General features: G+C 43.3%; 3 protein-coding genes across 6 annotated transcripts in view; 2 read left to right on the top strand and 1 right to left on the bottom strand.

The window, feature by feature from the left end:
- Positions 1–10,693, top strand: part of LOC149402512 (calcium-transporting ATPase 9, plasma membrane-type-like) — an 11,904-nt gene extending 1,211 nt beyond the window's left edge. For all 3 annotated transcript variants that reach the window (XM_089608908.1, XM_089608909.1, XM_089608907.1), the window contains exons 3-34: positions 358–474; positions 578–617; positions 853–968; positions 1,035–1,166; positions 1,660–1,749; positions 2,043–2,112; positions 2,369–2,439; positions 2,534–2,617; positions 2,722–2,799; positions 2,879–2,950; positions 3,499–3,582; positions 3,658–3,740; positions 3,806–3,914; positions 3,986–4,041; positions 4,142–4,184; positions 4,287–4,370; positions 4,454–4,591; positions 4,830–4,895; positions 5,001–5,099; positions 5,453–5,563; positions 5,738–5,905; positions 6,442–6,501; positions 6,621–6,785; positions 6,887–7,003; positions 7,616–7,714; positions 8,165–8,302; positions 8,733–8,833; positions 9,233–9,278; positions 9,364–9,498; positions 9,637–9,744; positions 9,833–9,924; positions 10,157–10,693. In XM_089608908.1, the coding sequence (XP_089465034.1) occupies positions 358–474; positions 578–617; positions 853–968; positions 1,035–1,166; positions 1,660–1,749; positions 2,043–2,112; positions 2,369–2,439; positions 2,534–2,617; positions 2,722–2,799; positions 2,879–2,950; positions 3,499–3,582; positions 3,658–3,740; positions 3,806–3,914; positions 3,986–4,041; positions 4,142–4,184; positions 4,287–4,370; positions 4,454–4,591; positions 4,830–4,895; positions 5,001–5,099; positions 5,453–5,563; positions 5,738–5,905; positions 6,442–6,501; positions 6,621–6,785; positions 6,887–7,003; positions 7,616–7,714; positions 8,165–8,302; positions 8,733–8,833; positions 9,233–9,278; positions 9,364–9,498; positions 9,637–9,744; positions 9,833–9,924; positions 10,157–10,262 (3,078 nt within the window). In that variant the 3' untranslated portion in view covers positions 10,263–10,693. The remainder of the gene's footprint in view (positions 1–357; positions 475–577; positions 618–852; positions 969–1,034; positions 1,167–1,659; positions 1,750–2,042; positions 2,113–2,368; positions 2,440–2,533; positions 2,618–2,721; positions 2,800–2,878; positions 2,951–3,498; positions 3,583–3,657; positions 3,741–3,805; positions 3,915–3,985; positions 4,042–4,141; positions 4,185–4,286; positions 4,371–4,453; positions 4,592–4,829; positions 4,896–5,000; positions 5,100–5,452; positions 5,564–5,737; positions 5,906–6,441; positions 6,502–6,620; positions 6,786–6,886; positions 7,004–7,615; positions 7,715–8,164; positions 8,303–8,732; positions 8,834–9,232; positions 9,279–9,363; positions 9,499–9,636; positions 9,745–9,832; positions 9,925–10,156) is intronic.
- Positions 10,694–17,238: 6,545 nt separating this feature from the next.
- LOC149402511 (uncharacterized) lies at positions 17,239–20,444 on the top strand. Its single transcript, XM_089608412.1, has 5 exons — positions 17,239–17,463; positions 18,236–19,093; positions 19,167–19,280; positions 19,763–19,926; positions 20,270–20,444. Exons 1-5 carry the CDS (start codon positions 17,239–17,241, stop codon positions 20,442–20,444), a joined length of 1,536 nt encoding a protein of 511 aa, XP_089464538.1.
- A 6,112-nt stretch (positions 20,445–26,556) lies between these two features.
- Positions 26,557–30,341, bottom strand: LOC149402510 (protein MANNAN SYNTHESIS-RELATED 1-like). Of its 2 annotated transcripts, none has more exons than XM_089609156.1 (7): positions 30,117–30,341; positions 29,778–29,895; positions 29,154–29,298; positions 29,005–29,075; positions 28,309–28,394; positions 27,307–27,889; positions 26,557–27,116 (listed from the first exon to the last, which is right to left on the bottom strand). In XM_089609156.1, exons 2-7 carry the CDS (start codon positions 29,877–29,879, stop codon positions 26,838–26,840), a joined length of 1,266 nt encoding a protein of 421 aa, XP_089465282.1. In that variant the 5' UTR covers positions 29,880–29,895; positions 30,117–30,341; the 3' UTR covers positions 26,557–26,837. The 2 variants fall into 2 exon arrangements, with proteins under 2 accessions (XP_089465282.1, XP_089465281.1); XM_089609155.1 differs by having other exon boundaries at positions 30,021–30,136.
- Positions 30,342–70,821: the final 40,480 nt, after the last annotated feature.

The following is a 70,821-nucleotide window of genomic DNA, read 5'->3' as shown; positions in this document are numbered from 1 at the left end:
TTTGAATTCACCAAATGTAAAAATAATCGCGACGAAGAATTTGATGTCGTTATCAGTGGTAGAAACGACAATCAGAAGGAGAAAGAATGTTTGAGCGTCTTGATATGAAACTACCTCGGTAAATTGGTATCCGAGACCGGAGAACCATATGAATCTACCTTGATAGTTGTAGATTCAGAGGGATTAGAAAATATTTGTCATGCTCCGAGACCATAATTTTATCAGCTCATGTTGAATTTTGATCATTATCTGATTTATATGCTATATTTGTTGTTGACTCTTAGAAATTTTTTTTTTTTGGAAAGTAAAATTTGTTTCCCTTTGGGTATTTAAAAAAGATAATGGTTTATTTTCCAGCAAGCAGCATTGGTATTAAATGCTTCCCGCCGTTTTCGGTACACTTTGGACTTAAAAAAAGAAGAGGAGAAAGAGCAGAGACGGAGAATGATAAGATCTCATGCACAAGTTATAAGGGTAATGATTTTCACAAACTTGTAAAAATCGTATGCTTTTTTTTTTTAATCATATATGATTAAAGAAAAAACAAATTCTCAGTGAAGATCGTTTGGTGTTTTAGGCTGCGTTACTTTTCAAAATGGCTGGAGAAAGACAAATTGGTATGTTACTTTCAACATTTTTTTCTTTACCATCATATTTTCTTTTGTTAGCTAATATTTGAATGTTATTCCATAGATCATGGACACTCAATGCAATTCCGTAAATCGTTATACAAATGTAAATTTGTATGTGTGAATTGACAATGTAATTTAAATCTGTTTGGCTACCGTGAGTTTATGTAATTGTATTTATATGGTGCCGCTAAACGTCTTAACGTCATTATTCTCGATATAGTGTTAGGTCCATCTGTATCCCCACCAACTCAAAATGGCGACTATGCAATTGCTCTAGAACAACTTGCTTCCATGACCAGAGACCACAATGTTTCTGCTTTACAAGATTACGGAGGGGTTTGTATTCTTGACTAAAGAGGGTTTTGGATACGTTCATATACTGATTAAATTGACAATTACCAGGTCAAGGCCATAGCAGCTATGTTGAAAACAAATATAGAGAAGGGCATTGATGGGGATGAGAATGACTTATTCAAGAGGAGAAATGGATACGGGTCAAATACGTATCCTCGGAAAAAAGGGCGTAGTTTTTGGGTAATTTTACTTTAGAAATTTTCTTCAATTACTTATATTGCTCTCACAGAATTTGCAATTTTTTTTTTTTTTTTTTTGAAACAAGAACACCGTTATATTGAAAACATGCAATAGCCAATTACATGAGTATTGCTTCAGGAAAAACACGAAACAAGCCCCAAAAAATAGAACAAAGTAAAAAGGGACACCCCAAAAACAAACATCCTACGAGGCTATCTGAGAAAAAAACTTCCTAGAGATTGCAAAAACTAAAAACCCGTCCAATGCTCCCTGCTCGCTGCTCCGAAGGAAAAACAAAACACCATACTAAAATCCACGAAAACCAAAAGCATCGTCTGAGCCTCCTCTCAATCCAAGCGAAAGACTTCATAAAATTCCGGAACGAATCCTCATGAACTTTGGTTCCGTAAGCTAAGTTTATAGGCCATTTTCCGTAAGCTAAGTTTACAGGCCATTATGCAATGTTGAGCTATACATGTTTTTTTTTGCGCAGAGGTTTCTATGGGAAGCTTGGCAAGATCTAACACTAATAATTCTTATCATAGCTGCTGTGGTTTCATTGGTACTTGGAATAAAAACCGAGGTCTGTTTGACATTCTTTTGATAGTTTTCCTTTTATGACTTCGGGATACGATAGCTTATGCTAACATGCGTAAAGTAAAATTATGTCTTGTATCTTAATGATGAATAAGCTATAAAATTTCACGTTAAACGTAGATAATAATTTACAAATCAATCAAGGTAAACTTTCTCATTTATTCGAGAACTTTCAATGGCATTTATTTAATAAACATTATTTTCCTTTGTCTACTTATTCATATCTCATCTCTTTCTTTATTCATCGAACACTATCTTTCTTTCATGATATGATGGTAGGGTATTGAAGAAGGATGGTATGATGGGGGAAGCATTACCTTTGCAGTTCTCCTTGTTATAGTTGTTACAGGTATAATATTTTATCTTTTGAATCTTCTCTTGTATAAACATCCTCATAGCTTGTAACACTTAGTGTTGTGTTGTGGTGTGCCATCATATGATAAATTTTGATTTTTTTTTTCAAACCAATTGAGTACAGAAGTTCTTACATGATTAGATGGATATGTACTTCTATGGTGTTTCTTAGAGCAGGACATTTCTTACTAGAGTAATGTCTCTTTGTAACAAAAATAATTTATTCTGTTTTTATTCGTGCCGTGCTCCAGCAATCAGCGATTATCGCCAATCTCTTCAGTTCCAAAACTTAAATGCAGAAAAGCAAAACATACAGTTGGAGGTGAGAATCTCTGCAGCCTGGAAAGTTTATTTAAATTTTTTTTTTTTTTTTTTAATCATGGTAAACTGGTTCTATTATATAATACATTCTTCAGGTTATGAGAGATGGGAGACCAGTAAAAATTTCTATATTTGATATAGTTGTTGGGGACGTCATACCTCTTAAAATTGGTGATCAGGTAAAACTTTCAAATTGTTATGTATGCATATATATGTATGTATATATATTCGCAAGGTTATTTTCCATTCGTAATCTAAAACCCAATGATCTGTTTTGGTTCAGGTCCCTGCTGATGGAATCATAATCACTGGCCATTCTCTAGCTATTGATGAATCAAGCATGACCGGGGAAAGCAAGATCGTGAGTTCTCAAACCTTGTGGTACTTTTCTGTGTTTTAATCCCAGTGATTTTCATTCTCAAGTATCAAGCTTTTTGCAGGTTCACAAAGATCACAAAGCACCCTTTCTGATGTCTGGTTGTAAAGTAGCAGACGGTGTTGGTACTATGCTGGTAAGATTTCCTTATGATCAGCCTGGTTATGATATGTTATTTATGATGCAGTAGATAACTAAAAGTCTGCAATTTCATCATATATATTATATTTTTTTAATAATGATTATTTTACAAGGTTTTACTGCGCTAGAATTCTATTATTTTGGTATCAATTTAATGTACTTTTTATGAATATATTTTGTTATTATATTAAGATATTTTGTTATTAAATATTTTAATTTTTATTACAATTATCGCAATTTTGAATGATATGCAACTAACAGGCCCAGTAATTATCTTGGCTGAACCTCCAATGCTTACACTGCATCGATGTAAAAAGTTTTCTTTCCGAGTGGACAATACATTTTTATATTTATATTCAGTATCCCCATTTAACTGCCTAATCAATATTGTGATGCAACTTGTTTATTTAATTTTTTGTTTCCTTATCTTTTGATTTGTTCTCATGTAGTCAGCAGATTGTCCCCCAGGGTTTCATCTAAGTTCTTAGAGTTTCCACTTTAACCATCATCACTTTTTTACCTATGTTAGTGATCTATCTTTAGGTAACTGGTGTTGGAATCAATACTGAGTGGGGATTGCTAATGGCTAGTATATCAGAGGATACTGGTGAAGAAACACCGTTGCAGGTATGCTTTTCACACAAATCTTGGGCCTTGAGATGATATATCTTCTTTAATTAAAGAGCTGTTGTTCTGTGATAGGTGCGCTTGAATGGAGTTGCTACTTTTATCGGAGTAGTTGGGCTGTCAGTTGCTGTCTCTGTCCTTGCTGTCCTCTTGGGAAGGTATGCCTTTGGCACTCTCATATGTCAATGCATCAACTGTAACTCTTTTTTTTTTGGATTCTTAGATACTTCACTGGAAAAACAACAGCTCTTGATGGAACTGTCCAGTTCGTGAAGGGCAAGACCAAATTCAGTACTGCAATAGATGATGTCATTAAAATCTTTACAATTGCTGTAAGTTAAATTCCTCGTGGTTTGTTCATGTATATTTTTCAGGGTCTTTTCTTAACTGTAAAACCTTTCAGGTCACAATTGTGGTCGTTGCAGTGCCGGAAGGACTTCCTTTGGCTGTTACCTTGACGTACGTGTTATACAGATTTGTTATTGTTTATTTTAGTATTAATAAATTTACTACTCTTTCTTAGCATCCAATTTATTTTTGTACTTCTATTCCATGACAGACTAGCCTACTCAATGAGGAAAATGATGGCGGATAAGGCGCTGGTAATTTTTCTATCTTTTATCTCTGTTTTTTTTACTCTTCCTTCACTTGATGCACATCTTTTTTAATCTGTCTGCCGCTTTCTAAGAGTCGTATATCTGCAGGTCCGGAGGTTGTCTGCCTGTGAGACTATGGGCTCCGCAACAACAATTTGCAGTGATAAAACTGGAACGTTAACTTTGAATCAGGTAAGTGTAACCATTTGTACTGTTGAGCTTTACAGGATGAACATGATTCTCGTATTTTAATGGAGAGAATTTATGCGCTGCAGATGACTGTGGTTGAGGCATATGTTGGCAAAGACAAGATGAACGAGCCATATGATCAATTGCAGTTGAACCATCTGACTTCTTCTCTACTCAGTGAAGGCGTCGCACAGAATACAACAGGCAATGTTTTTATGCCCAAGGTAAGCCTCTGGGCAATGAAGGTCCATACGTATTCGGAAATATGTAAAAATTTATTGCTATGAAGTATGAGTTCTGAATGAAGTGTTAATGAGGCAATCCTTGTGCATTATCCTTCAGTTTCCTTGAACCTTTATTTTATTTTATTTTTTTTCTATTAGACGCAGGAACATAAGTTTTATTATTGACCTTCTCTGATATTGCACCAGATTTGTCTTTTAACTGGGCTTCATTTAGCAGGGTGGTGTGGAAGCTGAGGTGTCTGGTTCTCCAACAGAAAAGGCAATCCTTTCGTGGGCTGTGAAGGTAATTTTTCTCTTATTAATTGATCTTAGTGAGAGCATGTATACATGTTATCTATATTCCATTTTTAATTCTGCAGAAAATAACTCAGCAACCTATGTCTTGTAGTTAGGGATGAAATTTGATCACATCAGATCAGAAACCATCATTCTTCATGTTTTCCCATTCAACTCAGAGAAAAAACGAGGTGGTGTTGCAGTGAAGCGGGTAAGCATATACTTTTTATGGTGCTGTGTCACCTTCTGCTAGTTTGGAACTTTCTGAAATTTCGTAATTGTAATTTCTCTTGAACATGCATATGAACAGAAAGTTTTCCACGCTAGTCTTGCTTTTTATTTCCCATATAAATCTTTTCGAGTAAGAATTAATTCAATCTCCCAACATGTCTGCTCACCGAAACCTTCTTGCTACCTTATTTATTTTCAAATCTGCATAAAGGCTGTGTATATAATGTGCATAAGCCTAATTTCTATTTGGAAGAGAAGAGGGTCCTTTTTATTTATTTTTATTTTTTTTAATATTTTAATTTATTTAATGACATTATACATGTTCCTGGGCAGATGGACAGAAAAGTTCATATATATTGGAAAGGAGCAGCTGAGATAGTTTTGACTTCGTGTACGAGGTATCTTGATTCAAATGGCTGTCTTCAGTTCATCGACGATGTTAAGGTACGGACTACTTATCAACTATTAGTTTTGGAAGTTCTGGCAATATATATATCTACAATAAGCTCATATACTCCAAGAAAATTATGAAGTTGGTATAAATATTAGTTTACTATACATGTACTGGATTTGAGTATACAGAACGGTCTTCAAAAAAAATTCTTATATCTTTAACAGGAATTTTTTAAGGAAGCAATTGATGATATGGCTGCGAGAAGTTTGCGATGTGTTGCTATCGCATACAGAGACTATGAGATCGACAGAGTTCCTGTCGAAGAAGAGGAACTATCTCAATGGGCTTTACCTGATGATGACCTTATCTTGCTTGCCATTGTAGGAATAAAAGTATGCCTAAGAACCACTCCTGCATTTATATGAATAAATAGTATATATGTCTTAAATAAATAAGCTCACTCCCACGTTTATATGTGCATTCTCTTTTACACTGCTAAAGTGAAAACGATGCCCTTATTCCGGTTTATTATCGTTGTTTTACTGCATCATCCATCTGTTATCCTTCCTTTTTACTTGGATATGAACAAGAGCTTTTAAAAAAAAAAATTCTACGCAGGAGCTATGTTCAGGTCATATTATGTGAAATTTAAGTAAGCTTCAAAATTACCGAGGTGTGAACCTCTTCTTTTCCCCCACTTCTGAGGCAGAGTTTTCTCAGTTCAAGTGTATTGATCTTGATTTCAACTGTACAACCTTAAGGAAACAATGGATATTTTACCCCTATTTCCATTTTAGTATCAAATGATGTATTGTCATTGGCTCATCAAACAATGGCGACTCTACAAGCTTTATGGCTTGTAGCAAACTAAGGTCGTCCTGTGATATATTTCGTTACATAATGATCTGACACCATGCCTTGTCTGTAGGATCCTTGTCGTCCTGGAGTTCAAGATGCTGTGAGAATATGCACAGCTGCTGGTGTTAAGGTACTCCAATTTCCTCTAGACTGCTATGCTATGTGTATGTGATTGCAAAATGGTCTTTTAGAACCTTATTGTCTCTTCTTATATCAATGATGCGACATAATCCTTGCTTTGCTCTCTAGGTACGCATGGTTACTGGTGACAATCTACAAACAGCCAAAGCGATCGCATTGGAGTGTGGAATACTCCGTTCTCTAGAAGACGCTACTCATCCTAACATCATTGAAGGAAAAGATTTCCGCGCTCTCTCGGAGAAGGAAAGGGAGCAAGTTGCCAAGAAGATAACGGTACCCACAAAAGAGAATGTTAAGCTATTAAATGTAGTATCCGTCCACTGGACAACCCAGTCTTGGAGTAGTAATGTACTAAAGTTGAAGCAATCATACAGGTAATGGGAAGATCTTCACCGAATGACAAACTATTGCTTGTCCAATCATTACGCAAGTCCGGAGAAGTCGTCGCTGTAACTGGAGATGGCACCAATGACGCACCTGCACTTCACGAGGTCTGTCATCATTGTGCATTTCATAATTTCATTGTTCATGGCTGTTGTTTCTTTAAAAAAAAAAATCATTGCACTTTTCCAACTTGAGAAGGATATTTCTTGTGGTCCAATATTGTCCTTGTGGGGCTGGTGAGTTTTTGGGATTTCGTAGGGGTGTCAACATCAAAGGGCCATGACACCGTCGTCAATCTTGAAATGCCCAGTCAATTTTACAATAGGATATGAAAAGCAAATTCAAATTTGAATAGTTATAAATATCTTAATGGTTAAATATATCCGCATTGTGGGGCTGGTGAGTTTTTGGGATTTCGTAGGGGTGTCAACATCAAAGGGCCATGACACCGTCGTCAATCTTGAAATGCCCAGTCAATTTTACAATAGGATATGAAAAGCAAATTCAAATTTGAATAGTTATAAATATCTTAATGGTTAAATATATCCGCATTGTGTTTCATTTCTGCATAATAATGTTTTCCTCTACCCTACACTGCGAAGATAAGATATTGTCAGTGTTAATTGATCTATTTTTCTTTTTATGTTTTGTTTTCTTTATTTATTATTATAATAATTATTGGTAGTAGTTTAATGCATTTACGACATTTTCTATTTTAGGCAGATATTGGTCTTTCTATGGGGATTCAAGGAACTGAAGTTGCAAAAGAAAGTTCAGATATTATTATCTTAGATGATAACTTTGCTTCAGTTGTCAAGGTGAGTATCATTTTACATTTTTTTTTTCTGGGTAGCGCTTAAAATACACATTTATCGACACATATCATCTTAGGGTGTTGCAATACGACATCATTTCTCAAATTTTCAAGACTTAGTGCGGCCCAGGTGTCAGTTCTATTTCACGTGGTAATGCATCACCATTGGTGATGTATTGCACTCTTATTGAAATAGTAAACAATGTTGGTGATGATGCATTTCTAATTCACCCAATTTCTTTTGTATAACTACATTGCTTTGAATGTATGATAAAAGTGTAATCTTTGAGAAGAATATCTTGTACTAAAACCCGAAACAGTTTCCTTTTATGATTCATGGTGTCGTTAAGTTTTCAGATTTCTTCTCTTGGGAGAGGAATATAATCACTCACTTCTTCAAAAACCTAATCTTTGTTTTTTTTCCCCCTAACTTATTATGTCTTTTCTTACATAGGTTGTTCGGTGGGGGAGATCTGTATATGCAAATATCCAGAAATTTATTCAGTTCCAACTCACTGTGAACGTGGCTGCTCTTGTCATAAATGTTGTAGCTGCAATATCTTCTGGTGATGTTCCTCTTAATGCAGTGCAGGTTGGCTTCCGAAACACATCTGTCTTTTTTTTTCCTAACCTAGTTTGTGTGTTATGTATTTGTTGAAGAAACAGTCTTATATTCGAGGTAAACCACATTGCATAAGACATTTTAGATTCATACTTGCCGATTCCTTTAATTTTATTTTAGAATTTCTAGAAAAAAATATTTCAACTTATCTTTTAAAAAGACAAATCTCACCTTTTCAAGGTTTATTTCTTCAAGTGAAGTAGCTCTCTGTGATTATGAAGAAAAATATTGGACGTTTCTTCTCTTCATGGAAGCTGTTCATATGTACAAACCAGCGCTTGCATAAGATTATATTTTCCAGTGGAAAAGAAACCAAGGGTCTTTGAGAAGTACTTCATATAGAGTTCCCAATGCGTTTGTGTACGTTCTCATGAAATTTCTTGATTATCTGTGTGTACAGCTTCTGTGGGTTAACTTGATCATGGATACTCTTGGAGCACTTGCTTTGGCTACAGAACCACCCACAGACCACCTCATGCATAGAAAGCCAGTTGGCCGAAGGTTTGGCACAGCCCTTGGTTCTACTATATTTCTTTTATTTTGTAGGGGTTTTTTTTTTTTACAAAATATAAAAAAGGAGGTAAAATTGTTATAAAAAATCGGTGTAAAATAATTGTGCAATTAAATTTTTATAATGGTTCTAACTGTAACTTTTTTTGGGGAATTGTAACATTATTGCTTTATTCTGCTAGTAACTATTTGAATGTGATATTCAGCTAGCTCTTGAAATAGCACCATTGTCTTAGTGTTATGTTTTTAGGTAAAAAAAAAAGTCAATATATATATATATATATATATATATATATATATATATATATATATATATATTTTTTACTGCGCAACAATTCTAGATAGCTGATTCTTAACATTATTTGATGTAATATTTTATGTTTTATGCAGGGAACCTCTCATAACAAACATAATGTGGAGGAACTTACTCGTACAGGTGTTGATCTTTTTTCATAACCTCTTAGTAGTGTTTTATGCATCTCTGAAGGTTTTGTATTAAAATAAGAAATCCTTTGTTACAGGCCATGTACCAAGTTGCTATCTTGTTGACTCTTAACTTCGCTGGCAATAGCATACTTCATCTGAATACTTACCCTAGAAGACAAGCCGTCGAGCTGAAGAATACCATCATATTCAATGCATTTGTTCTTTGCCAAGTAAGTTGAATTCAACATTATGTCGATACGGATCCTAGTGTTTAGCTCAAGAATCAATGCTCCTGAGCAATATTGTTCGGTGTGTGCGTGGAGATGTATCTGTGCTAAATATGATGTTATTTTTCTGTTCAAATGCAGATATTCAACGAGTTCAATGCTCGGAAGCCAGATGAATTCAACGTCTTCAGTGGAGTGCATAAAAATCACTTCTTCATCGGAATTGTTGGGATTACTGTGGTGCTTCAGGTGACTGAGACCGACACCAATCTATTGTTATTTCTAGATTAATAGTGGATTTAGTTGGTACTAACACACACCTCAATCCAATTTGCAGATAGTAATCGTCGAATTCCTCGGGAAGTTCACTTCAACAGTGAGGCTCAACTGGTCGTACTGGCTCATATGTGTTGGTATCGCCGTTGTGAGGTAAATAAACTCTGCCAATTCTCACTAAAGCAACTGGGTATTGTTGATTACACATAGTTTAATAATTATGAGAAATAGAATAAATCTTAATAGAGGGAGAGGAACAAACGTTCTCTAAGGAATCATTCACCAATAAAATCAGCACTTTTTTTTTTTTTTTTTTTAAATCTCATGTTGAATTTTGTTATAATATCAGAAGTATCCGAGTCTGATTGCCGTTGTGTATCTGCAGTTGGCCTCTTGCTGTCGTTGGAAAGTTCATTCCTGTTCCAAAGACTCCGTTGAGCGAGTACTTTCGCAAACCGATTCGGTGGTACAGAAATGCTCGCAGAACATAAATATCTCTATCTTCTCTCTGAAGTGGTCCTATGAGAAGTTAGTGAATACATTTGTGAAAGATTTTATTCTTTATTGGCCTTGGTAAGACCGGTATACGCGGCTTGGCTATCTTTTGTGTAATATGCCAACCCATTTTGGTTATCATTGCTACCTTCTGAGTTTGTTTTATTGTTTTTGGGTGCAACGCATTATGGAGTTTGTATAATAACGAAAGTATAGATAGCAACTGCGAAGGTGTCGTGACTTGTTCCTTATATGCCTTATTTTCTGTGTGTGTTTGTCTTTTTTTTTAAATTTTTTTTGGGGAGATACCAGCAAGTTATTAACAGTCAATTGTCATAACCCAAGGTAACAAGAGATTGTTTATTCATGTTTTTGGATGTAGGATAACGCCATTAATTATCATATATATCGAATATATTTTATGCAAGTCGAAAACTAGTGAGAGAAAATCCCTTTTCTCTCCGTACAAGTGCTCTTTTTGAGTGTTAGGAGTCTTTTTTTCTTTTTGTTTTTTTTTCTGCAAGTCTGTCTTGTTCGCTGGGGTTTTGAGTTCTTTTTCAAGTTCCTTTTAGCTTTTTCTATCGCACAGCTCAGGTTAGTTTAAAGGGAAACAATTTGAGTGTTAGTAAGAGAACTCCTTTTTCAGCAGTTCTGAGAGGGGAAACACTGGTGTGAGAACATGGATTCACAGGAAGATCAAGAGGACGAGATAGTTCAAACCACGTCCTTCTTGGAAAAAAAAACTTGTGATTACTGAGAAACTTGACGGAGATGGGGAAAGGTCAGAAGCTTCTTTTCTGGGAGGGAAGATTATTTCTATGGTGTCTTTTGGAGCTCGTCGTGTGAAGGATATTTTTAATGGAGTATGGAAATGCAAAAAGCCATGGACTGTTAGAGAAATTAAACCAGGCCTTTTTCAGTTCAAATTCGATGACAGAGATGACATGATGCGGGTCTTGGGAGGTAGACCTTGGACCTTGAAGGGGTTTCAGCTCATTCTAAACCAGTGGCCGGCTCACCTTAATGTGGAAGAACTTGACTTTTCCTCGTCCCCTTTTTGGGTTAGACTTTGCGGACTCCCTCATGGGTTCCATAACATCGCGAGCGCCAGAGAACTCGCTGCGATGATGGGGACATTCATGGGATACTCAGGGCGGCCCGGAAATGACCTCAAGATGAGGGTTGACATTAACGTGGTCAAACCTGTTTTTGCTGGATTTTTCCTAGACAGGGAGGGGTGTCTTCCAATCTGGATTCAGTGCAAATTCGAGAATCTGGGAAGAATATGCTTCAAATGTGGCCGACTGGAACATTCGACGGAATCGTGCCGACGCAGGGAATCGGTGAAAGTTGTTGTGAGCCACTCATCGGAGGTTGACATGTTTGGGCCCTGGATCCACGACGAGTCCAGTTCCAAGTCGTGCTTCGACGGTCTTGAGAGCTTTGTAGGTCGCGGAAAATTTCCTGAAGCGGTTGCCTGGTTGAAGGTCCCTGAAAATGACGGTGCCATTCCGGTGTCGATGGCCAATCGCTGGCTGAAGTCCTTGGAAATATGCGATGTGGAGAGAGAGTCTCTCAGCCCAACGGTCCAATCGACCCACCCCCTGTCTTCTCTGAACTTCTTGGGAAATGGTGAAAAGCTGAAGTTTGCTGCTTTACCCAGTGGGAGTAAGGGGTTTTCTAAGCCGCGAGGAAGTCATGGGCGTGGATTCAACAGGATGGACTCGAAAGAAGGCGAGGGAATTAGGGATGGCATTAATGAGGAGAGAGAAGTCGGGGGTGGAGATCCAATCTCAGGAAGTCTCGGCCGTGATTTCTGGAGAGAAAAAGAAAGAGAGGTACTATGTCAGGAAACAGAATGATGATTTAAAAAAGAAGATTTTAGAGATTGGGCCTGAGAGTGGAAAATCCCAATCTTACCCTAAAACTCTTGGGAATGGGCTGGATCCGATTTTTTCTCCTCTGGAATGTGATGGGCCACTTAATGTGGAAAATGATGTAGCTTTACTGATGTCCCAAGAGGATCTTGTTTTGCTGGACAATTTAGCCAGCCCGTTCAAGGACAAGGGGTCTGGAACTAAGAGGAAAAAATTTATGGCGGGAGATGGGAAGAATCACAGTGAAGAAAATAATAAGAGGAGACTGGAGAAGGCTGCTCAAGAAAGGGATGTAGAGAGTGTTTTTGAGGATTTCTCAGCTTTGGCTTCGAAGTTCAATTTGGCGTTCGAACCGGGCAGCAAAACCGGAAGGGATATTGCCCTCTAAGGAAGGGAAGTCTAAGAACAGAACCGGGAAAAATGAGGAGGGCTGCTCTAACTCGAAGGATACAAAGAAAAATCCTAGGAATTTCAGGAAAGGAGGGATCTTCGTTGCTACTAGCTTCAAGGCCGAGGAGGCGGGTCATCCCAAGCCCCCACCCCCCCAATGTTAGTTCAATCGTGGAATTGTCGTGGCCTCAATGGAGGTTCGGGGGGGGGGGGGGGGGGGGGGGGGGGGGGTATTTGTTTTTGGTGGAAGAAAGGTATTAAGCTCGACGTTTGGAAGATCACTAGAAACTTGATATGGGTGGTCATTCGGGGAGCTACTCGGAATGAGGATTGGGACTTTTTCGGGGTGTATGGCCCTTCTTACGCGAGAGATCATCAAGCCTTCTGGGATTCTCTTCTCCACATGATCTCTAATGTTGGGAGGCCGTGGTTCCTGATTGGAGATCTCAACCAGATTGGCTCCAAAGAGGATAAGGTTGGAGGTGTCCCGGCTTCTCGAAGGAAATGCGGCATTCTCAGGAACTTCTTCGACAAGTCCGGGGGGGGGGGGGGGGGGGCGGGGGGGGGGGGGGGGGGGGGGGGGGGTGTGTGGATTTGGGCGGCCAAGGTGGTCATTTCACGTGGTGCAACATGAGGAAGGCGGATGCTCGGATTAGGGAAAGACTTGACCGTGCAATTGCTAGTCCGGAGTGGCTTCTCAAATTTCATGCAGCGAGAGTCAAGGTACTTCCTATTGTGGGTTCCGATCACGCTCCCATCATTATGGATTGTTACCTTCATGATGTCCATGCCTGCAAACCTTTCCGATTCTTTGTTGCTTGGGCCGACGACCCGGGCTGCCGTGAAGAAGTGCGCCGAGTATGGAGTAATGTCTCAAGGGGAGCAAGAGGCAGCCGGTTCCTCTACAATTCGAGCGAAGTGGGCAAGCGGCTTCGTAACTGGCAAAGATCTAAGTGGAATACGGCTAGGCTCAAGTTGGAGGATTGTGAGAGGGAGCTTATTCGTATTCAAAAACTCCCTTCCACCGATTTCCTAGTGTTCCGCGAGCTAGAGCTTCAACGGGACATCCTCAAAATTCAAGGTATCGAAGAACAACATTGGCGGCAAAAGTCTAGAGAGTTATGGCTAAAACACGGGGACGCCAATTCCCATTTTTTCCACATGTCTACGATGGTGAGAAGGAAAAGGAATTTCATTGGTCGGATAATGAAGGAGGATGGCGATGTCATTGAATCCCGGGTCCTCATTGGGAAGTATGTGGAAGAAAAATTTGAAAGCCTTTTCAAATCCATCGACCCGGTCTTTCCGGTGGATCTTGAAGGCCTAGTTCTGCCTATTCTTAATGCCCAGGAGAACGAGTCGCTCGTGAGCGTGCCTTCCGACATAGAGATCAAGAACACAGTGTGGGGAATGCATGACCTCAAAGCGCCGGGCCCGGACGGTCTCCAAGGAGTCTTTTACAAAACATATTGGGATATCGTGGGAGGCTCGCTTATAGAGCTCATAAAGGAGTTCTTTCGCTCTAAAAGTCTCGACCCGGCCCTCACTTATGCTCATGTCGTGCTCATCCCGAAGAAAGGTGATTCCGATTCCTTTGATAATTTGAGACGTATTAGCCTTTGTAACTTTTTTTTAAGGTTATCACAAGGATCATCACCCAAAGACTCCGGCCTTTCTCGATCACATGGTTTCACCTTTCCAATCGGCTTTTGTCCCCGGGCGGTGGATCGCTGAAAATACCATTTTGGCCCGGGAAGTTGTGGACAAAATGAAGAGGAAGAGAGGCATGACCGGGATTATGGCCATTTAAATCGACATGAACAAAGCTTACGATAGAATGGAATGGCCGTTTCTCATTCAGGCTCTTCGATGCTATGGCTTCTCGGATCATTTCGTGGGGCTCGTGGAACAATGTGTGTGCTCAGCGTGTAGCTCGATTCTCCTCAATGGAGCTCCGCTAAAGAGGCTACATCTTAAGCGCGGTCTTAGGCAAGGAGATCCGCTCTCTCCGTACCTTTTCATTCTTGCCTCCGAGGTTCTTAGTCGGCTTTTATTGAGGGAGGAAAACGAGGGCTCGATCCACGGGATTGCCATCGGGAGGGGAGTTCCTACCATCTCTCACTTGATGTTCGCGGATGACACCATTATTTTTTGCCGGGCCAAGGAATCTGAAGTCGAGGCGGTGTGGAGGTGTCTCGATAAATATCAAAAATGGTCGGGCCAAGTGGTGAATATTACCAAGTCCGGGGCTTTTTTCTCCAAGAATTGCAACGACGAGATCAAATCTAGTCTCTTGGAGAAGCTTCATATGAACGAGTGCGGGTCCGACCTTCACTACCTTGGTAACCCTCTCTTTCTTGGTAAAAATAGAGCTAAAACCTTTGAGTATATTAAAGATAAAATCCAAGGTCGGCTGGAAGGGTGGATGGCCAAGAGCATCTCCAAAGCGGGCCGTTCCATGCTCGTTAAAGCCGTGATTCAAAACATCCCTATGTATGCTATGTCTACCTTCTTGCTGCCTAAGACCTTCTGTCTCTCTATGGATAAACTTTCTCGGTCCTTTTGGTGGCGGGGGAGCAACGGGGTAGGCAAGTATTTGGCCCTCATCGCGTGGGATAAAATCTGCCTACCCATCAAGCATGGGGGGCTGGGGATTCGCAGATTCTACGACAGTAACACGGCTCTAATAGCGAAAATGGGATGGCATTTAGCGGCCAAGACTAACCTCCTTTGGGTGGACTTGTTGAATAAGAAGTATTGTAAGCATCATAACTTCTTTGACACCCCCGAGAGACGGAGTAACTCTTCGGCATGGAAGGATATTTTGGCGACTCGAGCTCTTATCCTCAATCATTCTAGATATGCCGTGGGAGGCGGGGAGGAGGTGAGGGTCTTCTGCGACCGGTGGTGCACGAGAGATCGGGTATTGCCTGTGCCGGGGCTGGTTGGTTCATCTTCATTGATGGTTCGCGATCTCTTCATTCCTGGCAGCCGTGAGTGGGATCCCGACAGGATTCTTGAGGTATATGACGCTGCTACCTTGGGCAATATTCTTCAGACGAGACCGCTTCGCTATCCCCGGGCCGACACACTTTTATGGACTGGGACGGAGAATGGCGTTTTCTCAGTCAAGTCAGCCGCGAGGATCCTGGGAAGCAGTGGCTTCGACTCCGAGGACGATATCTGGAACAGAATTTGGAAATGCAAAGTGCATTACAGGTCCAAATTTTTCATGTGGCGGCTTGCGAGAAATGGTTTTCCTCTGGCGACGGTTCTAACTGGGAGAGGTCTGGGAGTTGATTCCTTGTGCCATCTTTGCGGTCTCGACGAGGAAACGGCGGGACACCTGTTCCTGCACTGTCAATTCGCTGCTAGATTATGGTTCCGAGTGGCGCACGGGAGACGGTGGAGTGATAATCCTCTTCATCATGGGCAATCGATGGTGGAGGCCATTCTTGACGCCAACGACGACTGGAACAAGAACTCCAGCTCCACCGACGAGTTCCTTACCAGGGCTATTTCCATCGTGGAAGAACTCTGGTTCTCTAGGAATCAGAAATGGGCTAATGGTACGGAGTTCGCTTTCGATGACGCGGTTATCAGAATTTTGGTGAAGTGTAACGAGCTTCTCACCTGTGAAGAGGGGACGCTGGGGAGAACTGACGGAGTTAAAGAGAAGCCTCGAGATGGCTGGTTCCCTCCGAAGCCTGGTGTTATCAAGCTAAATTCAGACGCCGCTTTCAAGAACGACCTCGCCGTGGTTAGCGTGGTTGCCCGAGACAACAGCGGCGCGGTTCTTTGGGCGGGGACAGACAGCTGCCACGCCTCCTCGGCGGCTGAGGCGGAACTGGTCGCCATCCTGACGGCTAGTACCATGGCTAGAGCTCGACATCACGCGAAAGTTATCTTCGAAGGCGACAACCAAGGCGTAATGAGAAGCTTGAAGACGGCCAGCAGCTCCCTTCACTGGAGTACGTTTAGTTTATTTTACATTGTTTTAGATTCCATGTTGTTTTTTGATTCTGTTGATTTCATTTGGATTCCGAGGAAATCGAATGTCGTTGCCCATACTCTTTGTCAATGGGCGGCTCAATCCCGAGTTTCCAGAGTCTTGGATTTTGGGGAACTCCCGCCGCTTGTGCAGGAGAAGTGTGGTGGGTTCCACAGTTTTAATGAGATGTAGTAGGGTTCTTTTTCCTTGCCGTCGCACTTACTGGGGACGGTAAGGTTTTTTCAGAACCCTTTTCCCCTTCAAAAAAAAAATCATATATATCGAATCATTTAACACGCGAAACTGTTTCAAATTACTAACGCGATTTAAAAAGGGAAATTGCCCTAACTAGGAGTAAAAAAAGGGTTTTTATTTTTTGGACTTTTTTTCAAAAAGGTCACAAATAGGACTTGGGAATTAATTTGGATTTATGTAATTACCCTTTTACCCCCGTGAACATTAAAATTTAAATAAGAAAACGCAAACCAATTCTCACTTACCCACGTCACCTTCCTCTTCTTCATTGACCGAGATAGTGTAACCAGAAGAGAGAGAGAGAGTGAGAGCGACCGAGCGAAAAAAAAAACCGTCCAACTTCCCTTAACCAACACTCCTAAAACCGTCTCGATTCCATTCTTCGCCCAAGAAATGAAGACGAAGAATAGTTCGTCGAGCAAACGCCCCCCAAAATTTCCAAAACATAACCCTAAAAAGATGAGTCTTCCTCAATCGTCGACTGAAACTCCACCTCCTGTGACCCATGCATCCCCGCGTCGGAGTCCGCGCGTGGCTTTTTCCCCGGAGCCACCAACGGAGAACTCCCCGGCGAAGAAATGGAAGAAGGTTCTTGCGCCGCCGAAGAAGAAGAGGAAGGTGGTTGTTGAGTCGCCTTCAAATGCTGACTCCTCTGTCCCTTCTACATCCGAGAGACCTCACAAGGTGAGATTTTTTTTACTTGCAATTCGTGATTTCAGTTTTTTGGTTCCTTAATTTTTATTTCGTGACAAAAATGAAAACTTTTGGGTTTGCATGTTAATTTTGTGTTGATGAAACTGTTAGTTTGATGTTATTAGGGATTCTGTGTGGATTTTGTGTTGATTCATGGTTTGCATTGTGTGTTTGAACTTTGATTTTGTGTTGATTCATGGTTTGCATGTTTATTGTCTCCTGTTAGTTTGACAAAAGTGTTCATTTTTTTATGTTATTGGGGATTCTGTGTGTATTTTGTAATAAAATTAGATTTTTCTAGGCTTGCTCATATTAGATGTAGGTTCTGTGAATTGTTTTGTGTCAAACATTTCTGGGTATCGTGATAATTGTGTCATGAAATTTCTGGGTTTCGTGACAATTGTGTCATCAAATTTCAGGGTTTTGTGACACCTATGTCACGAAATTATTGATACAGTCAAGTCAAGTCACGATACCCATGAAGTTCATGACAATTGTGTCATGAAATTTCTGGGTTTCGTGACAATTGTGTCACGACATTTCAGGGTTTTGTGACACCTATGTCACGAAATTATTGATAGTTATAAAGTGACAGTCAAGTTAAGTCACGATAACCATGAAGTTCGTGACAATTGTGTCACGAAACCACGAAGTTTCGTGACATAAATGTCACCAAATTCATGGGTTTCGTGGCTGTGTTATCACGAAACTGAGTGTATATATTTTGTTTAATGTTCTAACTTTTATATTTTCTAATTTCTAGGGTTTCATACGCAAGATAAAAGAAGAGGACATAGAAGAAGGGTATTCATTCAACTTCCATGGAAACTTGGACGCGTTCGAGAGGGAGACGGGCATGACCTCGAACCAAAAAGAGCTATTCAAGAAAACGTGTTTTGGGCAGTTCTTGGACATGCCCTGTATCACAAAATCATCCAAAATAATCAGTCACTTAGTGTTGAGATCGGGATTTAATGACGGGGCATGTCCATCAGACGAATCTCTGGTCATGGAGATTGGTGGGAAACCCCGGGAGTTCACCAAAGAGCACTTTTCTTTGATCACAGGATTAAGATTCAGTGACGACTACGTAGAGCAGCCACGATACACCAACGTGGTTGAGGGAGGGCTATACCAAGACACCTTCTGCAATGGTGCGCTTGGCCGAAAAAGGGCCAACATTGCTGCAGTCCTTGAGACCAGCAAGAAGTGGTCAGATGAGAGGAGAGTGAGCCTACTTCTCCTCCACTTTCTTTACAACGTACTCCTGGCGGCCGAGAAGCCCGTCAACCTCCCATGCGATAGCTACATAAAAATGGTGGACAACCCGGTGGTTTTCAACAACTACCCATGGGGAAACGTTATGTGGGACTTCTTTCTAGATTCTGTCAAGGGCTTTGTGAGCAAGGCCAAGACCATCAAGGATGGTAAGAACCTAAAACTCCACTTATCGGGTTTTGTGCTCCCACTCCAAATTTGGAGCTACGAGTGCATACCACGATTCGTGGCCCTGGACTTTGCCACGATACTGGATGCCCATGCAAGGCCGTTGATGAGGCGTTGGGCTACTAAATCAGGGAAGGTCTTGGAGTCTCAACTCCAAAAAATTCAATTTCAAGAGGTATGGATTGATAAGAACATGCACATTTAACTAACTTCTATTTTTTTATTATTCACATTAATCTGTTTTCCAGATTGAATTCAAGCCGATTGGTGGTGAAATCGAGTCAGCGATGACTGTTGTGAGCCCCTCTGAGAAGAAAGGGAAGAAGAAAAAAGTGTATGGATGCCCCACATCAGCAACCAAGGTAATGTTGTCGTGACATTTAACTCACGAAATAAAATAGATTCGTGACAGTAAAGTCACGAAATCAAGTATATTCGTGAGACTAATGTCACGAAATCAAGTATAGTCGTGACATGAAAGTCAGGAATTCAAGTATTTGATTTCGTGACTTTCATCTCACGAATATACTTGATTTCGTGACATTAATCTCGCGAACATACTTGATTTCGTGACATCAATGTCACGAAAATATTTGATTTCGTGACTTTATTCTCACGAACATACTTGATTTCGTGACATCAATGTCACGAAAATATTTGATTTCGTGACTTTCATCTCACGAATATACTTGATTTCGTGACATTAATCTCACGAACATACTTGATTTCGTGGCATCAATGCCACGAAAATATTTGATTTCGTGACTTTATTCTCACGAACATACTTGATTTCGTGACTTTACTGTGACGAAAAAACTTTAATTTCTACTACTTGAGAAAGAAGGGGAAGTATGGAAATGTCCGAAAGCCGTTTACGACAACCAACTCGTACTTTCTACCAATGCTCACCCGATGCCATGATGCTTGGTCCAAAGCGAAGAACAAGGACGCGTTTGATTGGACGGACCATTTAGTTGTGCTTGACTACATAACTGCCGAAAAAAACAGGTTTTGCAAACACTCCATGGGCAGATGTTAACACTATCTACGTCCCTGTCCATATGCCGGACCACTGGCTCCTTGTCGTAATTTCCCTAAGCCGTAGAGCGCTAACAATATACAACTCTATGGACTGAAGTATGCACGCAATATTCGTGATAGCATACTGATGATGGCGGATTTTATCCCCATTGTGTTGGGCGTCGTCGGTCTAGCAGATGGCAACTCGGAGACATTTAAAATAGTAATAGCGCCTATGCCACAACAATCCAATGGGTAAGATCTCTTCTCATAATTGTTTATCATGTTCTATTTTGATGTATATTTAATACTAGTAAGCAACCATGAACAGGGGAGACTGTGGCATGTTTTGCGTAAAGGCCGCCGAATTTATGATCCACGGGATTCCGGTCAGTAGTTTGCATCAAGACAATATTTCCATGTACAGAAAGAAGATGGCAACCGAGTTGTACAAGCACGGGGCATTAAAGATCGCAAACAATGTTGAGTCAGACGAAGAGAATTGAAAGTAGGAGAAGTGATTAGTGATCCAAATCTTATAAATAGGGTGAAGTGTATTATTTTGGAATGTCTTTGTGATGGCGGTGTGACTCTTAATTCTCCTTTGTATAATTTGTGTGACAAGGTCGTCACGAAGACATGGGCTATGTTTTATACGTATGTATAGGGGCCAGTAACTTATTAAATATGTAACTCTATACTCTTTTGGATGTGATTATATGAAATAAAATTCATATGATTTCATAACAACGCCAAATAGATTCTTGATGTCACTTAATTTGTACGCATCTCGTGACGTTCCTGTCACAAAAAATGGGGACTTCGTGACGTTCTTGTCGCGAAAAAATGGGGATTTCATGACGTTCCTGTCACGAACAATGAGTATAACAAGTCTAACTTGAACTCCAGCTTTTAATTGTATAAATTTAAATTTAGTGCTCCACCTATCACGACTCTCCCGATAGCCTAGACGATTGCTATGTGGCTTCCTCTAGGTAACGGGTTCGAAGGTCGTACCGTACTCAAGTTAAACAACTACAAAATAATAAAATGAGGTATTGTAAAATACCTCTTTTTTTATTTTTATATTTATCATTCGTACCTGTCACGAAATATTGGGATTTTGTGACTTTCCTGTCACGAAACAAAACTCTTCAAGTCACGAAACAGTACGATGTCGTGACTACTATGTCACGATATTCCGGGATTTCGCGACTCATATGTCACGAAAAATTAGGATTTCGTGACGTTTCTGTCACGAAAAATGGGGACTTCGTGACGTTTCTGTCACGAAAAATGGGGACTTCGTGACGTTCATGTCACGAAAAATGGGGATTTCGTGACGTTCCTGTCACGAAAAAGAAGTCTTCAAGTCACGAAACGGTACGTTTTCGTGACATACCAGTCACAAAATTGTTTCCTTTGATGGAATTTAATGAGAAATCTCTTCTTCTTTTCATTAAATCCGTCGTAGGGGATCAATGGTTGTTATGCAAATTAAAATGATAAAATTTGAAAAATAAATGGACAGCCGTTCTACTTACCTAGAATATCAAGAAAATATGAGAAGGATAAATGGTAAGTGAGTTCTACTTACCTAGACCATCTTGACGAACTAATGTGTTTTGTATCGTGAAGTGTGGTTGACATACATTCATTTGTCCCATTTCATTTCATCATCTCAAAGGGACAGAATTTAAAGTACTCTAAACATATGAACATAGGTGAATGAGGTTGAACGTCATCTCGTGACGTTCCTGTCACGAAAAATGGGGACTTCGTAACGTTCCTGTCACGAAAAATGGGGATTTCGTGACGTTCCTGTCACGAAGAATGATGATTTCGTTACTTCTCCGTCACGAAAAATGGGGACTTCGTGACGTTCCTGTCACAAAAAATTGGGATTTCGTGACGTTCCTGTCACGAAACGGAAGTCTTCAAGTCTCGAAACGGTAGTTTTTTGTGACATACCAGTCACGAATTGGAAAAAAAGTCCATACCCAACATTAGTACATCAAGAAAAAGTCTTAAAAACATATGAACATAGGAGGAGAATTATACAAATAGTTTTAAAACATGTGATATCGTCTAGACGTTAAAACATTAAAACATTGTAAATATTGAGTACCTCATCTCGAACTACATTTTATTTCTTTCCATCCACCCCCATTTGGCAAGCCGGAAAATCTTTATGGTCTTCGACAATAGCTCCCTTTGATTTCAAAAATTCCTCCCAATTCTTGCCGAATATTTCTTGAAGAACGGAGTTAGCCATCAAAATCGGAGATTTGTAATCCTCACCTGCATGCATCTCTACATACTCGTTGTATTCAGCATCGCTCATGTCATGACGCTTCTTTAATTTCCTGGGAGGGCGCGGAGATGGAATCATGTAATATCTTGCGGTCGAGTTTGCACTTCCTGAAGGCATCTCTGACGTCTCATTCACCGTCGACACCTTTTTACTCGAATCGCTTCCCTTCGTCGTTGGATCTTTAGCGTCCATTTCACCGTTAGACTCTTTCGAACAATATTATCAGTTTGATATGAGGTAGGTCGGATAAATATGAGGATTCCTTACCTAACTTTTGTAGTAAGTAAATGCTAAAATAAATATTCTTACCTAACTTCCAAAGTTGGTTGTTCAGTAATTTAATTGCTATGAATGCCATTTATTGCTATTAAATATCCCAATTACCAACTCGCTCAAAACAGCGATAGATATCATGGTTCACGAAAAATGGCTCGAACTTCGTGACTTCTATGTCAAGAAAAATGATGATGTCGTGACTTCTCTGTCACGAAACAATTGGATGTCGTGACTTCTATGTCACGGAAACAATTGGATGTCGTGACTTCTATGTCACGAAGAATTGTTATTTCGTGACGTAGAAGTCAGTAAAACAATAGATTTTACGTCACGTAAATTGTTTAATGGGATTAAAACGTCACGAATGAGAAATATATATAAAAATCCAGAACAAACATAGCAAACTAAATAAGAAATAAAGTAAAGTAAAAATCCAAATTGGTACATCAAATAAAAAGTCTAAAAAAAAGGAACAATCGAGCTCATGTTCGGGTCGGCTATGGTGGGTCGGGATCGCGTTGCGATATGTGGCTCGATTATGTCCTACTCTACCACACCGACTGCATTTATTCCTTCTATCCTCATCCCATTCCCATGGAGAGGGTATTCTTTTATTTTTCGGTCTTCCGGCGGCACGAGCCGCAACATGAGGTGGATTTACTATTTTTTGCGTGACTTCCTCTGGAAAATTCCAAGACTCCTCTCTGCCAATTGGATGAATTACACCTGCATAACAACTTCTCCAATATTCGGTGGTGTAGTAATTTGATATGTACTTCTTAACTGCGAAGTTTCGAAAACCGCAAGCCGCAATGCCGTGGGGACAGATAAAGTTGTCAGTTTGAAAGACACGGCAACTACATGTCTTCTCTCTCAAATTTACAGCCCACTTTTTCCCCTCTCTATCAACGACTTCAAACTCGTACACCGATGATGGATGCACCTGTTCCGCACCCAATACCATTTTGTTTACGGGATATAATAAAAAACATATTATAAAAAAATTAAAAATTGAATGCCTATCGCGTACCCCCATTCCAGTAGATTTAGCGTGGTATTCTTCAAGTTTTTTATTCGCGTCAATGCAAAGGATCGTCAACGTTCACAACGCTTTTTCTCTACGTTCGTAAAACCATTTACTCATTCTCTCCTGGAGAAAATCAAATAGCTTGGCAATAGGGAACTCTCTCGGTTTGACATTCATTGCATTCAGCGACTCGGCATTGTTAGATGTCATTATTGAGTACCTCTTCTCCGTGTAGAAACTACGAACCCATTTTTCGTGGCCTACGTCGTTCTGAAGATACGCTCGGACTCTTGGATCTTCCTCATCTATCATAAGCATATACTTTTCAAACTCTGCATACGTGTATGCCTTTGCTGCAGCATAGAACGTCCAATTCACCTCTTTTGATAGACCTTTGATTTGGTTCTTCAAGTTCTTCAAAAGATGAAACATGCAATAACCATGGTCTGAGTTAGTAAAAACCTTTTTCACACTGTTAATGATTCCCGCGTTCCTGTCAGACACTATGACCTGATGTGACCTCTCCCCGATTGCTTCCTTTAACCTTGTCAAGAAGTAAACCCACGATTCAATAGATTCTGAATCACCAGCGCCGAATGCGAGGGGGTAAACTTGTTCATTCGCATCCATACCACATACTGAAAACAGTGTGCCTTTATAGTAACTCTTCAAAAAAGTGTCGTCGATGATAACTACGGGCCGTAGATACTTCCACCCCCTTTTCCAAGCACTAAGCGACATGAAGAAGTATTTGAAACGGTGGGATCGAGGAGTTGTGACAAGGTCGAATGACGAACCTGGATTGTTAGTCGACCACATGTACATGAATTTCGGCAGAGATCTATACGATGCATCATCGGTGCCAAACAATGATGATAGTGCCGCCTGTCTTGACCTCCATGCTTTTTTGTAGGACATGTCCACTCCAAAATCTTGTTGCATGTAGGACATGATGTCTTTGGGTTTGCATGGTGAACATGAGGGATCGATGTACCTGTGTTTCATAGTCTCGCCTACAAATGTGGACGTAGCCTGAGGATGTTCTCCTTGTCTGAATTGTGTAGCACACGTGTGCTCAGAATCATACCTGCAAGAATGTAAGAGCAATGTTAATTTCGGGTGACCACGATAATATCAATGTAGAAATAAGTAATAAGTCACCTCCTCACTTCAAAGATCTCGGATGTAGTCGTTTTTACTCCACGAACAGACCACGCGCATGAGTCATCTCGACAAACAACATGGATATACCGTTTGTTAGAAGTCTTCGTCTTGAACGTAAAATGTTTGGTGATTGCTAACATGCATAAATGTTTCTTCAGAGTTGCTTTGTTGGCGTACAATCCTCCTTTGACTAGTCTCAGCGGAGAGTGAATATCTGACACATCAAGGTCAGGATGCATATTTTGGTTATCCGTGGAAGGCGTAGCGCATTGACTCGTCCTCCTCGTTCTAGAGCAAGGCGTACTAAACCGTTTTGGAGTGCCTGAGCGCGGATGGGTCTGCCATGGTGTGCCTGAATGACTCTGATTCGGGTCGGGGATCTCGGGAGAACTAGCCTCCGACTTAGGAGACGACATGTCCGCTTGTGCTGGTTGACCGGTGTTCGGAGTTGAACCAACGCCTGAGTCCGAAACCAACGGCTCTTCTTCAATGGCTCCATATCTACTACCAAACTAAGTTTGGATCTGTCCGGTTTCTCCTTCCGAAGATGCAACTAACATTTCAAACTTAGGTCGGAGTCAATACTTACTGGGGGTACCGACCCTTCTGTTTCATAAGAAACACGGAGGACTTGATTTTTAGGTGAGCGATTGAGCGTGGCATACAATAACTGCATAAACACCTCGTACATTGCTTTTGCCGGTATTAAGATTCCCACTGCACACCTAGGGCCAGCGTCATATCGTTCATGTTTCACCCATCTACCGCTATGCTTGACGAATGTATGAATGTCTTTCATAACTGCAAATAGTGGAGATAAAGTCACATTAAATTATTTTCTCATAAAACTTTATTATATGCGCAGATATATAGTAAGCACTTGAATCCATATTATATAATATCGTTCATGTTTATCATTGCAGACTTTAGTTTCGTGACTATGGTGTCACGAAATAATTTAGTTTCGTGACACTATTGTCACGAAATAATTTCGTTTTGTGACTATATTGTCACGAAATATGGAGTCATGCTGAAGCTTTCGTGACTATGGGTGTCACGAAATAATTTAATTTCGTGACAATAGTGTCACGAAATAATTTCGTTTTGTGACTATATTGTCACGAAATATGGAGTCATGCTGAAGCTTTCGTGACTATGAGTGTCACAAAATAATTTAGTTTCGTGACAGTCATGAAATAATTTCGTTTTGTGACTATATTGTCATGAAATATTGAGTCATGACAACGTTGGTCACAAACACTATAACCACAATGGCTATGTATGAGGGAGATTACCAGAATAAAGAGCGAAAAGAGTGTCAATGTGGGAGCTTGCTGCGCCAGAAAGGGCAGAGAGAGACGATGGCGAAGGTGGGTGGCCTTGGAAGACGACGGACGGCGCGAACTAAAAGAGAGAGGAGGGATGGCCGTCAAATTAGAGAGAGAGGACGGACGCCGGCTGAGATCTAGACACCCGGACGACAATGAGACACGACGCCAATGGAGGAGATGCGACGGAGACAATGGAGGAGATGAAACAAGTGCAATGGAGAAGAAGAAGCCGATAATAAATGAAAGAAAAGAAAGAATGAGAGATGAGAGTAGGGTTTACTTTTTGGGATTCTTTAAAAAAAATAAATAAGGGTATAATGGTAATTACATAAATAGAAATAAATGAAGAGGTCCTATTGCTGACCTTTTATAAAAAAGGTAAAAAAAAAAAAGTTATACACCATGTGGCACATTCAGGTTTTTCCACAAGTCTTGCCTCGATAATAACTAACGAAAAAAAAAGGATTCTCATTCTGGTATCGAAAAAAAAAACGTGGCACAAAGAATGAGACAACTCCATTTGCATATAAAACTTATAATAATGAAAAATTTCAGCAAATTCATATCAAACAATATATATATATATAGAGAGAGACTCTTATAAATAGGAAGGGAAACTTTTTCCTCTCAACAAAGATATCTCTCGCTAAAAATCACCTTATCAAAGAGAAAATGACTCTTACAATTCAACCAAAAGTTTTGCATATCATATCGTTATACACTTAACCCTGTCTATATGAGCTCCCTTTCTTCAAAAGTTTTTTCCTTTTTCTTTTCCATCGTGTGATTAGCAAAAGCACGAGTACGCCAAATGGTTCTTCTTGGAGACGTAGTGAGTTATAAAGTCCGCAGGTGAGGCAGAGGAGTCTGGAATATACGCCGGAACAAGAATCTGAGTCTTACCTGAACCGATTCTTTTGCCAGCCACGTTCGAATAGAAGAGTCCCGATATCGCCGGAATAAACGCGTCGCTCTCTGAACACACGTAGTAATCGATCACCTTTTCGAATTCCGTCGTATCCGAATCCAAGATCTTCTTCTTTTTATCCGCCGGTATAATCCCTTCCTGCAAAAATACGCTTACTCTTAGACCAGTAACATGATTTTGGCACAGCAATTTTGGCGATTTAATGATTTTTGTTTTTAAGGGATGGTCATTTAATGATTGAACTAATATAATTTGTAGTTTACAGGGGGACCATTTTGGGATTCTACGTACAAAAAGCAAGAAATAAAAATCAATATGTATGCCTCACCTTAGTATAAGTCTTGGGGAAGAGCTCCTTGAGATCGTCGAGGCTTCCGTGCCACCTGGTTTGAGTGAGATATATGGTGGTGTCTTTGCTGAAGCCGACCTTCTTCATGAACGAAGCAATCTCATCCGGATTATAGCAAGTTTTGGCTCCAGACTCTCCGTCTCCTTTACAGGCCTTGTGCTCCAACAGCTCAACTCTCAAGTCTACCGAGACGAACTGACCGTCCGATTTCCGGCTCAGAGTCCTCAGACGGTCAACCATCGAGTCAACCACTTCTTGAATCTCCGGCCGCAACTCAAGGGTCCCGAACATCGCCAAGCACGCGATCGAGTCGCTCGAGCTCTGTTTCTCCGCCGACTTTTTCATGTTCACGGAGGGAAAGAAAGTCGCGAGCCTGATTGTGCCCTTCTTTCTGTAAACGGGCTCGATTCGTTCTGAGATGTAGTCTTCCGTAATGCGATTTGGGACCTTCACAACGGCGAGATTTCTCGTCGATAGCTTTGCTGGCGGGTCTTTTGTCACTCTGACCACCCCTTCGAGGCTTTTAACAAACTTGTCGGCGTCGTAGATTTCTTCAAAATTCCTGATATATATATATATATATATATATATATATATATATATATATATATATATATATATATATATATAAAACATGAAATTAAGGTCAACCATTAAGTTTCATCACAACAATAAAATAGCTAAAGATGGGTTTAACCGTTTTCTAGCCGTTTTTTTTCCTACCCAAAATTTAGTTTAAAACTATCGAAGGATAATTTTATCAGTTAAAAAGGGAACAAATTTATTTTCAATTAAAATAATAGGGGCCTTTTATGGTATTCTGGATAACAATTTTTTAAGTAGATGAAAAAGTTAACCCATTTTTTAAAGAGAATTTGGGTTAAGATAAACTTTTAACCGAAATTCAAGGTTAAAGGTTAACCAAGGTTAACCAAAATCGCATCTCTAATTGAATAGCTAAAGCTGGGTTTGAGCCCTGACCTCTGGTCACCTGGCTTGCTTCCTCTAATGTCAGGAAGGACAAGAGTAGCCCCAAGATATCTCGCCACGACTACTGCATCAGAAATCTAAATTCATAGCCACAAAGACCGCGCCAAAATTAGGATCGAGGGTAAACACAAAGCTTCATGAATGGAAACAACATTCGAATTGGGGTTACAATAATTCAGACAACTGGAACTAACTGTCTGAAATCAATTTTTAAGTAATTGTTAACATGATGTGAGGAAACAGAAAAATTCAGCAAGAGAATAAGAATCTTGGTTTGAACTTCAAACAAATTACAAAAACAAAAAATTAGCCAAATAAGCCACCGAAAGTCTAAGAATTGCTAGATAGCCAACCTTTGTAATTTTTTTTGTAAATAACCACTTCAATTTATTTATGCCACTCAAAAAGACAAAAATACCAAAAAACATTCCTGCCTATTTTGGGTTTTTTTTTTTGTCTTTTTGAATGCCATAAATAAGTTGAGATGACTATTTACAGAAAATTAACAAAATGTTAGCTATTATACAAAACGCTATTAAGTCAAATGGCTAAATAGCTAAAAGCCACATAAGAAGTTAAGATTTTGAAAACAAATTTTTTAATGCAACATTAAAATCCCAGACAATTATAAAAACTTTCATATTTCATCCACGGTAAAATATACCAAAACTAGTTTGATCTGTATACCTGTGAAACATGATATTCTGGGCCGTTTGTTAACGAGAAAATTACAAATCCATTTGTCTGCTCCACATCATCTACAGGGGACACAATAACAAAAATATGTGAGAAATATGATATTTGACAGATTTTCAAGTAGAATAAGGAGCACATACTGAGACTAGGCTTTGCCCAGCATTGTTTCAGTTCGTCGCCATCGCTTTTCCACGGCCCAACACTCTTGTCTGAAAGGCGGGAAATGCTTTGTTTCGTGATCTTCGCGTTCTCTAAATTAACATGACGATCTCCTGGGAATTTCTCCTGGACCAAGTGTGGAAAAGAAAGGAAACAAGAGTTAATCAATCCATCTTTCGATTACCCAATACTCGAATCATAAGAAATCTATATCATATACAGAACTCTGCACTAAATCCTGATCTATTGAATTTAAGACCTACCGTAAGTCAATAGTTATTCCATTAAAAATCGTATACATAATATAAATCTTAAAAGGAAATCCAGTGAAACAGCGAAATACCGTTATCAATTTCTAGCGAAGATCCAGTGAAACATTAAAGGAAACCAAATCAAAACCAAACAGAGATTATAAAGCTTCAGATCAAACATTAGTAAGAAGTTATAACCTCACAGATTACGCATTTCAGAAGCCATTAAAGGAGAAAACGAAAAAAGAAAGTGAAAACGCATAAGACGATACCAATTCAATGAAAAAAAATAGCACAAATAGTGAGGAAAAAAAAAAAAAATTGGATCATTAAAAAAATAGTGATGGGACTTACTTCAGTAGAATCAAAATGATCTCTCTTGATCATATTCCCAAGCATCAGAAACATCATCAGAGTGAGAACTCCGGCCACGACTTGCCTCAAATCGACACCCATTTTCTGCTATCTTTCCCTGTAAAAAATATTCTCAGATCTTCTTCGTCTTCCTCAAACAAATATACGCAAGAGAAAAGAGAAAAAAAAACATAGAAAAATCAAATCCCCTAGTTCTGTTGCAACGAACGCTGGAACATTTACCGCTAAAATAATGAATGAGAGAGAGAGAGAGAGGGAGAGAGGGGGAGAGAGAGAGAGAGAGAGAGAGAGAGAGAGAGAGTGGAGAGACAAACTAACAGCTTTGCTTGCAGACACTTCATTATACATATACATATTAAGGGAATCATATATGGGAAACTCATATTTAATTTAATTTCATGAGGTTGTTTTTTTTATTTATTTAATTATTTTTATTTTGGGATTTCCGAGCAAATCCTCTTTCCTTTCTTTCTTACGGCACCGACACTTTCACGGAAAATGACGGCTTGCCTTTAAACTATATTTCTATTAATTAGAATGAATTATAATTCTAAGCAAGGAGGTCAACCTCTTTCAAATATACAACATGGATTCTAGCAATGCAATGTAGTTGGACTCTCATGTCGATCCGAATGAATCCTCCTTTCCATCGGCCAATAACAAGAAAACAACTACCATAACCCGAGAAAAAGTACATTCCAGACTCCTTCTCCTTGCAGATAAGCCGACCAACCCTATCATCCATCAATGGCATTCCATTCATCGACAAGATCTGCATTATTTAACGAAAGAAACTCGATCATGTATTTTTATATTTTTATTTAAGGATTCTCTCATATAAAAACGTTTGAAATTTTAATTTAACAAATGTTTTAAAACGTTTGAAAAATAGCCATGAATTTTTATTAATTGCCGAACATTTACAAAAACACCTTTGATATAATCTCCGCTCATTTTCACATGTAAGCATTTAAATAAACTAAAAAAAAAATAATAATGTTGATAATTATAAGAGATTTGTAAACAACTAGCCTACTTATAGAGAGAATTTTTAAATTATAGCCCAATTATCTATTTATTTAGGGAAATAACTCATATTTCTCATACTTTCAAAATTGCCCATCATTTAAACTGTTTTAACGAACTCTCTTCCCTCAGTTCGTTCCTACGATCATTCTCACGACGATTTTTCTATCAAAGCTCGGCATGAGAAGACAAGAGACGATTTGCAATCTCACCGCGGCGATTTCTAATTTCTTCCTGTGATTTGCGTTTTCCAATTTCTTCCAGAGGTTTGAATTAGCTTTTTTTTTAATTGATTCCATGATTATCCTGTGATTTGCAACCAGGATATTCGACGACTTAGTTGGAATATATGTTTAGGATCATCGATTTTGTAGATTTTCTTATATTGTTCTTATATTATTTGTTTGTCTAGGTTATTCATTTACTTTTTCTAGTTTCTGCTTGTTTAGGTTCTTATATTATCGTTCTTATTTGTTTGTTAATCCCAAATTTTTCCAATTATTCATCATCGGATTTGAATCATGGAATCGTTCGCCAAATTGAAGACAGGTATATTGCTTTTTTCGAATGGTAAATAATATTTACTATCGAATGGCCGGATTGTAAATATTATTTATCATTAGAGTTTCAAAGTTTGATTACTGTCTAGCAACCTGCATAGTTTTATGAATTTTCACTGATTAACGTTTTTTTTATTGTAGTTGGCTTTTCCAAAGATCTGACTATCGTTGACGGTGTAAAATTTGATAAATTTACATCATCATTAGTCTTTGGCGATGGTTCAATTTACATGAAGAAAGAACACATGATCAAAGTCATGCAATTATTGGTTATTTCAAACAATTTTGAGTTCAAAGTTGCTAGGTCATCTACGTCTCGCTACAATCTGATTTGGTCTGTTAGTTCTTGCAAGTGGATGATGAACGTTATCTCGTCTAAAGATATGGGCTTTTGGACCGTACGCAAATAATCGAGCGTGCACGCGGTTGACCATCGGTTGAATATAGTGTCTAATGATCACCGACAAGCATCATCATCTCTGATTAGCCATTGCTTAAAAAGTAATTTAGAGAAAGTATGTGCTGATCACATTACTCCAAAAGACATCATTTCAACAGCAAGGGTGGACTTACAAGTCGATATTTCCTATTACAAGGCATGGAAATCCCGTCATATGGCCCTTAAGGAGACTAGATGATGCCCGAAGGAGGTTTATTCTTTGCTTCCTTACATTGGAGATATGATGAAGTCCAAGAATCCAGGTACCATTCTTCATTTATATCAATATGTATCTCGTGGTTGTAACAGTATTTAATATTGACACAATAGTTAATTAGATTAACTAATAGATTTACTGTTGGTTTATTAGGTACATTTACAAATTATCCTGTCAATTCGATTGGAGAATTCATGTATTTTTCATAGTATTTGGAGCATCAATCTCGGGTTGGAAATATTGTCGACCCGTAATCTCAGTTGACGGAACCCATCTAAAAACGAAGTATGGCGGGAGTTTGCTTATTATTTCGGTAATGGATGGGAATAACCATATCTTCCCGATAGGATATGCCATAGTCGATTCAGAAAATGACTTGTCATGGGAGTGGTTCTTTCTCAAGTTGAAAGAGGCCAGGCGTGCGTGAGTCGATGGTTGTAATTTCGGATAGGCATAAATCAATCGCGAAGGCTGTTTCTAGTGTATTTCCTGAAGCAAAAATCGCAGCTTGTATGCAACACCTATCTAGCAACTTAAAGGTTAATTTTCATCATGCTGCAATTGAACCATTTTTCATAAGGTGTGAAAGGCGTATACGGTGTCCGAGTATGAGAAATATTTGAGTCTCTTGAACAAAATAGATACTCGCATCAAGAAATATTTAGAGGATGCGGATCCAAAGAGATGGTCTCGTTCGCTCTTCCCTGGAAGGCGCTACAATCTGATGACAACCAATATCTCAGAATCGATGAATTCTAGATTGAAAGAAGCAAGGGGTTGGCATGTATCGGAATTGATTATTGAGCTTAGAAATATACTCCAAAAATGGTTTTATGAGCGCACTGATTTTGGGAATTCTATGATGACATCTCTTACTCCTAGAGTTTTTGAGATTTTGTTGATAAATGAGGACAATGCTCACTGTATGTCGGTGAGTTTACTATTAGCATACCTTTGCAGTACCTTTGCTTTTGTAAGATCAGTCATAAATATTTATCGTAAATATTATTTACTACTAGCGTAAATAATATTTACTAACAGAATTTCTGTCATTTTCTATACAAGCCGATATTAATTATTTTCCTTGTTAGTTAACTTATTGTATTTATTACTTGCAGATCATACCCATAAACATGCATGATCTCGAAGTGGTCGATAACGGAGTAAACGAAATTGTAAATTTAGCTAATAGACCATGCACGTGTTACTATTGGCAATTGGACGAGTTCCCATGTTCTCATGCTATAGCTGCTATGTGGAAGTGTTGGGGATGATTCCCCCATATAACCATATTAATGCGGAAAAATAATTAATTACGCTAATCATGAGCTAATTAATTCATTGATTATATGACAAGATCTAGATTTACGTTAATTAAATTTATACGAGAGCATATATGTCAAGCAACCGATATAAGAGTGAACGAATACTTACATTGATTTTCGGTTCAGCTACAGAACGCTCCTAAACCAATCGCGTACTCCTTGCATCGTCTTGATGAAGGACTCGAGGATGACACCTTAGTCTTCCGAAACGTAACCTCCGAGACGAATAAGAAAGATGTGTGGGCACAGTCTTTATCTCACTAGGTCACGAAACTAGGTGTTTCGAGATCTCGCTCTTATTTTACTAAGAATGGAAACGAATTTCCGAGGGGAAGAGAAGCAGAAGTGCACGGCCAAGGAAGGCTAGGATGCATGAATTTTTCTAAAATTAATTGCTTATTTTTGCCTTCTCATGAACCTCTATTTATAGTAGTAAAAGGAGATATTCATGGAACCTTCTAGAATATTTTATTTCTTTTTATTGTGTTCATACTAGTGGATTAAATCTAGGCCATTGGATCTCAACAAGTGAATCCTACTTTTTCTCTCATCCATCAGATCAATATCTATGGGATATTATTCTCTATTTAAATAGAGAATATTTTATTTAGTGAGATAATAAAGGAGAATATATTATTTCCTTTAAATATATTCTCATATATTCTCCTAAATATTTTCCTTTAAATAAGGAGAGAATATAGGACAATATCTTATATTATTCTCTCTCTTTTATTTAAACAACTAAAGAGAAAATATTGGTAAATACCAATTTGAAATTGTCGAACTTGATGGCACACGGCCAAGGGGATTTGCGCAAATCCTAGTGCCATAAACCCTATTTCGACTTTTCCATGTGTGCAAGGCCCAATTGCTTAAAACTCAATTAATCATTTATTTACTTGGTCCAACAATAAACATGTTGTCACAGTTTTTCGGACAACGATTTAGGAGTCAAAGGCGGTTAGACCCAAGGCCGGACCAAGTGGTCTCGTCTTGACTCGAGCGTGTCGGACTTGGTATCCCAAGTCGTCCCTTAGCTGTAGGTAGTGTCTATCTTGTCCAGCACCTGAAAAGTGAGCAGAGAGGTGTGAACTACAAAGGGGAAACAGAGGGGTTGCCTCTGTTTACCTCTCCGACGTTCAACATTAGTAGGATTGAGGTGGATAAAGAGGGTTTAGGTGTTTAGAGGCCGAGACTTGAGGGAAACGAGCGAGGTACGAGTTCGGCAGCGTTTCAGTGCTCAAATTCGGATTACCTGGACCGGGGGCGGGAGCCCGGCATTTATAGGCGACCGAGGGGCATTTTGGGCATCCCCTTGGTCGAAGGCCGGCCCTGGGTCGGCCGTGGAGCTGGAGGCCGGCTCTGGGTCGGCCATGGAGTAGGAGGCCGACCCTGGGTCGTCCATGGAGCTGGAGGCCGGCTCTGGGTCGACAATGGAGCCGAAGGCCGGCCCTGAGTCGGCCATGGAGCCGAAGGCCGGCCCTGGGTCGGCCATGGAGCAAGAAAGCCGACCCAGGGTCGTCCATGGAGCCGGAGGCCGGCTCTGGGTCGTCCGTGGAGCCGAAGGCCGGCCCTGGGTCGGCCATGGAGCCGAAGGCCGACCCTGGGTCGTTCATGGAGCTAGAGGCCGGCTCTGGGTCGGCCATGGAGCCGAAGGCCGGCCCTGGGTCGGCCATGGAGCCGGTGGCCGACCCTGGGTCGTCCATGGAGCCGGAGGCCGGCTCTGGGTCGTCCATGGAGCTGGAGGTCGAGCTCACGAGGCCGAGTTGAGGTCGAGCTCATGAGGCCGAGTGGATGTCGAGCTCGCGAGGCCGAGTGGAGGTCGAGCTCACGAGGCCGAGTGGAGGTCGAGCTCGCGAGGCCGAGTGGAGGTCGAGCTCGCGAGGCCGAGTGGAGGTCGAGCTCATGAGGCCGAGTGGAGGTCGAGCTCCTGAGGCCGAGTGGAGGTCGAGCTCATGAGGCGGAGTGGAGGTCGAGCTCATGAGGCCGAGTGGAGGTCGAGCTCATGAGGCCGAGTGGAGGTCGAGCTCATGAGGCCGAGTGGAGGTCGAGCTCATGAGGCCGAGTTGAAGTCGAGCTCATGAGGACGAGTGGAGGTTGAGCTCATGGGGCCGAGTTGAGGTTGAGCCCTGGTGGACCGGTCTTTGGCCTCTCGGCCATGGGATCCCGTGGGCGCCCGCGGGCGCTGTCGACCCGGAACGTGCCGACAACATTAGCCCCCCGAGTTTGCGGTCGAGCGTAGGTCGAGTGGAAACTCAATGCTTACGCCGGCGTGCGGACGCGGGACGAACGCTCTCGGGTTTGTGAGCGTGCCGCAAAAGGGCTTTTAATGCATCGCGAGGGGAAGCCTCTGTGCATCGCGAGGGACGGCCTTTGTGCGTCGCGAGGGACGGCTTTTGTGCGTCACGAGGGACGGCCTTTGTGCGTCGCGAGGGACGGCTTTATCGCGTCGCGAGGGACGGCTTAATGCGTGTCTTATGTTCTCGACATACAATCGTAGTCGATTCGCACGGTTTTGTCGGTGCGCGTCTTATTTTCTCGACTTGCCAGTGAAGGCGTAATCGATTTGCGCGACTCGGGCCTCGGGGGGCCCCGGTGTCACGTTCGTGTGATCGGGTTTCCCGCGGACGCTGGCTAGACCAGATACGTCCGGCGGACGCAAGCCTTTGAAATCCATTTGTGACTCGTGTTGTCGGTCGTTTTCGGAAAACCCGAGACGCCAAGAAGACACGTCGTTCAAAGGGCCGATGGTCAGGCCGGAGGTCCTGAAGAGCGGCAAGCCTTCTGTCACGAGTCGACTGACAAGTCCTCGTGCCAAATCCTCACATTCCTCGAGTCGAGCCTCGAGTCGTTCTTCTCGAGTCGAGCCTCGAGTCGCTCCTCGAGTCGAGCCTTGAGTTGCTCCTCGAGTCGAGCCACTCTCGTCGAGTAGAAACCTTCATATTTTGCATGGCAAGAATGGTATTCGAAGACCCCTAAAGGCCCGCAAGGGTCCGGCACGACGAACCATTCGCTGCGCGCATTGCAAGCTGCGTCGGCCAGCCGCGCAGCAAGCAGCGCGCCGCGCCAAGACGCGCCCGCGCCGCGCACCCGCGCGCCGTGCCAAATGACTCGCGCGCCGCGCCCCCTGCGCCGCGCGCCGCGCGCCGCGCGTTGTGCGCCGCTCTTTGTGCGCCGCGCGCGCCGTGCGCCTCCGCTTGATGCCACATGCGTTCCTAGTCCCACATGGACGAAAAAGAAGCCTTCTAAGGCCCCCAAACACCTATAAATACCCCCTCCCATTGAGGGGAAAGCCATCCCATTCTTTCTCAAGGAACTTGAGACTTCTCTCCGCTTCTCTAGATGCCATCCTTGGCCTGAAGCGGATTCTCCACGATTTCTCGCTCTCGGAGATTCTGAAGCGCTTTCCGGGGACTCCCGAGTGCCGCCTCTCTTGATCGAGCGATTAATCTTGTGCCCACGAGTGCTCTAACGGTTTTCGACTGAAAATCGCCTACGCGTCTAGCACCCTAGACGCGTCCGCCATTTCTGACAAGAAATCGCCTACGCGTCCTGCATTTCCGACTAGGAATCGCCTACGCGTCCGGAATCTCCGCCACAACAAGGAACTCTTGACTTAGAGTCTTCCATGTCTCCAAAAGAGAGAAAACACACATTCTCTCTCGCGCTCGCGATCTCCGAAGTCCTGAGACGCCGTCGAGGACTCCTCGCGCCCCGTCTCCTTCGTCGAGTACGCTTCTCCATCAAGGCTCCGCGCCTCATACTGCGTATCACACGCTTGAACTACGTTCTGACCTGATCCCACGCACGGGTACGTAGGCAGCCGACAACCAAGGCACGGTCACTCCTCCTCCTCACCCCCTACCTCTCCCGAGAGGCGGGTTGATCGAAGAAAACCCTAGCTCGAGACTATCGGGTTCCCACTCTTGGCCCGGGTGCGATCACTTGGTCCGGCCTTGGATCGAACCGCCCGAGGTTTTAAATAGTTGTTCATTTTCGTGCGACAACAACTCGCTGCCTTTCGGCTCACGAGCTGGGCGGCGAGCGCGGTGCCACATTTGTGTGGCCAGGTTTCCCGTGGACGCTGGCTAGACCAGATACGTTCGGCGGATGCAAGCCTTTGAAACCCATTTGTGACTCGCTGCCTTTCGGCTCACGAGCTGGGCGGCGAGCGCGATGCCACATTTGTGTGGCCAGGTTTCCCGTGGACGCTGGCTAAACCAGATACGTCCGGCGGACGCAAGCCTTTGAAACCCATTTATGACTCGCTGCCTTTCGGCTCACGAGCTGGGCGGCGAGCGCGATGCCACATTTGTGTGGCCAGGTTTTCCGTGGACGCTGGCTAGACCAGGTATGTCCGGCGGACGCAAGCCTTTGAAACCCATTTGTGACTCGCTGCCTTTCGGCTCACGAGCTGGGCGGCGAGCGCGATGCCACATTTGTGTGGCCAGGTTTCCCGTGGACGCTGGCTAGACTAGGTACGTCCGGCGGATGCAAGCCTTTGAAACCCATTTGTGACTCGCTGCCTTTCGGTTCACGAGCTGGGCGGCGAGCGCGATGCCACATTTGTGTGGCCGGGTTTCCCGTGGACGCTGGCTAGACCAGATACATCCGGCGGACGCAAGCCTTTGAAACCCATTTGTGACTCGCTGCCTTTCGGCTCACGAGCTGGGCGGCAAGCGCGATGGCACATTTGTGTGGCCAGGTTTCCCGTGGACGCTGGCTAGACCAGATACGTCCGGCGGACGCAAGCCTTTGAAACCCGTTTGTAACTCGCTGCCTTTCGGCTCACGAGCTGGGCGGCGAGCACGGTGCCACATTTGTGTGGCCAGGTTTCCCGTGGACGCTGGCTAGACCAAATACGTCCGGCGGACGCAAGCCTTTGAAACCCATTTGTAACTCGCTGCCTTTCGGCTCACGAGCTGGGCGGCGAGCGCGATGCCACATTTGTGTGGCCGGGTTTCCCGTGGACCCTGGCTACACCAGGTACATCCGGCGGACGCAAGCCTTTGAAACCCATTTGTAACTCGCTGCCTTTCGGCTCACGAGCTAGGCGGCGAGCGCGATGCCACATTTGTGTGGCCGGTTTTCCCGTGGACGCTGGCTAGACCAGATATGTCCGGCGGATGCAAGCCTTTGAAACCCATTTGTAACTCGCTGCCTTTCGGCTCACGAGCTGGGCGGCGAGCGCGGTGCCACATTTGTGTGGCCAGGTTTCCCTTGGACGCTGGCTAGACCAGATACGTCCGGCGGACGCAAGCCTTTGAAATCCATTTGTAACTCGCTGCCTTTCGGCTCACGAGCAGGGCGGCGAGCGCGATGCCACATTTGTGTGGCCGGTGCCGTGAGCGTGGCATCGCGCTTTTTGTTGGATGCACGGTCAGCAACGTTGGGTGGTTGGTGTCCCGAGGCAGCCTCTCTCACGGTCTCGCGTCGGGCGTTGAGTTTCTCTCTCAAGTCGTATCCACGGGATTCCCTTTGGGAATCGAGATGGTCTCTCAAGTCTCTGTTGGCCATCCCTATCACCCTCGGCAAGGATACGTCGTTCAAGTGACGTCCTCGATGGGCGCCGCGACCTTCGGTGTCGTCGCCCAATCGGAGGCCTTGGACGCGAATGGTGAGCTTGGAGCGTCCCTTTCTGGACCTTGAGATTGAGCATCCTCGAGCGTTGCGCGATCTTTGACGCCTCGATGCGGTCTCTCGAGGGTGTCCCCTTGAGAGCGCATGTGTTTGTTCGCTCGACGGTGGATGCCTTGACGCGGTCGCCTGAGGGAGTCTCCTCGAAGGCGTGCGTGCGCGTTCACTTTCGTGAATAGCGCGGTCGAGCTTTGTCTCGCTGGTTCTCGACTTCGCCACGTAATTGGGGTCTTTCTCGTCATGGTCGACGTAGTTGTTGGAGTCGAGGAGGTCGGCGATGAGCGCGCCGGTGACACCGGGACGGTCTAGGAGCTCGGCGAGCCTTCGAGCCGTGTTCTCTCGGACTGCGGCCTCGGGGTCATTCGTCGGGTCTCGGGGCTGGCTCTCATTATCATGAGGTTTCCCTTCAAGACGGCGCACAGAGCTTTGGAGGTCGTGCCTCGAGCTAGTTGCTCGGGCGCCCACGGAGGTGGCGGGGACATGACTCATCTCTCGAGAGTCGCAGAAGTAGCAGGAAAGAGGAATGGAAGGGAGAGCGTCGCCAAGGTCGGGCATTCCCCTCCTTCTAGCGCCAAAATGTTGTCGCAGTTTTTCGGACAACGATTTAGGAGTCAAAGGCGGTTAGACCCAAGGCCGGACCAAGTGGTCTCGTCTTGACTCGAGCGTGTCGGACTTGGTATCCCAAGTCGTCCCTTAGCTGTAGGTAGTGTCTATCTTGTCCAGCACCTGAAAAGTGAGAAGAGAGGTGTGAACTACAAAGGGGAAACAGAGGGATTGCCTCTGTTTACCTCTCCGACGCTCAACATTAGTAGGATTGAGGTGGATAAAGAGGGTTTAGGTGTTTAGAGGCCGAGACTTGAGGGAAACGAGCGAGGTACGAGTTCGGCAGCGTTTCAGTGCTAAAATTCGGATTACCTGGAACGGGGGCGGGAGCCCGGCATTTATAGGCGACCGAGGGGCATTTTGGGCATCCCCTTGGTCGAAGGCCGGCCCTGGGTCGGCTGTGGAGCCGGAGGCCGGCTCTGGGTCGGCCGTGGAGCCGAAGGCCCGTCCATGGTCGGCCATGGAGTAGGAGGCCGACCCTGGGTCGTCCATGGAGCTGGAGGCCGGCTCTGGGTCGGCCATGGAGCCGAAGGCCGGCCCTGGGTCGGCCATGGAGCCGAAGGCCGGCCCTGGGTCGGCCATGGAGCCGGAGGCCGACTCTGGGTCGTCCATGGAGCTGGAGGCCGGCTCTGGGTCGGCCATGGAGCCGGAGGCCGACCCTGGGTCGTCCATGGAGCCGGAGGCCGGCTCTGGGTCGTCCATGGAGCTGGAGGTCGAGCTCACGAGGCCGAGTTGAGGTCGAGCTCATGAGGCCGAGTGGATGTCGAGCTCGCGAGGCCGAGTGGAGGTCGAGCTCGCGAGGCCGAGTGGAGGTCGAGCTCGCGAGGCCGAGTGGAGGTCGAGCTCATGAGGCCGAGTGGAGGTCGAGCTCATGAGGCCGAGTTGAAGTCGAGCTCATGAGGCCGAGTGGAGGTTGAGCTCATGGGGCCGAGTGGAGGCCGAGCCCTGGTGGACCGGTCTTTGGCCTCTCGGCCATGGGATCCCGCGGGCGCTGTCGACCCGGAACGGACCGACAACAAAACAAATAATTAATAATTGTTTATTTACTTGATCAAACAATAAATAAACAATTCTACCATATATGTTTATTTAATTCTGCGAATATCCGTTTTCCAGAATTAATGTTGTCAATCATAATTACAGCAAGTGAGATGAATAATGATAAACATTATTATACGAAAGTTCTTATCCGCCTTTATCAGAGCCGAATCGGGGACTATGGACCTAGTAATCCGAAGATTAACAAACTTGATTAGTTGTCCCCGATTCAATTATCCAGGACGAGAGAGAATCTCCAGCATATAATGCTTCTAATACATGTAAGTGAGTGAACGGTACATTACCTTCACACGACTCAGGGCTGATGTCATCATCATCAGGAATCACTATAAGTGATGAATTTTCCATTACGAGAACATTCTCTAATGGTAAATCTTCTGGTGAAGGTGGACGAGGCTGTGGTGCCAAACTCGGTTGCACCTGATGGTAAGCATACTCTATCAAACCATCACGCCAAGAAAGAAGTTCGCTTTGAAACTTTGTCATCTTATAATTCGGGCCAAAACCACGAAAGTAAGTGACAAAGTCGGTGTATTCCTCGGCGAGTGAACTCAGAATGATTTCAACCCGAGTTGCCTCATCAATCTTTGTGCCCCGAAAGGCGGCTTGATTCATCCAATCCGACATGTTTCTCATATAGAGAACTGCGAATTCACCAGACTTCATTTTGTTATCCATAATATACTTCAAGAGATTATAATTCGAAGTCATGCTGAAATTAATAAAATACAAGTACATAAATTACTATTGAAAAGAAAAATTATTCATCATATAAATTTAGGAAATAAAAAACATAATGCATAAGCACGGGGAAAAATACTAAAGATTTAAAAGACCCAGTTTTTTATATTCCAAGGTAATTCGACTAATAGTCACAGTCCGTTTCACTCTGGTGACGTAACAGAGTGCACCTAGGGAAAATGAGAACCATCTCAGATTAGTGAACAATCACAGTACATGTACCTTCATAACTATGCTCACTAACTACTATTTTAATAGGAATCATTGGCCACATGAGCAACCACCGGTTGGTTCATGAATGAGTCGACCCAACATTTCAGTGAAAGAAATCTAGCCCATACGCACTAGCGTAACTAGTACACGCAGAGATCAACCCTCCCACCTATCGTCAGAGACACAACCTTGGTATTGAAATCAGAAAAGCCCTTCCGAATGGAACTGACCACCATGTTTAGAAAACCGCCGGTCACGAGGGGATCTTTCATCCTCACGGTGTTGTGTCAATGTTGGAGGCCTAAGATTCAATATACTTTTAGTATTTTAATTTCCTAGCATTTACTTTAATCTAGGTGATACACTCGTGTTTACTAAATCATATCAAAAGCTCGAGTGATTCTAAGCTACCCTTAAATACAATAAGTTTCGATATAGCTTAGTGATTAGGAAAATTGTGACATTCTAGTCTTGATTATCCTAATAGTATTCCTTCACGGAAAAGCTCCTAGTAGAGAAGGTGAGACACTGGGTCTTCTTAAGTACCTCTCAGCTTAGGCTCTTATCCGCTTGGTGACAAAGCTCTCCGATCCGTTCAACTCATTCATTAATTAACTATCCTAATCCAATTAGACAATTTTAATGAATGAAAGCCCATGACAACCATTAACATACGATACATGATCTAACTTATAGCATACAAGCATGGCAAAGCAATTAAATAAACAAGCATATCAAGCATGGTTTGATTTGTGTTGATCGTTTCCTATTTGATTCTATAAAGTAAATCAAGATGAGCCCAATCATATTGGCCCATGGATTCAATTGGGCCCATTCTTATGTCCTTTAGAAAAATAAATCAATATCAAATTATTTAATTTTTCTAATTTTTATCGAAAAAATTAATTAAGTAAGGGCCCATTCCATTGTCCCATTTAAAATAAATCGATATCATAATCATTTATTTTGTAATGTTTTAAATAAAAATCATTAGGGCTCAGCCCATACAATTAATTAAATAAAACATTTAAAAACTTAATTTTTTTTTTTTGTAATTTTTTTTTAATGAGTGGGCCCTCTAGGGTTTCGGGGCTGAGGCCCGGACGAATCCTCTAATCTTGACCTAGATCAAGATTAGACTTGAGGCTGCACCGGACCACCGTCGCCACGAGGGCGCGGCCCGGCACGAAGAGGACGGCCGAGACTTGTCACAAAATTTTGTGACAAGTTTTCTTGTGGCGTAGTCGTTGAGGCTTTCTTCGTCCGTCATGCTTCTTCGTTGTGTGTCCGTCTCGTCTCTCGCCGATCGTCGTGATCAAGAACATCGCTCGTCGGATTACAACAATAATAATAATAATAAAAGATTTACAAAAAATCCTATACCCTTTGAATTTCGAGTGTACAAAAAACTAGAAAAGCGAGAATAAAAAATTCTACGATCAACCACAAATCACAATTCACATAATCATATATTGAATCGCATGAACTTCATATCAAAATATAAATTCATTCAAACCATATTAAATTTAATCACATGAACGAATCAATTAATTAAGTAAATCGACTAGCCCTGATACCACTTGTTGGGGATGATTCCCCATATAACCATATTAATGCGAAAAAATAATTAATTACGCTAATCATGAGCTAATTAATTCATTGATTAGATGACAAGATCTAGATTTACGTTAATTAAATTTATACGAGAGCATATATGTCAAGCAACCGATATAAGAGTGAACGAATACTTACATTGATTTTCGGTTCAGCTACAGAACGCTCCTAAACCAATCGCGTACTCCTTGCGTTGTCTTGATGAAGGACTCGAGGATGACACCTTAGTCTTCCGAAACGTAATCTCCGAGACGAATAAGAAAGATGTGTGGGCACAGTCTTTATCTCACTAGATCACGAAACTATGTGTTTCGAGATCTCGCTCTTATTTTACTAAGAATGGAAACAAATTTCCGAGGGGAAGAGAAGCAGAAGTGCACGGCCAAGGAAGGCTAGGATGCACGAATTTTTCTAAAATTAATTGCTTATTTTTGCCTTCTCATGAACCTCTATTTATAGTAGTAAAAGGAGATATTCATGGAACCTTCTAGAATATTTTATTTCTTTTTATTGTGTTCATACTAGTGGATTAAATCTAGGCCATTGGATCTCAACAAGTGAATCCTACTTTTTCTCTCATCCATCAGATCAATATCTATGGGATATTATTCTCTATTTAAATAGAGAATATTTTATTTAGTGAGATAATAAAGGAGAATATATTATTTCCTTTAAATATATTCTCATATATTCTTCTAAATATTTTCCTTTAAATAAGGAGAGAATATAGGACAATATCTTATATTATTCTCTCTCTTTTATTTAAACAACTAAAGAGAAAATATTGGTAAATACCAATTTGAAATTGTCGAACTTGATGGCACACGGCCAAGGGGATTTGCGCAAATCCTAGTGCCATAAACCCTATTTCGACTTTTCCATGTGTGCAAGGCCCAATTGCTTAAAACATAATTAATCATTTATTTACTTGGTCCAACAATAAACAAATAATTAATAATTGTTTATTTACTTGATCAAACAATAAATAAACAATTCTACCATAAATGTTTATTTAATTATGCGAATACCCGTTTTCCAGAATTAATGCTGTCAATCATAATTACAGCAAGTGAGATGAATAATGATAAACATTATTGTACGAAAGTTCTTATCCGCCTTTATCAGAGCCGAATCGGGGACTATGGACCTAGTAATAGAAGATTAACAAATCCGATGAAAAAGACGAAATAGTCCTTTCTCTTTTTCCATCGATTCGTTTAATCTTGGTCAAATACTCCACTTTGTAAACCAACTGAACTCTCCTTTATACTAGAATTATATTTACTCATCATGACGAGTGTCCACTGATATAGTCAGTTCGTGATCAAGATCCTCCAGGTTCAACCCATATCGAGAGAAGTCAATTTATTCCGTTATACTTCCCTTGATACATATCAGCCCTAAGCATTGGTGCTTCCCTAGCGAAAGATTCTTTCGAACGTTACTTACTTTTAAAGTGCTTGCAATCTATCGGTTCTGGAATCAACCCTTAGGTGAGAGAACATTAACCTTCTTTCAGGAAGGCTGGATTCCGTATCTGTAAATCATTTCCCACTTGAATTATGCTCTGAGAAAACTCCCAAGACATAAGTTGTGATTAGCATGAATAGCCTTTTAGCGAATTAGTCAAAGAGCTCAGTAACATAACCCAGTGTCCATGATCACTTCAAGATTTAGATCAAGTCTCATTGTGACCATCATAGTGGCCTCGGTTAGTGTGTCGTAACGGTCCTTAAACGACACATCTACACCAAGACCTGTCCAAGTCGTACACTTACCACAAGTGTAGAATGCTCCCACATAGTGATCAACCTTCACCTATGTGTTTCACATATATGACTTTAGATATAGTTTTCCAGGCGTATATCAGTCATCGACCATGTTTTAGCACACCGCCCGAACTCAGGTGCCCAACACGTGACTCAGTTAGATACGGAGGCTATGGAATAATGAATGTTTAATAAATCTCATTAAATAAGAAATAACGCTTTCAATTCAAATAGATAATAAATGTCAAACTTAATTTTATTAATAATTTCAACTAGAATTTACATAAGTATCTTCTCGTGGGCAAGAATTCCTAACATGAAGAAAAATTGAATCCTCTGCCTATTGTATTTTGTAGCGACTTACGCCGGAAGCTTGTACCCAATCGAAGACAGGTCGCGATGGAATGTCCCCCAAGAGCTTAAAGACTCAATTGAAGCTCCGAATATTAGGGCAAAGGCTGGGAGGCCGAAGAAGAAAAGGTACAAATCAGCTTCGGAGGAATTGAAAAAGCTACACTGTGAAAAATGCGGCCGAAATGGCACAATAAGCAAACGTGTCTAATGGACTAAATTTTAGCACACAAATTTTCTACATTGATGTCCAATTAAATTTGATTTTTGAACTTGTTGATATGGCATTTCGTAATCATTTGATTTTTTCCATATTATCTTGTAGAGCTTTATGGATTCATTCAATTGTACAATGGTTTGTTAATTTTTGGAAATGGTTAATACAATTAACTGTTAGGGTTAATATGATTTACTTACAGGAAACTTAGTACAATTAACCATGTACAATGGTTTTTTTTAACAAATGAGCTCAATGGTTAATTGGATTAACTGTCCAAGTGAATATGATTTGATATCTTGACCAGCAAACACAAGTAAAGACTTTTTAATGTTTTGTATAATGATCGGTATACTTGATCATTTTCCATCTTCCTAAAATACTTGGGACAAATGGAGGTTAAACGATAGATAATCTGCATCATCATCCACGATATGCTCCTCGTCTTTATCTTTTTTCTTCGGTTTCTCTGCCGCGGATCCAAAAGCTATTGTATATGGCGTTGTAGTTTTACTGCATGGTTTTCGCTCCCTCTTCTTCTCCAGTATTCCTGTAGCATTCTGTTCTTGTTGTTCACAGCTTGTAGCTATTGCCTTCCCTTTAGTTCGTTTACTAGCTCTTCTTGGTTGCTCCTGTTTGTCCTCGGGTTCCATTGCATTTTCTTGCTGCAAAAACAAATTGTTTGCATAAATATTTCAAGGTTTGCCAATCTGATCTTAATTTGTTATTTACCTGTTCATCATCGTTCTCCCTCTTTGATCCAATCTCCGTAGTATTGGTGCTTCTTTTCTCAACCTCTGCTATTGCATTCATTAGTGTTGGGGATCGTGGGTTACAAACAACAAATATAACCCTCTCACTTAGTTTTTGGAGTTGGTACATCGACTCTTATAAGTTCGGAAACGGATTTCCTAGTTATAGAGCGATAGAGTGGACAACTAGAAAAAAATTATAGATTTTCATGTTCAGAGCAGTGTTAGTGCATAAAGGCACAAGGTACATACTCGGATCTTTTCCTATTTTCTATTATAAAAAATCAAAACATTTTAATCTTACACATAATGTTTATAATCTTATGAAAAACATTTTTGCTCAAAACTCATGGTAGTGGGGCTGAAAATCCGGATTTCTAAAAAACTGGACTTTCGGAACAACCGTGCAACTCGGAGTAAAATCGCCATAACTGGTGGCTCCGATGTCCTTTTGACCAAAACCGGTGGCATTGGAAAGAGGACAGACAGACCTTTAATTTGATTTAAGAATCATTAAATTTCGAATTCTGAGCAGAGATTTATGCCACCTTTACTGCGGGTTTTACTCCAGCTCGAAGAAAGCAGAGATCCAAAGTTCGGTCTTTTAGTGCGTAAAAAGAATCTAGTGTAACGGAACGTTTTAGGAAGTTGTTAATGCTTTTATTTTTGTTTTATTAACATGGTATAAAAGAAATAACAACAAGCATAAAACGATTCAAGTAAATAAAAGAAACTAGTAGGACAAGAAAACTAGTCACAAAATTTACTCGAAATTTTCTCAAACTTAAAAACACGTTTTTTAATATAAAAAATTAAAAACTTTTAGAACTGATTCTAATGTGTTTTAATAACATCCCAAACTCATAAAAAATCAACATGATTTTTAATTTAAAGACAATAGCAATAAATTAAAAAAAATCTAAGAAAACAATTCTAACTTGTCATAATTTTAATTACATGTACATGCATATCTTTGACAATAGCTCTGATACCATTCGTTGGAATTGATGTAGGGTTTAAGAAAAAGTTTAACGCTTCGGTAAGCGGCGGAATTTTAAAAATTTTATTTTGATAAGTAAAACGATTTTACTAACCTAGACAAAGAGCAAGTACATGTAAATAAAACCTATTATGAGCATTAAAAATTTACTAACCTTTTTAGAAGCTTGAACGTTGATGAGCCTTCAGAAGGTTGAAAACGTTCGTCTCCCCTCGCAACACGTCTCTATTCTTTCTTCGGCAACACGAGCAACCACGATAGTTTCTATCATAAGAATCACTCGAGAGAAAATGAATTAGTGAGTGGGCACTTTTAAACACTACGACTCAAGAACAAGTATTAAAGTCGAAGAGCTAAACTCGCTAGGTCAAATGAGGACTTAGCTGCTAAAACAAAAACGAAACAAACTTGGAGAGAGAGAAGGAAAAAGGGGCGGCTAAGCTAGAGAGAGAAGCTCTCAAATCTCTAAAACTTGGGATGAATGAAATGAGAAGAATAAACTTGTTTTCGGTCGTTTTTGGAAAACCCGGAACGCCAGAAAGACGCGCCGCTCAAAGGGCCAATGGTCAGGCCGGAGGTCCTGAAGAGTGGCAAGCCTTCCATCACGAGTGGACTGGCATGTCCTCGTGCCAAACTCTCAGCTCCTCAAAGTCGAGCCTCGCTTCTTGAGTCGTTCTCATTGAGTCGAGCCTCGCTCCTCGAGTCAAGCGCTCGAGTCGTTCACCTCGAGTCGAGCCTTGAGTCATTCTCCTCGAGTCGAGCCTCAAGTCGTTCTCCTCGAGTCGAGCCTCGCTCCTCGAGTTGAGTCACGCTCATCGGGTAGGGACCTTCATATTTCGCGTGACAAGCGTGATATCCGAAGTCCACTAAGGCCCACAAGAGTCCGACGAGACAGGCTGTGCACCGCGCGCCCCTCAAGGAAATCGCGCTCGCAGCAAGCCGCGTCGGCCAGCCGCGCACAGCAAGCCGCGCGCCAGGCCGCGCGCTGTGCCAAGACGTGCCCGCGCTGCGCGCGCGCGTCATCTGGGAAGCGCACCCCATGCGCCGCGCATCCCGCGCCGTGCCTGGTGCTTTGCGCGCCGTGCGCCTCCACTTGAAGGGAGAACACCCTCTAGTCCCACATGGACGAAAAAGAAGCCTCCTAAGGCCCTCCAACTACTATAAATACCCCCTCTCATTGAGGGGAATGTCATCTCATTCATTCTCAAGGAACTTGAAACTTCTCTCTGCTTCTCTGGATGCCATCCTTGGCCTGAAGCGGATTCTCCTCGATTTCTCGTTCTCAGAGATTCCGAAGCACTTGCGGGGACTCCCGAGTGCCACCTCTCTCGATCGAACGATTAATCTCGAGCCCACGAGTGCTCTAACGGTTTTCGACTGAAAATCGCCTACGCGTCTAGCACACTAGACGCGTCCACCATTTCTGACAAGAAATCGCCTACGCATTTCCGACTGGAAATCGTCTACGCGTCCGGGATCTCCGCCACAACAAGGAACTCTTGACTGAGAGTCTTCCACGTCTCTAAAAGTGAGAAAACACACATTCTCTCTCGGGTCACTCGATCCCAGAGTTCTGAGACACCGCCGAGGACTCCTCCGCGCTCCGTCTCCTCTGTCGAGCACACCCTCTAGGCTCCGCGCCTCACACTGCGTTACATACGGCCAGAACTACGTTCTGACCTGATCCCACACACGGGTACGTAGGCAGCCGACACAAAAGGCACATGCACTCCTCCTCCTCACCCCTTCTCTCCTCTGAGAGGTGGGTTGATCGGAGAAAACCTAGCGCGAGACTTTCGAGTTCACACTTTTGGCCCGGGTGCGATCACTTGGTCCGGCGTTGGATCGAACCGCCCGAGGTATATAATAGTTGTTAATTTTCATGCGACAACATTTTGGCGCTAGAAGGAGGGGGCTTCCCGACCTGTTCAGCCCGAAATCCCTTCTATCCATCTTCTTCTTTTCTTCCGAAAACTCAACTTTCTCGGACTTGAGAAAAGATGAGTAGTCAGCCACCCGTATGATCTGAGGGCGTTAACAACCCCGATAATGTCACTGGGACTAAAAAATATTTCTTGCGCTCCCAAGCGCATGGTGACAAAGAGTGGCTCCATGAAGAGAGCTCGACCCGCTCACCATCTCCATCTCCAGATAGCAGGGACGACCGCATCATGGAGTTGGGGGAGGATATCCGCCAACTGAAGGCGAAGAACGCGAGGTACCATAGCCGACTGGCTGCAACGCGACCTATGCATGATACGGTGACCCCCAACGGGGATCCTGAGAACCTCAACGAGGAAAGTTGCGACTGCGACCCAGATTACGAGGGTGCTGATGATTCGGAGGATATCGAGACTTCTCTCACAAAGGACGGGGAACTCCCCGCTGTGAATGAAGCCGGTCCTTCGAATCCTTCACCCAAGACGGGGAATGTACTTGCGGCCTCCCAAGCAGGGAGCTCACGACGTTCGGCCCATGACCGACTTGGTCAAAGGGAGAATGTTGCGGAAAGTCAGGGCACGCGAAGAGCGCGCCGTCTTAGACGAAGCCTGCGCCTCCGTGCAGCAAGCCCGGATCTTAGGGATCATCTTACTGCCCAACGCAACAAGCGCGTCGATGACCTAAAAGAGCGACTAAGCTCTCGGCCAAACATCCCCGTAGCAGCCCCAACTAACGGGAACCGCCGCACGGGTCAAGGGTCAAATGAAAGGCGACAGGTGACTCCTCCCGAACAGGGAGTTACTCCGACTACCGATCTCGATGTGGTAACAATGATCCAAAATCTTCGAAATGAAGTACGAGATCTCCGAGAACATGGAGTAGGCGGAAGTGCCTATGGAGTCGTTGAGGAGAATTCTTTGCCTTTCACGGCTCAGATATTGGCTGAGGTTTGTACGGGGAATTTCAAACTCCCGAACCTCGCTCCCTATGATGGAAAAGCAGATCCTGCTTACCATATCCAGCACTATGAAACCTGGATGACGATGCAGGGTGTCTCTCCTGGTGCTATGTGCCAAGCTTTTAGTCTTACCCTCGCCGGACCTGGCTTCAAGTGGTTCAAGAACTTAAGGCCAGGAAGCATCCACTCGTTCAAAGACCTGAAGGACATGTTGCTAGCATGCTTCGCTACATCTATGGTCCAAAAGAAGACCAAGATGTACCTGTGGTCAATCAGGCAAGAGAATGGCGAGTCTCTTAGACGATACCTCGCCCGATTCACTGAAGAATCGAATAAGGTCGACCGCTTTGACGACTAAGACGCAATCACTGCCATCATTGAAGGCTTGCGCACAAGTGACTTCCTTAAGTCCATCGTCGACCGTGTCCCTTCTACCATGGCCGAGTTAATGGCTCGAGCCAAGACCTTCATGGAAGTCGAAGATTACCTCGATGGCCGCAAGGGTAATAATCAAAGCCCTTACCGCCGAGACGAGCCTAGTGACGAGCAAGGCAACTCCCGTAAAAGATGAAACAGGGGGTCAGACTTCTTATAGCTGACCTCCGATGCCCCAAAAGCTGCGACTTGCGGAAGACTTTAAGGGCTACTCGTCGTTCACACCGTTGAACACAACGCTGGATCAAATCCTAGCTTTGGCGCGTGACAAGTTCACTCCCCCGGCTCCAATGAGCAAAGATCCCGTGACTCGTGATCGATCTAAATATTGCGAGTTCCATCAGGAATACAGTCACTTGACCTCCGAATGCTATAGTCTTAACAGGCATATCAAGACATTGATCCAACGGGATGAGTTGAAAGAGTTTGTGTTGCGCATGATCAGCGTTGTGGGCCCCACCACAAACGGACCACAGTCTGGCAAGGAAGAGGAACAGCCGCTTCTGCCGACCGAACCACGGCTACTGCCGACGCCATATTGGGATGTCCGCAAGATGGAGGTTCGGCCCGACAACGGAAGAAATTCCTTAGGGCCGTGGCTCAGGAAGACGCTGCTATGCATGTCAATTTACGTACGAAGAGCCTCCGTCCGTGCCTCACGAGATGATGTATTTCACCAATGAGGAAGCCAAGCGAGTTGTGCGTCCACACAATGACGCGATTGTGCTCAAGACCCAAGTGGCTAATAACTTGGTGAAAAGAGTTCTCATCGACAACGGCAGTGCTGCCGACATAATTTTCAAGTCCACCCTAGAGCGCATGAAGCTCGGGGGGCTACGCCCAACTCCGACCCAAACGCCTCTATTCAGGTTCACTGGGGAGAGAGTCATACCGAAGGCATCATCGATCTACCGGTCACCTTCGGAACTCCCGGAGGCATTGAAGTCGTTCACATGGTCCCATTCCTAGTGGTTGATCAGGAGTCTCCATATAATGTCATCATTGGGCGACCCACGCTGAACCGACTAAGGGCTATTACTTCTACATACCACCTACTAGTGAAGTTCCCTACCAAGGATGGAATCGACATCATGGCTGGAGATCAATCCCAAGCCAGAATATGCTACATCCAAGGAATCGATGGAAAAACCGCTAGAAAGACGGTTAACACGATCTCCCAAATAAGAGATAGCGTCGAGTCGACCAAGGTCCTCCGCGAAGTCCACGAAGACATCTTCATGACACCGAAGTGCAAGGTGCCGACGTCCTCATCCCAAACAGGGGGGACCCCCCAAAGTGTGCCAAGTCATACATGATGAGACATACTACATCAAATACACGGACGAGACGCCGATCCGTCGCCTGTGGAATGCGGAACACTTGAGACGGTACTACCAGTAGCCAACGCTTTCCCCATTTTATTTCTTTGCTTTCCAACATTCAATAAGGCCTACGAGCCAATGTTTTAGGATTTCAAATTTTTGCAATATCAATAAAGTTCGAGGATTTTCTTTCAAAATCCACTTTATCAAAGTTTTTCGATCATTAAGATAACGCTTGTAAACCCAAAACCTGGGGGCTAGTGACATAGGCAACAGTCAGTACGCGCGAAATCCTCAAGAAAGTACGCTCCACAAAAAGAAAAAACGTTCCACCAAAACAAAACACCCGAACATAAACGGGAACGAGTGTTCAGCTAAGACGCCTCCGCGGTGCGCCATAAGACATCTAAGAGATGCAGGCTAAAGACGCTTCCGCAGCGCGCCGTAAGACATCCAAGAGATGCAGGCTGAAGACGCCTCCATGGCGTGCCATAAGACATCGATGAGGTGCAGGCTTAAGACGCCTCCGCGGCGCGCCATAAGACATCCCAAAGATGCATGCCTAAGACGCCTCCGTGGCGCGCCATAAGACATCCGAGAGATGCAAGCTGAAGACGCCTCCGCGGTGCGCCATAAGACATCCCAGAGATGCAGGCTGAAGACGCCTCCGCGGTGCGCCATAAGACATCCCAGAGATGCAGGCTGAAGATGCCTCCGCAGTACGCCATAAGACATCCCAGAGATGCAAGCTGAAGACGCCTCCGTGGCACGCCATAAGACATCCCAGAGATGCAGGCCTAAGACGCCTCCGTGGTGCCATAAGACATCCCAGAGATGCATGCTGAAGATGCCTCCGCGGCGCGCCATAAGATATCCCAGAGATGCAGGCTAAGACGCCTACATGGCGCACCTAAGACGTCTACATGGCGCACGTAAGACGCCTACATGGCGCAACCAAGTCATCCCCCGCGACGCACTTAAGACGCTTACATGGCGCACTTAAGATGCCTACATGGCGCACCTAAGGCGCCTACATGGTGCACGTAAGACGCCTACATGACGCAACCAAGTCGTCCCCCAAGACACACTAAAGACGCCTACATGGCGCACTTAAGATGCCTACACGGCGCACTTAAGACGCCTATATGGCGCACCTAAGAAGCCTAAATGGCACATCTAGGCCATCCCTCGCAACGTGCCTAATACGCTTAAATGATGCACATAGCCGTCTCTCACGATGCGCTCTGAGTCACCACAAGGCGCCGCGTATGATGATTAGTCGCACCGCACTTGGAGTCGCAACAAGACGCACCTGAAGTACCATACTAGGTGCAGCTCATGCCATCTTCGCCACCGCCAACTGAGTGTGATCACACTCGCCTTAGGAGACTCCCCATTCCATGTGAGTTAATCGAAGCTGCTCGTAAAGACTCTCGAACTCCGCCTCTAAGCAAGAACCTCGCTCGTCCTGAGCTAGCAGAGACTATTGTCAATGGTGCCCACAAGAAGAGTTGTAATCTTTATTTTGTACATTTGATGTAATAAAGTCTCATGAAGACTCTTGCTTGCAATTGCCTATTCATTCATTAATAAAGTTGAAACGTTCATTCATTCTTTCTTTGTTTGAAGCTTTATGATAAAACCTTAGTCTTTTAGTCCATAAACAAACTTAACAACTTACGAAGAGACAAATGTAGATTTGCATGAACAAACTCTTCGTAGTTTGCCTAAAACGGTATATTCGCAATCTTAGGGTCAAAGGACTATTGACCTCAGTACGATTGTTAGAAGAATCTATGATGTCTGGTTATGAGGCATTGAGAGTTGGAGACTCTATAGTTCTTCTAGGTATCTTTCGAAGGTACTGAATTGACCAGTGCACTTCTAGAGACAAGATAAGAACAAACCATTTAACCTCTTATGTCTCGAAGTCACTACGTATGAATTGCATCATGCTTACCTTAATCCTGAAATGAGACATGCCATTTCACAGCTTAGTATTCTCATTTGAGAAAGTCAGAGTTCGGACTCACTATGTGATTCCGAACAGGGCCTATTGGTGAAATACTAAGTTGTGAGAATGTCATGAGTAACTTTGTGAAGTTCTCATAGATATGGAATTCATGTACAAGATTGCTGAAATGCAATGTATGTCACCTCATGCTTTGTTCCTTGGAGTGTGAATAAATGAACTGGCCAGTGTCCAAATTGAGTCCTGACTCTTTTGGATGAAACAATGTGACTTGTTAGCTCCTCGTCAATACATTGTTTCTAACTTATTCACAAGCGACAAAGGAGTTGATGAAATAACAGCTAGAAGGGTAAAATGGTAATTTAGTAAATCCCGACTAGCTGATGACATTCATGAAGGGTAAACATAGATAATATTCAGTGGATCCGCTCATCATAATTAGGTCGAATTCTTGAGTAGAAAATAAATTCATTTGAACCGAGAGATTTTCAGTGTCAACTCTTTAGTGGAGTCAGTTGGCATTAAGCTAAACTTGGAAAAGGTTTGTGAACTTTTGAGTCCAAGTGTTTAGCTCAAGCTTTGTTCATTTGGGTCCATGAGGTCACTGTCACGAATCACATCGATAGGAATAGTTAAACTGGTAGCTAAGTCAAAACAAGAACGAAAATAGTCAAAAGGGTATTTTTGTCTTTTGAGACAAAGGATGAAATGAATGTCAATAAATTTTTTTGACAAGTTCATTTGATGACTTAATGTCACTCGGCCATGACTTGATCATTGGGCCTCGTGAATTAATTTCATTTCATAAGAGTTTTATTGAAAATTCTTAATGGGCCTTTTTCATGTTCTCATGAATAAATGAAGAAGCTTCTAGAAGCTCCTTCTAGAGACATGTTGGGCGCCTACCCTATAGAGAAATAGGAGAGTTTATTTTGTGCATAAATGTATTTAGATACTTGCCAAAAGAAAAAGAGGAAACAAATTTGCATAAGGATGCATAAGGAACTTCGGCCATGTTGAGAGAAAAGGCAAGCCATGAACAAAATTGGAAACAAATCAAGGCTTCTAGAAGCCCTTGTTGGCCGAGTGTCTCAATAAGGAAAAGAGGAAATTGGCTCATAAATATGTGATATTCAATAGAAGAGGAAACTACCTTATTGAAGGTGAGACCTCTCCTATAAATAGGAGCCTCATTTCCTCACATTTCATTCATCCAAGTTTAAGAGATTTGAGAGACTCTCTCTCTAGAACTTTGGCCGAAACTCCTCTCTCTCTCTCTCTAGTTTATTTTTCGATTTTTCTTGTTTTGGCACCTAGGTCCTCACTCGACCTAGTGTTTAGCTCTGCGACTTCAAGACTCGTTCTTAAGTCGTAGTGTTTAAAAGTGCCCACTCACTAATTCCTTTATTTCGAGTGATTTAGTGATAGAAACTTTCGTGGTTGCTCGAGGTGCCGAGGAAAGAAAGAGAGACGTGCTGCGAGGGGAGACGAGCGTTGCAAACTTTCCAAAAGCTTCTTCAAAGTTCAAGCTTCAAGAAAGGTTAGTAAACTTCTAGCTCATATTAGTTTTTAATTACATGTACTTGCTCTTTGTCTAGGTTAGTAAAAACTGTTTTTACTTGTAAAGAAATTTTTTAAAATTCCGCCGCTTCCCGAAGCGTTTAATCTTTTTCTTAAACCCTAGATCAATTCCAACAAATGGTATAAGAGCTATGGTCAAAGATTAGCATGTACATGTATTTAAAATTATGAGCTTGAAAATCGTTTTCGAAAGTTTACTAATTTTGTGACAAGTTAGAATTGTAATATTAGAGTTTTTTTTTAATTTATTACTCTTGTCTTTAAATTAAAAAGCATGTGTGATTTTCTATGAGTTTGGGATGTTTTTAAAACATATTAGAATCAGTTCTAAAAGTTTTTAATTTTTTATATTGAAAAACGTGTTTTAAAGGTTTGAGAAGTTTCGAGTAAAATTTTGTGACTAGTTTTGTTATTTTACTAGTTTCTTATTTTTACTTGAATCGTTTTATGCTTGTTGTTATTTCTTTTATGCCTTGTTATTACCTTGCTAATAAAACACAAATAAAAGCTTTAAACAACCTTCATAAAACGTTCCGTTACACTCGATTCTTTTTCGCACCTAAAAAGGACCAAGCTTTAATTATTTCTTTTTCTTCGAGATGGAGTAAACCCGCATTAAAAGTGGCATAACTCTCTGCTCAGAAATCGAAATTTAATTATTCTTAAATAAAATTAAAGCTCTGTCTGTCCTCTGTCCAATGCCACCGGTTTCGGCTCAAAAGGAAATCGAAACTCCAGTTTTTTAGAAATCCGGATTTTCAAACCCCACTACCATGAGTTATAGAACTCTAATGAGAAAATTTTCATGAGCAAAAATGTTTTTCATATGATTATAAACATGATGTGTAAGATTAAAATGTTTTGGTTTTTTGAAAGTTTGATTGAAATTGAGTTTTTACAAAACTAGTTTGAATTTTGAAAAACCGTTTTCACTTTCAAACTTGAAAATATTTTGTCATCCAAATCAAATAAGTTTTCAAAATGTTTTCAAAACTATATCTATATCACATATGTTCAAAATCTATATGCTCTTGAAAATTTGAGTGGGAGGTCTCTTTGTAGACAAGCCGAAAAATAAAAAGATGTGTAATCTCAAACTTTCAAGTGTTCGAGTGAGTTGAAGTTCACACTACCCTCATGAACTTTCCCGAAATAGAAAATAGGAAAAGATCGAGTATGTACCTTGTGCCTTTATGCACTAAGACTACTCTGAACATGTCGATCTAGGATTCTCTTCTAGTTGTCCGCTCTGTCGCTCTCTAACTAGGAAATTTGTTTCCGAACTTATAAGAGTCGATGAACTAACTCCAAAAACTAAGTGGGAGGGTTATACTTGTTGTTTGTAACCCGCGATCCCCAACACTAATGAAAGAAGCAATTAACGTTGGACTAAGAGCCGCTCTTGCGACCCTCACTTAAATGGGAGTACTCCAAGGCGTTATTGCTTCGATCATTGCTCAATGAGCTACGTCCGAGAGTGAGACGATGATGGCAAGGCCTCCCCTTGGGGGATTGTTTTTCAAAGTTGACCTTTTGGACTAAGTGGTTGGTTGCACACTTAGGCTCAATCCCTAGTAATCCTCCCTTGAGGCTCTGCGAAAGGATGTGAGTGATCAAACCAATTTAAAAGGTGGCTAGTCAAAATAGATGTATTGACATCTTGGCTTAGCATTAATGATGTGTCATTTACTTATAAAATGAGATTTTTTGCGGCCTTCTCTTGAGGGAGTAAATTATCGTTTGGTTTATAACACCTTTGGATTTTATAAAAGTCTTAATAAAACTTAAATCCTAAACCAAAGACTAATCATAAACTTGTTTCAACTTTTATAGGCAATATGTCTCTCAACCCTCTCTCAACCATTCTTTCCTCGAATAAACTCAAAGACGACAATTACGTCGACAGGAAACATAACCTCGACATAGTCCTTACTGTCGACAAGCACAAATAGGTTCTCACCACCCCCTGTCCTCAAACGAATGATGATTCGACGCAAGAGGAGAAAGACGCCCTGGCGGCCTGGCTTCGATCCGATGAGATTGCGAGATGCTATATTTTGGCATCGATGAACAATGTGTTGCAACAACAACATCGTGATTACGAAACTGCCACCGATATGCTCTACAATCTCCATGAGATGTTTGGAGGGCAAGGACGTCAAGCTAGGCAACAAGCGGTCCGACAATTCATGAACTGTCGTATGAAGGCTGGAACTCCCGTTAGAGATCATATGATGCTGATCATTAGCTATCTCAACGAGATGGAGATCCTTGAATCTGAGATTGATGGGGAGACTAAAATAGATATGATCTTGGAAACTCTCCCCGAAACCTTTGATACCTTCAAGTTGAATTATTCCATGAACAAGCTAGAGTACACTGTTACCGAGCTCATGAAGGAACTTCAAACCGCTGAGGCACTCACTAAGAAAAAGAGGGCTCAAGGAGAAGTACATGCTACTGCCTCCACCTCTGGATCTAAGAAGAGACCTCGCAATGCCGAGAAGAAGAACCAACCTAAGGTTCAAACGAAGAAGAAGGCGCCAAAGGCTCCGAAGGTGGACAAGTCTAAAGACAAATGCCACCACTGCAATGAGCCTGGTCACTGGCGTAGGAACTGTCCTGCCTACCTCAAAACCAAAGTAAAAGGTATTGTACTTGTTACTGAAGCTTGTTTAGTAGCTGATAATGTATCATCGTGGATTATTGACTCCGCTGCTACTAACCATATTTGCTGCTCCTTGACTGGTTTTAGGAAAAGCAAAGGCTTAGAGGATGGCGACTTCTGCTTCAAGTGGGGTGATGGGAGCGTGGTGTCTGCGAAGGCTGTGGGATCCGTGACGCTATCTTTTGAAGATCAAACTTTAAATTTGAATAATGTTTATTATGTTCCTTCCTTTGGGAAAAACCTAATATCTGTTGCTCAACTTTTCGAGAAAAATTATTGTTTAAAGTTTATAAAGAATGGAATTCGTATTTCTTTTTCTAATTCTTTTGTCACTGATGCATGTATGAAGAATGGTCTTTTTTACATCTATCCCACTCAACCTTCTCTTTTAGACACCGAAATAGATAACGATCTAATTAGGGAGCCAAAGAGGATCAAACTTTCTGAATCCTCTGATCTAACAAAATCAACATACCTCTGGCACTTGAGACTTGGTCATTTCAGTCTAGATAAGATTAAGAGACTTGTGAGGGACGGTCCACTCCAAGAATCTGCAATAGGTTCACTACCTACTTGTGAATCCTACATAGAAGGAAAAATGACTAAGCGACCTTTCTCCGATAAGGGTCGAAGAGCCACTGAGTTGCTGGAACTAGTACATTCTGATGTATGTGGTCCGCTCAACCAACAGGCACGTGGAGGATACGAATACTTCGTTACCTTCACCGATGATTACTCACGATATGGGTTTGTCTATTTTCTCAAACACAAATCCGAGACCTTTAACGTATTTAAGGTCTTTAGGGCTTTAGTGGAAAAGCAAACTGGCAAATTGATCAAAACCCTTCAATCTGATCGAGGTGGTGAGTATATGTCTGGAGAGTTCGATGAATTTCTTAAAGAAGAAGGTATCACTTCTCAGCTTACCGCACCTGGCACACCTCAACAAAACGGAGTGTCAGAGAGAAGAAACCGAACTCTTATGGAGATGGTTAGATCAATGATGAGTTACTCATCACTCCCTCTTTCCTTTTGGGGATATGCCCTTGAAACAGCCGCCTATATTCTGAACCAAGTTCCGTCCAAAACAGTTCTTGGTACTCCTTATGAACGATAGACTGGCCGTAAAGTGAACCTTGGCCGCATCCGAATTTGGGGTTGCCCTGCACACGTGCTGAGGCAAAAGACTAGCAAGTTGGCTAGTAGGTCAGAATTGTGCCTGTTTGTGGGATATCCAAAGGAAACCAAAGGTTTTACTTTCTATAGTCCCGAGGACGATAAGACTTTCGTTAGCACGAATGCTCGTTTCCTTGAGGAGGACTTTATGAAAGATGCAAAACCTAGAAGCAAAATTGTGCTTGAAGAAAAGTTGGGTGAGGAAGCTTCTACCTCATCTGTAAGAACTGTTCTTACCCCAACTGAAACACAACCTAACTCATCAGAATCTCGTCAAGTAGTACTTAGACGTAGTGGGAGGGCTACTCAAAAGCCTGACAGGTACATGTCTTATGGAGACTCTCTTGTAGCCATCTCTGACATGGATGATCCTGTTTCCTATAGCCAAGCGATGGCTTGTTCTGAATCAAACCTTTGGCTTGACGCCATGAAAGTTGAAATGCACTCGATGTATATCAATAATGTATGGAAACTTGTAGACCTTCCTGAAGGGATTAAACCCGTAGGGTGTAAGTGGGGTCCTGATGGGAACGTCGAGACGTTCAAAGCACGACTTGTGGCGAAGGGTTATACCCAACAAGAAGGGATTGACTATGAAGAAACCTTCTCGCCAGTCGCGATGCTTAAATCCATCCGCATACTCCTATCCATAGCTGCAGCTCTCGACTATGAGATTTGGCAAATAGATGTCAAGACAGCCTTTCTGAATGGCAATCTTGACGAGCCCATTTACATGGCTCAACCAGACGGTTTCGTGGAAGAAGGTCAAGAGACCAAGGTTTGTGAGTTGCTTAAGTCCGTTTATGGATTAAAGCAAGCATCTAGGTCATGGAATATTAGATTCGATGAAACTGTGAAAAGCTTCGGCTTTGAACAGTCAATAGATGAGCCTTGTGTTTACAAATTAATACACGAAGGTAAAGTTGTGTTTCTGATACTATATGTCGATGATATACTACTCATTGGTAATGACGTGGGTAAGTTATCTAAGGTTAAGGTCTAGCTATCAAAGCAATTCGATATGAAGGATCTAGGAGAAGCCGCGTACATTCTGGGGATCCAAATCTTTCGAGATAGGAAAAACCGGACCCTTTCGCTCTCTCAAGCATCTTATATTGATAAGGTAATGGATCCCTTCTCGATGCAAGACTCCAAGAAGGGCCAAACACCCTTTAGGCATGGAGTTTCACTCTCTAAGGACCAGTCTCCCAAGACTGCACAAGAGATTGAAGACATGAGGAAAATTCCTTACGCCTCTGCCGTAGGAAGCCTCATGTATGCTATGCTTTGCACTAGACCTGATCTCTGTTTCGCCGTTGGCGTAGTTAGCCGTTTCCAATCCAACCCTGGACCCGAGCACTGGATTGCTGTTAAGCATGTTCTTAAGTATCTTCGAAGAACTAGGAACTTGATGCTTACATACTCAAGTACTGACCTGACTATGACGGGATATACCGACTCCGATTTTCAAGCGGATAAGGATTCCAGGAAATCCACTTCGGGATCTGTGTTCATCCTTAATGGTGGAGCTGTTGTGTGGAGGAGTATTAAGCAATCTTGCATTGCTGACTCCACAATGGAAGCAGAATATGTGGCTTCTTGTGAAGCATCCAAAGATGCTGTATGGCTTAGAAAATTCCTTAAGTATTTGGAAGTTGTTCCAAACGTCGACGAGCCCATGACCCTTTATTGTGATAATAGTGGGGCTGTCGATAACTCAAAGGAATCTAGAAGCCATAAGCGCTCTAAGCATATTGAGAGGAAATACCATTTGATTCGAGAGATCGTGCAGCGCGAAGACGTGGAAGTGAAGAAGATCTCAACGGTGGACAACCTCGCAGATCCATTCACCAAGGCCCTAGCGAACAAGGTCTTCGACAAACATCGTGAGGGATTAGGCATGAAAGACTACACACATCTTCTTTGAGTCAAGTGGGAGTTTGTTGTCAATGGTGCCCACAAGAAGAGTTGTAATCTTTATTTTGTACATTTGATATAATAAAGTCTCATGAAGACTCTTGCTTGCAATTGCCTATTCATTCATTAATAAAGTTGAAACGTTCATTCATTCTTTCTTTGTTTGAAGCTTTATGATAAAACCTTAGTCTTTTAGTCCATAAACAAACTTAACAACTTACGAAGAGACAAATGTAGATTTGCATGAACAAACTCTTCGTAGTTTGCTTAAAACGATATATTCGCAATCTAAGGGTCAAAGGACTATTGACCTCAGTACGATTGTTAGAAGAATCTATGATGTCTGGTTATGAGGCATTGGGAGTTGGAGACTCTATAGTTCTTCTAGGTATCTTCCGAAGGTACTGAATTGACTAGTGCACTTCTAGAGACAAGATAAGAACAAACCATTTAACCTCTTATGTCTCGAAGTCACTACGTATGAATTGCATCATGCTTACCTTAATCCTGAAATGAGACATGCCATTTCACAGCTTAGTATTCTCATTTGAGAAAGTCAGAGTTTGGACTCACTATGTGATTCCGAACAGGGCCTATTGGTGAAATACTAAGTTGTGAGAATGTCATGAGTAACTTTGTGAAGTTCTCATAGATATGGAATTCATGTACAAGATTGCTGAAATGCAATGTATGTCACCTCATGCTTTGTTCCTTGGAGTGTGAATAAATGAACTGGCCAGTGTCCAAATTGAGTCCTGACTCTTTTGGATGAAACAATGTGACTTGTTAGCTCCTCGTCAATACATTGTTTCTAACTTATTCACAAGCGACAAAGGAGTTGAGGAAATAACAGCTAGAAGGGTAAAATGGTAATTTAGTAAATCCCGACTAGCTGATGACATTCATGAAGGGTAAACATAGATAATATTCAGTGGATCCGCTCATCATAATTAGGTCGAATTCTTGAGTAGAAAATAAATTCATTTGAACCGAGAGATTTTCAGTGTCAACTCTTTAGTGGAGTCAGTTGGCATTAAGCTAAACTTGGAAAAGGTTTGTGAACTTTTGAGTCCAAGTGTTTAGCTCAAGCTTTGTTCATTTGGGTCCATGAGGTCACTGTCACGAATCACATCGATAGGAATAGTTAAACTGGTAGCTAAGTCAAAACGAGAACGAAAATAGTCAAAAGGGTATTTTTGTCTTTTGAGACAAAGGATGAAATGAATGTCAATAAATTTTTTTGACAAGTTCATTTGATGACTTAATGTCACTCGGCCATGACTTGATCATTGGGCCTCGTGAATTAATTTCATTTCATAAGAGTTTTATTGAAAATTCTTAATGGGCTTTTTTCATGTTCTCATGAATAAATGAAGAAGCTTCTAGAAGCTCCTTCTAGAGACATGTTGGGCGCCTACCCTATAGAGAAATAGGAGAGTTTATTTTGTGCATAAATGTATTTAGATACTTGCCAAAAGAAAAAGAGGAAACAAATTTGCATAAGGATGCATAAGGAACTTCGGCCATGTTGAGAGAAAAGGCAAGCCATGAACAAAATTGGAAACAAATCAAGGCTTCTAGAAGCCCTTGTTGGCCGAGTGTCTCAATAAGGAAAAGAGGAAATTGGCTCATGAATATGTGATATTCAATAGAAGAGGAAACTACCTTATTGAAGGTGAGACCTCTCCTATAAATAGGAGCCTCATTTCCTCACATTTCATTCATCCAAGTTTAAGAGATTTGAGAGACTCTCTCTCTAGAACTTTGGCCGAAACTCCTCTCTCTCTCTCTAGTTTATTTTTCGATTTTTCTTGTTTTGGCACCTAGGTCCTCACTCGACCTAGTGTTTAGCTCTGCGACTTCAAGACTCGTTCTTAAGTCGTAGTGTTTAAAAGTGCCCACTCACTAATTCCTTTATTTCGAGTGATTTAGTGATAGAAACTTTCATGGTTGCTCGAGGTGCCGAGGAAAGAAAGAGAGACGTGCTGCGAGGGGAGACGAGCGTTGCAAACTTTCCAAAAGCTTCTTCAAAGTTCAAGCTTCAAGAAAGGTTAGTAAACTTCTAGCTCATATTAGTTTTTAATTACATGTACTTGCTCTTTGTCTAGGTTAGTAAAAACTGTTTTTACTTGTAAATAAATTTTTTAAAATTCCGCCGCTTCCCGAAGCGTTTAATCTTTTTCTTAAACCCTAGATCAATTCCAACAGAGACTTCGCTCGAGCAAGCTCCTCATGGAAGAGTCCCAGGCGATGAATGAGGTCGTGTAGAATCTTCTCGAGCCGAGCCTTGCTCCTCGAGTCAAGTCATTCTCCTCGAGTCGAGCCCCGCTCCTCGAGTCGAGTCATTCTCCTCGAGTCGAGCCCCGCTCCTTGAGTCGAGTCATTCTCCTTGAGTCGAGCCTCGTTCCTCGGGTCGAGTCGCTCTCCTTGAGTCAAGCCTTGCTCCTAGAGTCGAGTCATTCTCCTCGAGTCGAGCCTCTCTCCTCGAGTCGAGTCATTCTCCTCGAGTCGAGCTTCGCTCCTTGAGTCAAGCCATTCTCCTCGAGTCGAGCCTTGCTCCTCGATTTGAGTCACCCTCCTTGAGTTGAGCCTTGCTCCTCGGGTCGAGTCACTCTCCTCGAGTCGAGCCTCGCTCCTCGAGTCAAGTCACTCTCCTCGGGTTGAGTCTCGCTCCTCGAGTCGAGTCATTCTCCTCGAGTCGAGTCACTCTCCTCGGGTTGAGTCTTGCTCCTCGAGTCGAGTCATTCTCCTCGAGTCGAGCCATTCTCCTCGAGTCGAGCCTTGCTCCTCGAGTCGATTCATTCTCCTCAAGTTGAGTCTTGCTCCTCAAGTCGAGTCACTATCCTCGGGTTGAGTCTTGCTCCTCGAGTCGAGTCATTCTCCTCGAGTCGAGACTTGCTCCTCGAGTCGAGTCACTCTCATCGGGTTGAGTCTTGCTCCTCGAGTTGAGTCACTATCCTCAGGTTGAGTCTTGCTCCTCGAGTCGAGTCATTCTCCTCGAGTGGAGTCACTCTCCTTGAGTCAAGCCTTGCCCCTCGAGTCGAGTCATTCTCCTCTAGTCGAGCCTCTCTCCTCAAGTCGAGTCACTCACCTCAAGTCGAGCCTTGCTCCTCGAGTCGAGTCATCCTCCTCGAGTCGAGTCACGCTCCTCGAGCAAGCACCTGTAACGATTTGAAGAATAGGCTAGCCAAAGCGAGACTAAAACAAAACAAACAAAAAAACAGAGGGAAACTTACCCTCAGGGTGTCAAAAATGCCATGACAAAAGAAGTCCACGTCACCACTCGTTACGATGTCCCTTCGGGTCTTTAACAGAGACTCGCACTCACGCCTAGGGAATAAGGGCCGATCTTCCGAATGCAGACGGAGAAGCCTCACCAAAGCTGGAATGGCGGATGCCCTATGAGACCGACTTATGCTCGATGCGTGATCAAACTTTGAGCATTGATCCCCGAGCAGTCGAAGCCCTCCGGTGCGGCATAGCCTTCCACCAGGTGCCACTCCGTCTTCTCGAAGCATTAGCCCACGTCATCAACCTCCATCTCCGAGACCTCGGAATGAGCATGCCTTTGCAAAATGCAAAAGTGCAGTCGCCTTCCAAGCTGACCGAGACGGAAGTCATGATCTTCCCCTAACATGTCGCAATTAGATAATAATTTCCATTCTAATCACCGTCCAGTTCCATGGACCACGGCTCGAAGATATCATCAAACAAAACGCCATCGAAGAAAGACTTGGGCGTGACTTCGCCAAAAGATCAACAAGCCGCGACACGCCAACACGCCTCTGCACACACGCATGCCCTACTTGCGCGCGCATATCCCCGTTGCTCCAGGGCTAGAGCGATGGATGCAATCACATCCGCCTCGCCCACGTTGAGCTACGCCTCCTATCCAGTTGGATCCTCCTCCGAGTGTTGAACATACAATCATGTTGAGAGAGACGGAAAAGCAGAAGAGAGCACATGCAATTATGAAAATATCCTTTATAATCACAAAGGCTTCGCGACGGCGAAGCTCTGGGAAATAAATTTTCCTCAAACACCCGGCAGAAACAACTAAAAGTTCACCGCGGTGTTGGGGGGCTAATCTTGTCGGTCGTTTTCGGAAAACTCGGAACGGGGGAAAGACGCGCAGCTCAAAGGGCCAATGGTCAGGCCGGAGATCCTAAAGAGTGGCAAGCCTTCCGTCACAAGTCGACTGGCAAGTCCTCGTGCCAAACTCTCAGCTCCTCAAAGTCGAGCCTCGCTCCTTGAGTCGAGCCTTGAGTCGTTCTCCTCGAGTCGAGCCTCGCTCCTCGAGTCAAGCCTCGCTCCTCGAGTCGAGGGCTCGAGTCGTTCTCCTCGAGTCATTCTCCTCGAGTCAAGCCTCAAGTCGTTCTCCTCAAGTCGAGTCTCGCTCCTCGAGTTGAGTCACGCTCATCGGGTAGAGACCTTCATATTTCGCGTGACAAGCGTGATATCCGAAGTCCACTAAGGCCCATTAGAGTCCGACGAGACAGGCTGTGCACCGCGTGCCCCTCAAGGAAATCGCGCGCGCAGCAAGCCGCGCCGGCCAGCCGTGCACAGCAAGCCGCGCGCCAGGCCGTGTGCCGTGCATCTCTCAAGGCGCGTCGCGCCAAGATGTGCCTGCGCCGCACGCGCGCGTCATCCGGGAAGCGCGCCCCATGCGCCGCGCATCCCGCGCCGCGCCTGGTGCCTTGGGCGCCGCGCGCGCCGTACGCCTCCAGTTGAAGGGAGAACGCCCCCTAGTCCCACATGGACGAAAAAGAAGCCTCTTAAGGCCCTCCAACTACTATAAATACCCCCTCTCATTGAGGGGAAAGTCATTGCATTCATTCTCAAGGAACTTGAGACTTCTCTCTGCTTCTCTGGATGCCATCTGTTACCGGTCCGTCCCGGCCCGGTAAAGCGGCGACAGTCGCGATAGCGGCCATCCTAGGACTCCCCGACGCACGGCCGGCCCAGAGCCGGCGCTCGGCCAATGGCCGGCTCAGAGCCAGCGCTCGGCCAATGGCCGGCTCAGAGCCGGCGCTCGCCCAATGGCCGACTCAGAGCCGGCGCTCGGCCAATGGTCGGCTCAGAGCCGGCGCTCGACCAATGGCCGACTCAGAGCCGGCCCTCGACCAATGGCCGACTCAGAGCCGGTGCTCGACCAATGGCCGGTTCATTGCCGGCGCTCGATCAATGGCCGGCTCAGAGCCGGCGCTCTACCAATGGCCGACTCAGAGCCGGCGCTCGGCCAATGGCCGGCTCAGAGCCGGCGCTCGGCCTAAGGACCCCTCGAAACGTTCCTAGGTCGCCTATAAATATGAGGCTCGACCCCTTGAGTCAGGTAATCCATTTTTGAGCCCCGAAACGCTGTCGAATTCATAACTCACTCGTTTCACTCATCTTTGGCCTCTAAACACTCAAACCCTCAACATTCTACCTCAACCCTACTAATGTTGAGCGTCGGAGAGGTAAACAGAGGCGACCCATCTGCTTCCCCTTTGTAGTTCACGTACTCTCTACTTCTTTTCAGGTAGTGAGACGGGGGGAGCTTCATCCACGACTAAGGGACGACTTGGGATACTAAGTCCGACACGCTCGAGCCGAAGTGAGACCACTTGGTCCGGCCTTGGGTCTAACCACTTTGGGCTCCTAAATAGTTGTCCGAAAACAAGCGAAAATATTTTGTGGCTAGAAGGAGGGGACCTCTCGACCTTGGTGACACTCTCCCTTCCAATCCTCACTCTTACTATGCCTACGACTCTCGAGAGATGAGTCACATTCCTGCTACCTCCGCAGGCACTCGAGCGACGAGCTCAAGGTACGGCCTTCGAAGCCTCGCGCACCGTCTAGGTGGGCAACCTCGTGACAACAAGAGCCAGCCCCGAGACTCAGCATATGACCCTGAGGCCGCGCTCCGAGAGGACACGGCTCGGAGGCTCGCCGAGCTCCTAGACCATCCCGGCGTAGACGGCACACTCATCACCGACCTCCTCGGCTACGACGTCGAGGATAAGTCCGCCCAAGGCGACTCCGACCCCGACTATGTGGGGGAGTCACGAACCGATGAGGCAACGCCAAGCCTCGCCCCGTCACGGTCCGAGAGGACGAACGGCGAGTTGGCCAGACCGTCGCACCTGGCGCGGCAGCAGGCACAGTCACACTCCCGAGGACTCGCCCCCTCGGTTTCAAGAGGCTGCCGGACACGGCCCTTCGCCGGGGAGAGAGCAACCTTGGGGGACGATGGGGCCGATAGCCGTAGCGCCTGCCGGACAGTCCGGCCAAGAGCGGCCTCGCCCCGCCAAGCGCCGAGCGTGGATCTTAGAGAGCGCCTAACGGCGCAGAGAAACTCCCGAGGGGAGGACCTCTGCCAAAGGCTCAACTCTCGGAGGGACGCACTCCCCGCCACGACTCTCGGCCGACCTCAGGCCAACGCCGGGGACCAAGCATCCAACGAGTGCCAGCAGGCGACTCCCGCGGTCCCGGCGGTCAGCCCAACTAACGGGCTCGACATGGTGACGATGATTCAGAGCCTCCAAAACCGAATCATCGAAATGAGGAAATCGGGGAGGCAAAGGCCGTATGGAGGGATCGAGGAGTCATACTCACCCTTCGCCGCTCAAATCCTCGCGCAACCTTGCGTGGGGAACTTCAAACTGTCATCCATTCCTACGAGACGTGGATGACGATGCAAGGACAGTCGGATGCCACCCTCTGTCAAGCCTTCAGCATGACCCTTACGGGGTCGAGATTTGAATGGTTCCGGAGTTTGTGACCGGGAAGCATCCCATCCTTCCGGGCCTTGCGCGAGGCTTTCCTTCTCGTTTCGCCACACTCGTGGCGCAAAAGAAGTCGAAGACCTACCTCCTGTCTATCCGGTAGGGGAGAGACGAGACTTTGAGACAATACCTTGCGCGCTTCACCGAGGAGTCTCACAAGGTCGAAGGGTTCGACGACAAGGACGCCATCACGGCGATCACCGAGGGGGCTCGCACGAGCGACTTCCTCAAATCTATTGTCGGAAAGGTCCCGCGGGATATGGCGGAGCTAATGTCGAGAGCCCGCACCTACATGGGGATCGAGGACTACCTCGACGGCTGAGACGGTCAGAAGTCGGGGGGACAAAGCGGTCGTCGCCGCGACGATCAAGACGGAGATTGTCCCGACCCTCGAAAGAGGAGGAACAAGGGAAGCCAGACCCCTAACGGTCGTTCCCTCCCTGGGCCGAGGCCCCCGCACGTCGATAGCTTCCGAAAGTTTTCAGTGTTTACCCCCCTGAAGACTCCGCAGGAGCGGATCCTAGCTCTGCACCGCGACAAGCTAGGAAGCCCCGCTCCACTCACAAAGGATCCCGCAAAGAGGGATCGAAGCAAGTTCTGTGAATACCACCAGGATCACGGGCATCTGACCTCTGAATGTTACCAGCTCAAGTGTCAGATCGAGGCCCTATTTCAAGATGGGAAATTGAAAGAATACGTCCTTAGAACGATCGGGACGGCCGCAGCGCATAAAGAATGCTCGCGGCAAGAAAGGAAAGGTCCGGCGACGGTGACCGTTACGGACCGAGCGGCAATCGAAGAACCAGAGAGCTCACATCTGCACGTCGTGGGCTCAATCATGGGCGGCCCGGAGTTCAGAGACTCGAGCAAGCAGAGAAAGAAGTACGTGCGAGAAGTCTCCCAAGGGAAGATAGCGCACTACATCAACCACGCGTACTAGGCTCCTCCTCCGGCCCCGTTTGAGTCCATGTTCTTCACCAGCCAAGAGGCGGTGCGAGTTCTTCACCCACACAACGACGCGATAGTCGTCTCGGCCCCGGTCGCCAACAATCTCATCCGGAGAATCCTAATCGACAATGGAAGCTCCGCCGATATAATCTTCAAGTCGGCATTGGACAGGATGAAGCTATCCGGGATGAGACCGACCCCGATCTCGACCCCACACTTCGGCTTCTCCAGGGAGAGGGTCATGACGGAGGGCACCTGTTGGAATTGATCTAGGGTTCAAGAAAAAGATTAAACGCTTTGGGAAGCGGCGGAATTTTAAAAAATTTCTTTTCAAGTAAAAACAGTTTTTACTAACCTAGACAAAGAAGCAAGTACATGTAATTAAAAACCAATATGAGCTAAGAGTTTACTAACCTTTCTTGAAGCTTGAACTTTGAAGAAGCTTTTGGAAAGTTTGCAACGCTCGTCTCCCCTCGCAGCACGTCTCTCTTCCTTTCCTCGGCACCTCGAGCAACCACGAAAGTTTCTATCACTAAATCACTCAAAATAAAGGAATTAGTGAGTGGGCACTTTTAAACACTACGACTTAAGAACGAGTCTTGAAGTCACAGAACTAAACACTAGGTCGAGTGAGGACCTAGGTGCCAAAACAAGAAAAATCGAAAATAAACTAGAGAGAGAGAGAGAGAGAGGATTTCGGCCACAAGTTCTAGAGAGAGAGTCTCTCAAATCTCTTAAACTTGGATGAATGAAATGTGAGGAAATGAGGCTCCTATTTATAGGAGAGGTCTCACCTTCAATAAGGTAGTTTCCACTTCTATAGAATATCACATATTCATGAGCCAATTTCCTCTTTTTCCCTTTGAGACACACGGCCAACACAAGGCTTCTAGAAGCCTTGATTTGTTTCCTATTTTGTTCGAGGCTTGCCTTTTCTCTCAACATGGCCGATTCCCTTCGTGCATCTACATGCAAATTTGTTTCCTCTTTTTCTTTTGGCAAGTATCTAAATACATTTATGCACAAAATAAACTCTCTTTCTCTTAGGTATTTGGGTGCCCATATTTTCTCTAGAAGGAGCTTCTAGAAGCTTCTTCATTTGTTCATAACAACATGAGAAAGGCCCATTAAGAATTTTCAATAAAACTCTTATGAAATGAAATTAATTCACGAGGCCCAATGATCAAGTCATGGCCGAGTGACATTAAGTCATCAAATGAACTTGTCAAAATTTATTGACATTCATTTCATCCTTTGCCTCAAAAGACAAAAATACCCTTTTAACTATTTTCGTTCTTGTTTTGACTTAGCTTCCAGTTTAACTATTCCTATCGATGTGATTCGTGACAGTGACCTCATGGACCCAAATGAACAAAGCTTGAGCTAAACACTTGGACTCAAAAGTTCACAAACCTTTTCCAAGTTTAGCTTAATGCCAACTGACTCCACTAAAGAGCTGACACTGAAAATCTCTAGGTTCAAATGAATTTATTTTCTACTCAAGAATTCGACCTAATTATGATGAGCAGATCCACTGAATATTATCTATGTTTACCCTTCATGAATGTCATCAGCTAGTCGGGATTTACTAAATTACCATTTTACCCTTCTAGCTGTTATTTCCTCAACTCTTTTGTCGCTTGTGAATAAGTTAGAAACAATGTATTGACGAGGAGCTAACAAGTCACATTGTTTCATCCAAAAGAGTCAGGACTCAATTTGGACACTGGCCAGTTCATTTATTCACACTCCAAGGAACAAAGCATGAGGTGACATGCATTGCATTTCAGCAATCTTGTACATGAATTCCATATC

Source organism: Urtica dioica, chromosome 3, assembly GCF_054948205.1.
Source record: "Urtica dioica subsp. dioica isolate 48M chromosome 3, U.dioica_male_clone48M_v1_H2, whole genome shotgun sequence".
In the NCBI taxonomy this organism is placed as follows: Eukaryota; Viridiplantae; Streptophyta; class Magnoliopsida; order Rosales; family Urticaceae; genus Urtica; species Urtica dioica.
This window is presented reverse-complemented; position numbering and strand designations above follow the sequence as displayed.

Bases quoted from the DNA above. Each gene is read 5' to 3' on its own strand.
- LOC149402511 (XM_089608412.1), top strand. From the start codon at position 17,239: ATGAGTCTTCCTCAATCGTCGACTGAAACTCCACCTCCTGTGACCCAT. The intron at 17,464-18,235 runs GTGAGATTTTTT...TCTAATTTCTAG, and splicing joins CATCCGAGAGACCTCACAAG to GGTTTCATACGCAAGATAAA. The intron at 19,927-20,269 runs GTTTTGCAAACA...AACCATGAACAG, and splicing joins ATAACTGCCGAAAAAAACAG to GGGAGACTGTGGCATGTTTT.
- LOC149402510 (XM_089609156.1), bottom strand. From the start codon at position 29,879: ATGGGTGTCGATTTGAGGCAAGTCGTGGCCGGAGTTCTCACTCTGATG. The intron at 29,299-29,777 runs GTAAGTCCCATC...CACTTGGTCCAG, and splicing joins ATCATTTTGATTCTACTGAA to GAGAAATTCCCAGGAGATCG. The intron at 28,395-29,004 runs GTATACAGATCA...CTATGAATTTAG, and splicing joins CAGAATATCATGTTTCACAG to ATTTCTGATGCAGTAGTCGT.